Source organism: Lactuca virosa, chromosome 5, assembly GCF_052849685.1.
Source record: "Lactuca virosa cultivar CGN04683 chromosome 5, Lactuca_virosa_CGN04683_v6, whole genome shotgun sequence".
Lineage (NCBI taxonomy): Eukaryota > Viridiplantae > Streptophyta > Magnoliopsida > Asterales > Asteraceae > Lactuca > Lactuca virosa.
Genome location: NC_136430.1, coordinates 425,160,911 through 425,232,999, shown reverse-complemented (window position 1 = coordinate 425,232,999; position 72,089 = coordinate 425,160,911). Strand labels below are relative to the sequence as shown.

The window sequence follows — 72,089 nt, the reverse complement described above, 5'->3', positions numbered from 1 at the left end:
GTCACTGCAGGCAAACCTCCATGGCCACAAGGGTTGAGTGGTGTCAGGATTTGAACATGGGTCAATAGGTTATCTATCATATCTTCCACATGTCTTACCAAGTCACCACAACCCAAGTCCGAGGTTGAGTTTGATTGTTACCTTGTGTGGCTCTCTCAAAACATCATCCGACATGCGTTCATCTTATGGGTGGCCATAAAAAAACGTCGCATCATAAAATCGAGTCTGAAAGTCTAATCAAAACCTCATTTGTAGTTACTATCACTTTTGCCCTGATTCTTTCAACCCATAACACCAACTAAAAACAAATTATAACACGTATGTGTGAGCAATATTGTGTTAAAATCTAAATGTTTTTCCGGTCCTTCAAGATACTAAGGGGGTGTTTGGCTTATCTTTTGAGAGCCCAAAAGTTCTTTTTGGAAAAGATAAAATGCAAAAGATATTTGGTAAAAGCATTTTAAAATCAACTTTTGAATTTTTGATATAAGGAAAACTGACTTTTTGGAAAAGTCAGGAAATCCTGACTTTTTGTAACTTTTGCCGAAAGGATTTTTGCCTCCAAAAAAAATATAGAAAGCCTCAATATTTTGATTGATGACCATATTCATCTTGATAGTGAACAAATTGAAGAAGACTATCAAGAAGGTACATACATAAAATAGGTATGTTGAGAGCATCAAACTTCTTATTTATGGTAACAATGATGTTTTTTTGGTAACTTTAATGATATATTATATAAGAAATAAAATTTGATGGTATTTTGAATAGAATAAAAATTTTATTACCTTCATTTTCCCAACCCTACTATTTAACCACAAGAACGATAGTATGTTCATGTTGATATCCATCGCTGTCATAAAAGAAGTAAAACGGTGATTCCCCTACTCGTTTGCTCCAAAGTGACGTGGTCGCAACCTATCGGCTGTTGTCGAATATCCCACTTCACATACGTCATTTCTCCCAATTTTATTTTATTTTATTGTTTTTCATCACACAAATAACGGATAACGCACACGCACTCTCTCCTTCTCCCTCTCATCCGCACACACAAATGAGAAGGTGAGTGAATTGCAGAGAGAGCTTCCGACAATCAATCAATCCATCCATCGATGGCGAAATCTCTCATTTCATCTCCTTCATCCTTCGTCGGAACACCTTTCCCCTCACTTTATCGCCATGGACGCCTTTCTCCCAGGACTAAGCTTATATCTACCAGAGTGAAATTCAGTTTTAACGGACTTCCTCCAATTTCTTCATTCGATGCCGTCTCTATCGATTTCGCAGCAATCGCTACCCGTGCGGAGAGTCTTATGTATACTTTGGCTGATGCGGCGGTTGCTGTTGATCCCGCTGCTTCTGCTTCCGGGGAATCGGCTACTACCACCGTGCAGAAGTCCGGGGGATGGTTCGGTTTTATATCCGATGCTATGGAAGTTGTTTTGAAGGTAGTTTATTCCGATAACTTCGTAGTTTTTAGGATTAGCGATTGATTTTGTTTTGTTTGGTGAAAATCTGAACTTAATCTAGTTTGACTAGATGATCTATCTGCTTAGCAGTTAATTTGACTTGATTATCTAATTAGAAAGTGGCAAGATTTGACCAGTACTTTATCTTCGCTTGCGCTTATCTTAACCAGGTACTGAAAGATGGATTGACTGCCGTTCATGTGCCATATTCCTATGGATTTGCAATTATATTGCTGACTGTTCTTGTCAAGGTTGCAACCTTGCCATTGACAAAGCAACAGGTGATCCTCCTCTCTCATTCATATATTGACGATGATGATATAATGGTCTTCTACTACTATTGTTTGACGAATTCACTTCTTTAAAAGGTCGAGTCAACTCTGGCAATGCAAAACCTCCAGCCAAAGCTCAAAGCAATTCAACAAAGATATGCAGGAAATCAGGTGCAACATTATTTATTATAGTATTGTATGCTACACTTATGAGAAATTTCATTTATTGTATGCAAATGTGAAACATATCATGTAACAACACTCTTATGTGCATTCGTCACTTCATTAGTAATGGTGTGCATAGCTTTGATTGCCTTATAAAATATTAGGATTCATGGAGAATTTAAGTTAGAGACTTGATAGGGGCCTGATTCATCTAAAATTAATTTGTCCAGCTAAGAGGTGGAAATATGCCATTGAACCAATAGTAACAAACTCAAACATTCTGCATAAGGGTTTAAAATTGGCAAACATGCATACAAATTCTTCACCCCTAGAAGCATTCTAATGATTTCAGAGCAAACCTGAATATAAAGAAACTACTTGGATGATTAGTGAAGCAAACATAAACAGTTCATAGTAAGATGCAATAATGTTACCTGCAAACACATTGATGGAAGACAGATGAAGCTTGACCTTTAACATAAGAACCAAATCATCATGCACACTAGTACAGTAGTACTATAAATTTATGTTAGGGTTCATTTTGGAAATCATACTTTTATAGATCTATGGTTTCAAAAAACACACTTTAGGTCTTAAAAACCAGTAACATGATAAATGCTACTGTGGTGCTAGTGACATGACATTTTTTTAATAGGACAAGTGACACGAAAATGGAACGTACTCTATTGCCAGGGTTCATTGTGGGGATTGTACTTCAAAACACACATTTAAGTGTCTATAGTTTCATAAACAAACATTTCGGGGCCTCAATAAACCAGTAACCTAAGGTTAAACAATAACAACTTAGGTTCCATGTCAGCATTTAAAAATAAGTGAATTTTATCTTTAATCCTCTATCTTTGACAAAATTGATATCATTTCAGGAAAGAATACAACTTGAGACATCACGTTTATACAAACAGGCAGGGGTCAATCCTTTGGCAGGTTCGTATCATGAATGAGGAATTCCATTTTATTCAAACCTTTTTTCATGACTTTATTCTCTTCATAATCTTATATAATACTCTAAATTTATAAAATTACCCCACAATCCCATGTAAATTCCATCATTTGATTTGGTACCCCAAAGTGCTAATACTCTAGTACCTTACAAAAAAAGGTAAAATAAAAGAATCGTGTGGTCCCATATGATTATAATGGGCACATGGGTAACTTTTCACTGCACATGAGTAAAAGAAACTGTTATTTCAACATGAATTTATATTTCTGCAAAGATCTCATCAGTTATAAATTTTTTATATAATGGCAGGATGTTTACCTACTTTGGCCACAATACCCGTATGGATAGGCTTGTATCAAGCTCTTTCAAATGTTGCAAATGAGGTAAATATATATAAATGCAACAATTTAACATGTCCCTTATTTTGCAACCTTTTTTGTAAACATGTTAAAATATCCATATACTTGATTTTGGTTCATTAGTTTACAAATAATTGCTTATTCTGTCAAGGGACTTTTCACGGAAGGTTTTTTCTGGATTCCCTCTTTGGGAGGGCCCACAACAATTGCTGCTCGCCAAAGTGGATCAGGCGTTTCTTGGCTCTTTCCATTTGTGGTAATAAAATCCCCCCTCATCTGTGTATAATAGGAAAGTAGGATGCTATAATAAACAAATGAATGAAAGTACATTGTATTTGCAGGATGGACATCCACCTTTGGGTTGGCATGACACAGCAGCCTACCTTGTATTACCTGTACTTCTTGTTCTTTCTCAATATGTATCAATGGAGATCATGAAGCCACCCCAAGTAAGAGAATCTAAACATACCTTTATATTTTATATTATTTATATATTTTATATGCATTTTTATCTTATATCTTGTTTTGATATGACAGACTGATGATCCAACTCAGAAAAACACACTTCTTATCTTCAAGTTCCTTCCTCTCATGATTGGCTATTTTTCTTTATCTGTCCCATCAGGATTATCAATTTACTGGTCAGTTTTTATAAATGTCAATTATTTTTATATTATAAATTTATAATCAAACTAAGTTGACGTGTTATTAATTATTAGGTTTACAAACAATGTGCTGAGTACAGCTCAGCAAGTATGGTTAAGAAAATTGGGAGGTGCAAAGCCTGTTGTGGATGAGAATGCAGGTGGAATAATAAGTGCGGGTCGTGCAAAAAGATCATCTTCTCAACCATCAGAGTCCTCTGGTGCTAGGTAAAGTCTTGTTTTTTTTTATAAATATTATATTTTTTTATGTTGTTAGAATTAATTTGGTTTGAAATATGAAAATAGGTTTAAACAGCTAAAGGAAGAAGAAAAGAGAAAATCAAATAAGGCACTGGCTGAACCAGATGTTCAGGTTTTGGCATCATCTACATCTGATTCTGAAGAAGACGACACTGATGAAGACACAACAAAGTCCACGGTACCCCCCACTTTTTTAACTTTCTTTTTGGTGTAAAAATTGATTTATGATATGTAATTAAAAATTCAAAAAACTAATTGAGAATAATAATAAATATTTCAGGAGGTTTTGGAAGAGGCGTACGCATCTAGCACAACAAAACCAGTTCCGGATTATTCTGGGCCAAGGAGGAGTAAGAGATCAAAGCGAAAGCGTTCTGTATGATACCATTTGTTACATGTATGTGGTGTGTAGCTCTAATTTTGAACCCCATATTTTGTAAAATCTCATATTTTAGTTGATATATAGCTGTCATTTTTTGCGGCTCATATTTACATTCTCTCCCTCTAACCACAATCATTTTTTTTACATCAGTATCAGTACCAGTACAATGCATGCCAAATGTGGTATATAACTCAAGTACTCAGCCCAACCAATGTTGATTTACCCATATTTTACAGACTCAGAGGAAATACAAAGCCTCCCTTATTACTAACTTATCATCTTTATACAATAATCAGAATTCCCTTGATACATTCTCTTCTAAATTACCATAGACTTCTCACCTTCTGAAACTTCAAAAGTTATTCAATTGTTCCATTTATACTTGTGTTTCATCTCCTTGAAGGTGGTCCATGGTTCCCCACTGGGTTTGGCCCGGATGGTTGTTTATATGCCTTCTTCCCTTCCTTCAAGATGATATATATACATGCACACACACACACACATAATTTTTACTATAAATCAAACCGAAACAATTTATGTTATGTTTGGCATGGACTGTGACAGATGTTTAATAAGACAAAAATTATCATTTTTATTTGTCACATCGAAAAACGTGGGAACAGATAGTGGAAATGATATGATTTCCCTCTTCATCATTATCATCAAAAGTAATCATAGAAACTTGTGCAGTTATGTGACTTATGTCTCTTGTAACAAACACAACCAAAAGACTGACCTGAGTGGAGCCGTATATGCTGCCCGGATTTAAGCTATGGTGTGCTGACCGAACCTTAAAATCAACTATATATGTAGTAATTCATAAAGTTGGTTACATTAGAAAGTTTTAACAACATAATTACATAAGAGTTTGACTTTCCGAGTCATACTCCAATTTCAACATAAAAAATGAAAGGAAACATTAAAAAAAACTTTTTTTAAAAAATGTTGTAACATAAAAACATCAAACTTGAATTCGGAAAAAATCCATACCTGGTTTAGTTGCATGAACTTTCGATGGAAATGGCAGAAGGAGGAGGCAACATAGGAGAAAAGGGAATAGAATCTGAATCCTCTTCATTTTGAGAACGGAAGAATTAAGGTTTTAAATTGAGGATATGATTGAATTTTGTGACAAAAATTTGCTCCATTTAACAAGTTGTCTGGCATCCAATGCTATCATTTCAAACCTAAAATTTGTCTCTGCTTCACTGAACTGTACACATAAGTTATTTGTCTTTACTTATGTATAATGATTGTAACCATATATTAAGAATTATTATTCGTTACTTTATGGGTTTTTAATTGATTTGTGTTTGACTTTTTTTTCAACCAATTATTATATGATCAATAAATTTCAAGTATTATATCATTTTGTGTCCAAAGTGGTGGTGTCCACGACACGTCGTCGGCTGTATCTTCTTTTTATTTTTTCTTTTTTGTGAACGACGTAGTTTTGTTACTACCAAAATACACTTAACATGTCCCACGTTTTTTTGGGAAAGAGGTTCTCCCCTAACGATTTGTTTTAGAAGAAAATTGGCTACGTATTAACACTATTAAGACGGATTTATGATGCAATTTCAGTGGAGGCAAAACAATAAAGGGATAGAAGTATGTGTCAATGAGCACATTTTGCGCTCGACAGAGTGTTTCAAGTATTTGGGGTATGACATTACACATTATACAAAGACTAGTTGGTTAAAATGGAGGGATGCAACGCAACAGGAGTTGTGTGTGACAAGAGGTGCGACAGAAACTAAAAGAGATTTTATAAGGTAGTGATAAGGTAAGCTTTGTTGTATAGATCTAAATGTTGGCCGATAAAAAGGAACATGAAAGGAAGATGGAGGTCGCAAATGGAGATTACGATGGTTTGGACATGTTCATAGGAGACAACCGACTATTGTTGTTAGGAGAGTAGAGATGATTATTGTCAAGGGTGGGAGCAGAGGTAGATCGAGAAGAAAGTGAGAAGATAGCGTAAGGTTGTTATTGAAAAGTTTGTGATGCTTTACTTGATCCGTAAGTATTTATCCTATTTATCCTCTTTAGATGTTATCCTTATCCCTAGTTATTCGTATTAGATTCAAATTAGTCTCCAATTATCTAGCTATAAATATAGCTTCACTTAGGGGTGAGCAAAAACCGCACCGCAACTAAAATTAACCGCATAAACCGCAACCGTAATAAAAAGCGATGGTGAGGTCTTCTGCTTTTTCAAAAAACGCAAATTTGCGGTGCGGTATGGTTATTAGTTTTCAAAAAAAAAAAACGCACCGCACCGCATATATTATATACAATTTTTTATTAATTATTCATATATTAAATTTAAAAATAAGACAAGTTTCATGGACGAAAGAAGGATAAAATTCTAGAAGACAAAAGTGTTGGTTTTTTTGTTATGTTTAACTTTGGAAAATGGTGAAATTTCACAATTTTAAGATATTTACTGTTAATTACTAGTGATTTTACGTTTTTAAGATATTAGTTGTTTGTGATTTAAGTTAATTGTCTTATATTTTATTTTATTTTTATTATTATAAGTAATATGTTTGAACTCTTAAAACCGTTTGTAAACTCTAAAATGCGGTTAAAAACCACATAAAATAATTGCACCAAATACATGCGGTTAATAACCGGGAAAAAAACGCACCACAAAAATAACCGTCTAACCGCATCAAACGGTTTTAAAAATGGATTAACCACATTTGCGGTTAATGGTGAGGTTTTGGCCTATAACCGCACCGAACCGCATCGCGCTCACCCCTAGCTTCATTGTAATTGCTCTTTTCAAGTTGAAATACAATTTAGCAATCAAAGTTTATTATGGTATCAGAGCAAAACTTGGGAATCAAACCCTAGTTCACTTTAAACAATGGTTGGAGACACTCTAGAAAAATCGACAAAGGAAACGACGACCATTGATATCTCGTCACCATAATTTCTCACTTGTGCGGACCATCCTGAGCATAATTTTATTGGCAAAAACTTGTTATGTGATGGAAATTATAGTGACCGGAAAAGCAAGATGACAAGCGCTTTGTTCGCCAAGAACAAGATTTGATTTTTCGATTGTTCGATGCCGATGTCGGCTGATGATTTAGCCGATCTAATGAATTGGAAACATCGTAACGCCATGGTATGTAGATGGCTTGTAAATTCGATGGAGAAAGAAATCAAGAGTGGCGTCAAATATGCAGTCACGAATTGTGACATATGGGTCGGCCTTGAAGAAAGGTTTGGGAAGGAAAACGCCCTTATGTCTTATGAACCTCTGACGTACTGTCACTACCATACGTCAAGAAGAAAAGACCATCTCAACGTATTACACCAAATTAAGGAGAGTTTGACACAAAATTCAAGCGATTAGCCAACTACATGGGGGCAAGTGTAACGGTTGCATATGTGAAATCTCAAAAGAAATCACAAAGTTATGTGACAAAGAGCGACTTTATGATTTCTTGATGGGACTCGGTGTAGAGTATAACACCGTTAAAACCAGATCTTGACCACTGATCCTCTACCCACTCTTGGATTTGCCTTCCATCTCGTGGATAATGATGAACAACATCGCTTGATCGGATCAACACGACACTCGTCTTCGTCGCAATCATGCAACAATTGTTGATTAAATCCCTTGCATGCAAGAAGTGGTTTGTAAACACAAAAACTTTTGGGACCCGTTAGGCTATTTCATTTGTTTTCTTTGCACCATTAACTAATAAGCCCAACTAGTTAAGAGTAGCAAGAGTTCGGTCTTCCACTTAACCACCACGATACGTCTTGTTATAATACGCCTCGAGGATTGAGTTGGACAAATCACCAAAGTTATAGACTAAACAAATCAATAATTCTCTAATCGCTTGAAATCTCGAAACTCATGCAAAAAAAGATAAACCAAGCAATTCGTATGATCACGAATTTATACACATAAAAACAAAAATCTTCCCGACAAGTGACTTGTTATCAAAGAAAACAAAAATAAAACTAAAAAAATGCAAAAACAAATAACCAATAATCAAATAAACTAAATTAATTAAAAAGCGGTCCCCAACGGAGCCAAAAATTTTGATGTGTAATTTATATACTACCTAGTTTTAAATTTATAAACCTAACCTACTTAACTAACTAATTGCACTTAGATAGTGTACCTAGTCAAAATTATAGAATAGTTTAGGTAAGTCGAGTGTCGAACACAAGGAACGGAATTTTAATTTATAAAATAATTACTAATAATTAAACTAAGAAACAAACTTTAAATGGGGGTTTTACTGATTTTGCAAGTTCAGTAACTTAATTCAAACAACTACCAATTAAACTTAAGTAAGCAAAGAAAGCGATTTGAATTCAATATTAAAGAGTACTTTCACTATATCCAAATTCCCCCTTTTCCCTATGGTTTGAGTTCTTTTATATTACTGATGTTGGTTACCAAATTATGATGTAACTAGTTATTATGATCAAATTCCTAGTTGTTACCAATTTATGACATACTATGTAATGATCAAACATAAGTAGACACGAAATCGATATAAAGATAAATTTGGCTATGCACAATAAATCTAAAAGTTACTTTTCTATGATCAAGTCAAGCAACCAAGCACAAACTATGGATCAATTATACTCTTCAACATAGTTAAAGTTACTAACTTTAATTACCTAATCTAAGATTTGGCCAATCCTAGCTCTAGCAATTTAATGATCATAAACTACTAGGTAAACAAATTCATGCAAATAAAATGATCATCTACTACACAAAACTTGTATCAAGGCAATTAAAAACTGGAACTTAAACATGTAAGGATTTGATTTATCAACACTATAAAAACCAACAATAATTAGTCATAAGATTGAAATCAACACATAGTTCAAATGGTTCGTCATCACCAACGAAAGTAGAAGGGTTTTAGCCCATAATCATAGCAGAAAAACACATAAAATCAAAGAAAATAAGACTAAACATGATTAAAGCTAGCAAACCGAAAGATTTAATGCTGTTTTCTTCTAGATCTCTTCTACAATTAAGCTTCAAACGAATTCTGGTCCTCTAAGGGGTTTTCCAGAGGTTATTTGTCGCAGCTTTTCTCCATAAAGTTGTTCAGAAGCTTCTCCATTCGACCTAATACCGATTATTTATACTTTCCAAATTCTAGTCGCCACGACGTGGGGATTAGGCTCAACGGCATGGCACCCATGAAAAACGTGTATTCTCCAAGGCATTGATCTGATCGCGAATCTTCTCCTCACCACGACGTGGCTAAGGATCTCTACGTTGTGGGCTTCAGAATTCATGGAGTTTTTTACTTTGGTTGACTTGACCCACTTTTTCCTGCTTCCAACTCTGCATTTTGCTTCCTTTTAATCTCGAGCATGTCTTTGTTGCTACAAAACAAATTTTAAACATAGTAAGTACATTTTGTCCTAAAATAAGCACAATTATAGCTAAAAATATTAAGATAATGCACAAAATATATGAATAAATATGCAAATATCAACAACTATCAAAAGGTTGTTTATATTATCGAAGGTTGTTTTGAATTAAAATGATACCCGAATTGCTGGAATGTTAAGTCGACAAACACCAAAAGTCAGTCCGAAAAAACAAAAACTCAACCGCGAGCAACCAACGCTATTGTTGTTGAGGATCAAAACACACTTAACATCACCAAGGAGGAGTACAAATGACCTAATTATTCATACTATAAAAGCTAAGGCTCACTGACCCAAGGCATCTAATTCTCCAAAGTCAAATATGAAAGGTATAGAAACTCGTAAAAATTCATGGGTTGTAAGGGGATAATGAGCATATAATTGCTCATAAAAATTGGTTGAAATAAATTAAAAACAATAAAAATGGCACTAATATAACCATTTTAAATAGTGAAAATGTTCATTTAAAAGGAATTGGAGTTTTCAACTTTTACATGGTTTCAAATTAAAATGTGTCCTTAATGTTCCCATCTTCAATTGCAATTTAATGTCAGTTAGTCGATTCACACATGATTTACAATGTCCACTGACTTTCCGTCTAGACAAATGTTTTATATTGGACTTGCATTTGAAGAACTTGATTAGGACGTGTAAGGAACGTGATGGTTTGTATTACTTGGAGCCGTTCAAAAAGAGTAAAGTGGCAATGGCGGTTTTGAGTAAGCAAGACACTTGGCATAGAGATTGTGACACGCTTCAGAAGATGTTTTAAATAAAATTCAACAACTAGATATAGATAAAAAAAAGTAACTATTTTTGTGATTCTTGTATTATGGGAAAAATATAGTAGATTGTCTTTTCCTAGTAGTTTTTCTAAAACATTTAAAGGCTTTGAACTTATCCATATTGTGTATTGTTGACATCTGGGGTCATTACATTTTTTTTTCGTTTAGTGGGGCTTGTTATTTTTTATCCATTATCGGTGATTGTAGTTGGGCAATATGGGTTTATTTAATGAAGAATATCTATGAAGTATCTTATTTCTTGACATTGTTCTACAACATTGCAAAAACTTAATTCAACAAAACGGTAAAATGAATACGAACAAATAACGGATTAGAATTTAAGTCATGAAATATGTTGGAGTTTTACAAAGAACAAGGAATTCTATTATAAACATATTGTCTTTATACACCCTAAGAAAACGGTATCATTAAAAGAAAGGATCGACATCTGCTTGAGATGGCATAGGCACTACGTTTTCAAGCATCTCTACTTATAGAATTTTAGGGTGGCTATGTGTTGACCGTTGCTTACATTATCAACAAGCTACCCACAAAGGTATTGGAAAACAAAACTCCATATTATGTCTTACCTGAAAGAATTCCATCGTATAAGCATTTAAGGGTTTTTGGTTTCCTTGCATATGTGTACAACTTTCTGGGGAAATAAGATAAATTTGGCAAAAAAGAAGGGAGACTGTTCTTAGGATACCCAATAGGAAAAAAGGGATATAAGTTTTACGATCTCAAAGGTGAAGTGATTTGCATAATCAGAAATGTCACCTTCGTCGAAGACAAATTCCTATTTGGAAGTAACTACGGGATGAATAAAAACATTTAAAACATGAATTTTGTTGAGTCTCTATAACAAATCCAACAAAAAACGAAAACAACACTAGAACAATGCACATTCACATGGAAGAAAACGATCATGTGAATGCCATCCAAGAGGAACATCACGAGACCATCACCAATGCTGGCTCATACTATGATTCGGCTTCTAAACAACCAAGTCACGAAGAAACGCCTCCATCATCAATAAGACACAGTTCACGCCCCAAGGCTACACCAAAACTTCTAGAGGAATTTAACATCGTATTCCACCCTCTTTGATCCATTTGAAACACACAACAAAATCATCCACCCTTTTTCAAATTTTGTTCCATATGAGAAATTTTGTAACACCCCGTTTCGAAATTAACCCCTAAACTTTGAGATGTAATTGATTATGATTTCTTTTGGCCTAAAATCAATAATAATTTAGCAGGGTGTTGGCCTAAAATCAGTTCACGCCCCAAGGCTACGCCGAACCGCCAAACATCACTGTTGCTCCTGCTACCAGGGACAACGAGGACTGTCGGGAAGGATTCGTCGAGACCGAAGAGAGACGTCGTGATCAAGCAGAAGTCATATGTTGTTTCATTGTTCTTAGTAAGGTTAAACCGCAAACCACAAGACACGTTTTGTATCTGGGGTGACGAAGCAACTCACGTCGGCTGCTACGTCGTCGTCCCGACGACCACCCCTCTTGATTTCGTCCGACGTCATAGCCACCTTCGTCAGTGGTTGCGTGCTTGTGTGTGTGTCTTGCGTATGTAATACGCTGTGAACGTATGTACGTTGTGTGTGTGTATGGCTGGAAAACGAGGAAAAACCCACCATGGCAGCCGACCATGGTGGTTGCCGCCTTGCTGCCATTTTCTGCCACCACTACCCACCGTGTAAGGTGGTTGTGTGTGTGTATTATTGTATGAGTGTGTATTTTCTAAGTGGTTGATGTAGTAGGAGCTTGTTTGGACGGATTCTAACTCAAAACCACCACCATCGCTGTAACACCCAGAATCTAGAAGACCAAGAAAGGAAAGAAAAACCTCAAGACGAGAAGACAACTCGTCGAGTCGGTGGAATGACTCGATGAGTAGAAGTGGGTTTTGGGGTCACGGGTTAAGTGGCCTACTCGACGAGTCGGAGGACTGACTCGTCGAGTTGGTCTGGGTTTGGGAAACCCTAAATTCGGGCTTTTGTCCCCTATTTAAGAATCTTATTCTCCTCCCATCAGCCCCATTTCCAGTATACTTTGCCCAAACCCTAATCCACGAAACCCTAGTGCCTCCCATGAGCTAGTGAGCCATTTATGAGTGTTCTTGAGTGCTTGGAAGCTCGAAGAAGAAGGAGAAGCCTTGGGGATACAAGAAGAGGCTAGTAGATCCAGAAACCTCTTGCACTTCTCATCAATTCCTGGTAAGAAAGTTCCAACCTTGATCATTATGCACTTAGATCTATTCTTTGTCACTTTATGAGGGTTTTTGGTCCAAGTATCCTAGCATGTGAAGAGTGGACGTCCCAAAGGCTTATACTTTCAGATCTAGAACCATTAAGGTCTGTTATGGCATAAAGGTGCAAACTTTATGCCATAGGAGTCCCCATGCAAACAATAGAGTGTTCTTTTGGCCTCTTTAGCTCAAAAGGCCATGTATGGAAGGAAAAAGGTGGGAGCTTTGCATGGTTATGAGATGTTTGGGTCCAGATCTATGTTTGGATGCATTAGTTTGGTGTATAGTTGGCTTGTGGACCAAGATCTAGGCCCTTAAGAGTTAGGGTTTGAGTTATATCCTTTAAGTGAGGGTATTAACGGGTAAAGTTGGAAACTTTACCCTTCTAAGGTCATTTCCAGGGTGTATTCAAAGTTTGGAGTTGGGATCTGAAGTATAGGGGCTTAACCCATTAAGTTAGCTCATCAGACTAAGGGACTCGGCGAGTCCAGGAAGGAACTCGACGAGTCGAGGTGGATTATCCCGATTCTGTATGTTTGAACTCGACGAGTCCGAGGAGTGGCTCGGCGAGTTGATGGGATGAGTCGCGACCATGAGTATCCAGGAAACTCGACGAGTCAGGGGTTGACTCGACGAGTTGGGTCGCGAATTCTGGATTCTGAGTTTTGGAACTCGACGAGTTAATGGAGCAAATCGGTGAGTTGAGTCAACTCGGTGCTTTGACTTTGACTTTGACTTTGAATTTGACCAAGGTTGACCTAGTTTGACTTATGAAGGCTTTTGGACAAGAGTATGTGAGGGGTGGAATGGTCTTCTACCCCAGTGAGGACTTATGATTAAGTTATAAGAATCCTGGACTTATTTAAGTTGTATGATGATCGGTAGATCGGGAAGTCGAGAGATCAGTAGTTCAGGGATCTGCCAGCTAGCAGCGAGGGGTTCATTCGCGGGATTCGGCAGTCAGCTTGTGAGGTGAGTTTCCTCACTGTGTGTATAGGTCTACGGCCACAATGTCGGCCCATTTAGTTTATGTATGGTAGGAAGACCTGGGGGTTAGCCCTAGGCACTATGTATGAAAGACCAGGGGGTGGCTCCTGGCACACAGTATGATATTATGTATGGTAGGAAGACCTGGGGGTTAGCTCTAGGCAATATGCATGAAAGACCAGGAGGTGGCTCCTCGCACATTGTATGCTCATTAGCTAAGTATAGTAGTATGTATGCTAGTCGTCTTTGTGATACTTGCATGGAAGACCAGGAGGCAGCTCTTGGCACTTGTCTGTAAGACCCAGTGAGTGGCCCCCGGCTTGGCAAGAAAGACCACGTGGCGGCCCGTGGCATAACAGCAAGACTATGTGCGGCACATAGCACCTTATTTGATATATGATTGATATGTATGGCTCACAGTATGTATGGCATGTATGGCCCAGTGGATATGTATGAAATGTGGTATTTGGGGAACTCACTAAGCTTCGTGCTTACGGTTTTCAGTTTTGGTTTCAGGTATCCTCAGTTTTCAAGAAAAGGAGCTCGGGACGATCGCAGCGCATTCACCCATGTTATTCCGCATTATGTGATCTTTGGGATTAGACTCTGATATTTGTTTTAATTGAAATGTTTTCAATGTCTGGAACAAAGTTATTAAAGGATTTTCTTATATTAAAAATAAAATTTTTGGCCTTAAATTTGGGATGTTACAATTGCCATGAGGTGGTGGTTGCTGCCTTGGACCGTCACCAACCACTACTGCCCGGGGAGGCAGTGGGTGGTGTCCGACCTGCTAGACACTAAATGACCTAAACATCTAACCTTGGACCTAGTTGGCACGTGTTTGGGTTGGAAACCCTACTTAGGGTATAGAAAACCCTAAAATCAGAAACCTTAGTTCGGACGCGTATTTGGACTATTGATTGGATTATAATTGTAGTCGAGATTGACTAGGTCAAACCTTAATTGGTGATGCACTTACATGGTTAATTCCTTAATGGGTTAGGTGTCCTCACTTAACCTTAATCGTCATTTCACGTGAGGTAGTCAATGTTACAAGTGACTATGACCTGTGATCGGGTATTGACTCAAGTATCTTCCTGTAGGTGATTGGAAGCGAGTTGAAGCTTGTACAGTTCTTTGTTTTGTACTGTGGTGACCTACATGTATATCGAGGTGATTCTCCTCACTGTACCCGTGGGTCGAATGCACCAATGTCGGCCCACTAGGATATGATATGTTAGTTGTCTTTGTGACTCTTGCATGGTATGTTGGGCTAGGACCATTTGTATGTTGGGCTAGGCCCATTGTATGATGGGCTAGGCCTATTTGTATGTTGGGCTAGGCCCATAGATCAGGAAGGGATAGTCCCATTGTATGTTATGTTATGCTAGTTGTCTCTGTGACTCTTGCATTTGTATGTCGGTCTGGGCCTATTGGTTTAGCAGGGCTAGGCCCATTATAGTGGGTTGGGCCCAATATGTGGGTTAGGCCCAATGATATGTATGGTACGTGATATTTGGGGAACTCACTAAGCTTGTGCTTACAGTTTTTATGGTTATGGTTTCAAGTACTTTCGGTTCAAAAGGGAAGGGTCCGACTTGATTGCATCGCATCCATTGGGGATTTATGCACTTAATAACTTTTATGTTATACTTTGATAAATGTTTTAAACCAATGTGTTTCATTTCGATCTTTGAAGTTGTAATTGTAATAAATGTTTTTGTTTTGAAATTGCTTTGACCTTGATCGCCTTTTGGAACAATGAATAAACGGCTTCAACTTATTTAAAAATGAAATTTTTACCTTATAATTTTTGGGACGTTACAAATTCTCCAAATCATATAGAGTTTTCCTCGCAGCTATAATTCCTCATGATAAGCCTAAAAGTTTTTCGCAAGATGCTTCGAATCCAAATTGGATAGAATCTATGAGTAAAGAGATACACATTCTTGAAGAAAATATAGTGTGTATCTTAATTGATCTACCTCCTAGAAAGAAGGCTATTGATCCAAAGTGTGTACAAAATAAAGTACAAAACATGTGGATAAATTGAGCGATATGAGGCTCGTTTAGTAGCCAAAGGATTCAAGAAAATTTAAGGGATTAATTTTCATGAGACTTTTGCACCTGCTGCAAACCTCGTCACTGTTTGGTGTGATCTAGTGGTCGCAACCAAAAAAGGATAGGAGGTGCACCATTTGGATGTTAATAACGCCTTCTTACATGGAGATATAGACAAAAAGAGGTATACATGAAGACACAATAAGGTTTCAACAAGAAACACGAAAACCAGGTTTGTAAGTTACAAAAATCAATTTATGGGTTGCAACAGGCCTCCACAAATTACTACCAAAAATTTAAGGATCTCATTGGTAATGAGATCATCAATCTTAGGCAGATAATTTTATGTTTGTGTTTTGAAAGGGTTTTCTACATATTTTCGCTCTCATATACATCGATGATGTACTCTTGGTGGGGAACAACTATGAAAAGATAAATTATGTCAAGCATGATTTATAGTCACATTTTAGCATAAAAGACCTTAGGGATCTTAAATATTTTCTTGGCATTAAATTAGCCCGATCGGAAGAAGGTTTTGTCATAAGTCAGCATAAATACACTTTATACATTTTGGAAGATAGTGCTACTCAAGGTTGGTGTCCCATGAACTTCCCAATAGAGCAAAATTTATGCTTGCATAAAGACGTTGATAGTCCTGAAGTCGATGCAACTCAATATTGACGCTTAGTTAGGAGATTAATTTATGTCATTGTGATGCATCCAAACATTGCTTTTGCTGGAAATCAACTCAACCAATTCCTTAGTCAACCAAAAAGGTCACACATGAATGCATCTTTTTATGTTCTTTTGTTATCTTAAAGCCACTCAAGGACGTGGATTGTTCTTTCCTGTTGAAGCTGCAGGAGATCATGATTTAGTTGCTTATTGTGATGCTAGTTAGTTAAGTTGTCCATCCACCAGAAGGTCATGTACCGGTTACTTCATTAATTTGGGATGAGCTTCGGTGTAACGCAGTGGCCAAATCATTTGTAAAAGCATAATACATAGCTATGGCGAGTAAAGTTTTTGAATTTTTGTGGCTTCGGTGGCTTTTACAAGACTTAGATGCATCACAACATGTTGTGATTCCTTTGGTCTGTGATAACAAAGCATCTCGGCATATAGCAGTTAATCCAATGTATCATGAAAGAACAAAGTATGTTGAGATGGACTGCTATTTTGTTTGAGAACGTGTAAATGGTGGTGATGTGATACCTTGCCTGAATCATACCGAGTTTGAACCTGAAGATATATTTACGAAAGTGTTGGGTGTTGAACATTTTCAATTTATACACAAGTTAGGTGTTCATGATCTTCACAATCGAACTTAGGAGGGAGTGTTGAGATATTTTACTTTATCCTCAAGTATTTATCTTATTTATCCTCTTTAGTTGTTATCGTTATCCCTATCTATTAGTATTGGTTTCAAATTAGTCTCCAATTATCAAGCTATAAATATGGCTTCTTTGTAATCATTCTTTTCAAGTTGAAATACAATTTAGCATTCAAAGTTTAATATGGTATCATAGAATTTTGTTGGCGGAAATTGTTGAGGGTGCAAGAAGGAGAAGTAGACTAAGAAGAAAGTGAGAAGATAGTGTAAGGTTAGATTTGAAAGAGTTAGCCTTTACCAAGGACATGGAATCATATAGGAGAGTGTTGAGGCTTAGAATCAAGGTAGCGGAGTAGTTTTAGTGTGTCAAGGGTAGGCTTCTTTGTCTCTTTGTGCTTGTTTTTCGGACTTCACCAAGTACTCTTGTTTTCCAATCTACTTTAACATGTGGAGCTAGTATTTGCTTTTTGACTTGTTTTGTGTACCAATTTTCACTACTTGTGTATTTATTCATGTTTGAATTGTTGACAATTTCTTTTCTTCTCATGCATATTTTTTTCACTTATCAGCCTCTTTATTCAGACAAACTTCACTTTATCATTCATCACAGACTAGCGTTTCCAATGCAAGATCTTTCAGTGTTGCCTTATTTATAATTTTTTATATTTTTATATATTTTGTATTTGTATTCTTAGTTTCTTTTTTCGGAAGGTATTCTACAGAAAGAGTTACGGCCGAACATCCTACATCTATTTTATCCCATTTGTATGAGAGTGAAATAATGTTATTGTTTTATTAAAAAAATAAAATACAAGTGGAAAGCAATAATTTTGTTATTTAAGTGAGTGCAAAAAGCATAACATTTCGCACACACGAAAAAAAAAATTGTTCATGATAGGATCCGCATAAAAAAAAATAATAATAATAATAAATAAATAAATAAATAAAAAGACAAAGTTCATGAATTGTAAAACAGTTTTGGCAAAAATTATCGACATGCATAGAAACCCTATAAAAGAGGTAAAAAAAGGTAAACATACATAATCAATTAATCATTAATCATTTTAACAAAACTTTTTCACTAATTATTAAACATATAGCGTAAGAAGTGGATATAAAGGGAAACATCATCACATTGGCCCCCGACTAACTAAAGAGCCAAAATTATGAAAAGTTTTTTTTGTAAAAATCAAAGTCAATAAGCCTTTGAAATATAGTTTCTCTAGAATATATAAAGTTACTTAGATCGTTTTTATTATTTTTTTAAATAAGAGCTAACGAATAGTTAAGACGGTGTTTTGTAATCAAGAGTTTTGGTTTACTTTAAATTTATGTTTCCTATAAGGCTCTGAGGAGTGGTGTCGATATTATCGAGCGCCACCTCCTCCTGAACCTTGTCCATGTTAGCTAAACACTGGCCAAGATTTGAGAGACTCGACAAGCATGTTTTGAGTAAGGCATGTTTTTGACTCTTGCCGAAAAGAGGGGGCAATGTGCCCACAACATGCCAAGATTAACATCAAAGATGTCGAGCTTCTTGTTGTCCCATTCCTCCCAACTTAAACAAATCCTTTACAATTTTCATCCTTCCCAATTATTGTTTTCAAAAAATAAAACATAATAAGAATCAATAAACATCCCATGTAAAACAAATGATTTTTAGGTCATGATGTACACATTGACTTGGTTGATGGCATGCTTTTATCGACACCTAAAAGGTAAATAAGTTTATATAATAATGGTCTTACTCAGTGGCGGACGCAGAAAGTTTTAGTAGGGGTGGCACTAAAAAAAATTCCGAAAAAATCTAAATTAGTAGTGGCATTCGCATTTTAAGCCGGTGCACCTAATAGAAAAAACATAAAAAAAACATAAAAAAAATAATAAAAAAATTTACACTACGTGCCGGAATCGGAGCAGTGGCCCGGGACCCCCCGGGCATCACTAAGGTCCGCCACTGGTGTTACTTGTTTTGTACAAAATAAGCCCAAATAATTTATTTTTATTCATAGAATTATCATCTTTAGATTAATATTTAAAAACTTGTGGTATAAATTTATATTCAAATAATAAATAAATTAGCAACAGATCGGCTTCTATTTAAAATAACTGAACCGTTTATTTTAATTATGAACTTACACTATATTAAACATTGATTTTAATTTACATTTTTTTATTTAGCTAAAATTGTTTTTTACTTATAATTTACCTGCCCAAAAGTGCTAATCTTGTTAATAGAGGCTTCTTGATCAATAATCAGGAATATAAAAAAAGGGGCGGATTTTCTGTGACTTTTGATTCTATTAGAATTTAGTGCTTAAAGTGTAAGCAAAAATGTTTTTGGTTTATTAATATAGAAGTTTTTTTGGATACGACATATAATATATTAGAAACAGGAAAAAAGAACAACTCAAACGAGAAGCTAAAGCAAATTTACATGAAGCAGAGATAAGGACAAGGGATAAGCTCCAAGCCCAATCAATAATAGAGTTACATGTAAATCTATATTTAATCCAATTAAATGTATTAATAGTGTTTGGAATTATTTTTTGAACTCAAGTGTTTTTAGATAAAAGTAATTATTGACTTATAATAATTATAAAATAGGTTTTTAAAAAGGTATTTAGATTAGTTTTTCTAAAATGGGTAAGTGTTTTTATGATTGTAAAATGTGTTTTTAAAAATTGTTTGGCTTTAAATTTCTTTTTTGAAGCTATTTTGGTTAAAAAGTTAAGCAGTTTAAAAAAAACCAAGTTTACATCAATTCAACCAAGTTTTATATGCTTTTTAAAATCTGTTTTTTTGAAGTTAATAGAAAAGTCATTTTGAAAATTGATTTTGAGTTTGCAAGACACTTTTTTTAACTTATTGACTATAAATCAATAAGTTATTTTAAAAAGCAATGTCAAACACCCCCTAATATCATTATCAACAATTCTTCCCTTTTTACACTGATTCAACTCAGTTACCCGCTCAACTCGGATTGCAATGAAACCTTGTCCAATTTACATCAATTCAACTAGAGTACATACTGCATAGACCCATCCTACTAAAGCCACCATCATGTATTGCAACAATGTAAATTTATCTACCTTCAACAAATCCAATTCAACATCAACAGACAAAACACATGGATCCACTATGTTCATAACAAAGTCGCTTTTTCATTAACATGGTACCTTATCTTTACTAAAGTTCTTCCTACATCAATGTTCAATGACTTTTGCTCCACTTATCCATTCAGAACCCATTTAGATAAAATTATGGGGATGTTTCAATGGGCACTAGTAAAATGTTTTCTTTTTCAAAATGTTTAAACACATAAAAACTAATAATTAAACAACAATCTCAATCCATTCATTCATTCAAAATAAACAAGCGTTATAAGCCGATGCATGTTCAACATAAAGCCTATCATCTTAAATCTTATTATTATACCATTCAAAAACAAATGGGAAAAGCAGTGTTCCATTACATAAATCATCACTGCAAGATCCGCCCATGTTGATCTTTAAATTCGTTCAACTGCAAAAAAAACATATGAAACATATAAGAACAAGATTTTACCAACAATGATTGCTTCTTGAATGCCATATAGCTGCAAAATCATCTACAAAATTCACTCTGATTCTTTGTTAACACACTCATAACTCAAGAAGTAATAATCAGTTCCTACATCATACCCAGAAATGAGAAAACCTAATTTGCAAAACAATATTCTGAATCTGTAATGAAATATATCCTTGACGTTTGTTGATTAAGAACTCGATTGGAATATGCATACATAAGAACGCACAAAGCTATGATGCGTGTATTCGAATCTAGGGTTACAAAATCATAATAACAATAAATCAGATTGGTCCATACCTCTTGTGCCTCTGAGCAAAGACGGACTTTTTCCGATCTTCTTCTGCAATTATATATGAGAATTAGATAATCAATTAACTGAATCAAACGCTTGAGATCGGACCAGATCCAAACAGAGACTCGTGTGCAAAAAAATGATGAAAAAGTGAGAACGAACCAGTAAGGCCGAGGGAGAGCTTGGTGATGATGGTTCCGGTGATGGCGAATCCGACGAGGAACGGCCAGTTGCGGTTGAATTCCCTCTTAAAGAAGACGGGCCACGGATCGAATTTCCTCATTCTGTATATGCTTAATCGCTCTGCGGCTGTTTCCGATGATCGAACCTTTTTTGCGATGCGAAGTGGTAAGATTGTAAGCTTGTGTGGTAATGTAAGCATAAATAGGATGGGCTATGGGCTCAATTTTCGGATACGTTTGGGCTCAATGTTTGTAGCCCACGTACAATCTGTATTTTTATTTTTATTTTTCCTAACAATATTACACGTATGGTCTTTATAATTTATAAAAAAAAAAGTAAATTACACGAATGGTCCCTATGGTTTAGGGTAATTTGCACGTTTGGTCTCTAACTTATTCTTTTAACTCGGAAGGTCCCTACTGTTTATTTTTGTTACGCGTTTGGTCACTGTCTTACCTAAAAAGACTATTTTGCCCTTGATTTTTTTAATTTATTTAAATAAACACACCCCCAACCTCACTCTCTCACCTTACCTTACATACCCCACCATTTTTCCTTATTTAAATAATAATCTTTTTAGGTAAGACATGGACCAAGTGTGTAACAAAACAAACAGTAGGGACCAAGCGCGTAACAAAAACAAACTGTAGGGATTTTCCGAGTTAAAAAAAATAAGTTAGGAACCAAGCGCACAAGTTGCCCCAAACCATAGGGATCATTAAGTAATTTACTCTATAAAAAATTGCATTTGGCTTTTATTTATTTTTCCATGTCATGTGGTTTGTCTTTATCACATACTATAATTCTATCTTCTTTTTGTTTTTTTATTATTATTTATATTAAAAAAAGGTCATATTTAGTATTTATTATTTTCCATATTTTAAGCAAAAATTAAAGAGTTATCAAAATAGTCACAAATTTGTCATCTGTAGAATTGGCACTACCTCTGCAAAAATCATCAAAATGATGACATTTTGAAAAGAAAAAATTTATGATTGTTATCTGTAGATAAAAGATATCACGGGGATATTACAGGACAAGGTTTAATCATTTAAACCTTGAGTAAACAACAATAGTAGAGGCTGATAACGATTTCCAGTCATGTCTGGATAATATTCAGTCAAACCTTGAAGAACATTAACCAAGTATTCAATACAAATAATATTAAAGTAAAGAACAAGATAATAAGCAAAGAGAATGAATATGGGAGAATGACAGTTGTGATTCTTAATTGATAAAGACGTACATGATACATAAAGTGATACTCTTATTGTTACATAAGACAAAGCGAGACAAGCGTACTAAGGGTTTGGACTGCAAATTAACAGCTAGAATTTTGACATGGCATCCTTGTTGATCTTATCCCTTGAGTTTTACATAAGACAGACAAATCAAACCAAAACAGTACTTGTCTGCAGTTTATAACATTCTCTCTGCTTCGGATGGTTGACTAGCTTGGAACACTCTCACTTCAGATAAGAGCACGTCTCATAATCAACTCAACCTCGGATAGACTAAAGGATCACTTTTATGTACTAACAATCACCCCTAAGTGATATTTAGCTATCCTATTTTCAATCAGGTTGCATTGTCAAAGGAGAACAGGTAAGGTTTTTGCAGCTAGTTTCTAATTTCAATCCACCATGTCACTTACTCGATGAACTCTTTCTTGATCGCTTCTGGTGCTTGAGATTTGGCTGGTCTTGAGATGAAATTATTGATCACTTGAGTGTTAACCAAATGCTTTTGCCTTACTCGAAAGAACTTTTCATGTTTGAGTCTTTCTTCTTGTAGATGTAACCGAGCTCTGGTTCTCCAATAGGATTAATTGGAAGATGTTCAATCCATTCTAACTCAGCATTGTGAGGAGGAATGAAATTTTCGGTTTTGAACAGAGGAGCTAGTACAACATTTGTTCGAGCAAAGTCATCAAGGTAATCTCCAAGGAACATCAAGGTCGATTAATATACACCTATGGCAAGATCCAAAGTCTATTTTTTATTGGAAATGAGCAGTGATACAAAACAAATGGATCATTTTATAAACTATGGCAGGTATAATTTATGGAACACCGACATCATATTTACAAAATACAGAGATACAAAACAAACGAACATATAAACTATAATTGATATAGTTTATGGAACATAAGTATTATCTTACTGAGTACATGTTTTATCACAGTAACGAACATATAAGTTATATTAGGTATAGTTTATGGAACATATAAACATACCTTCATTTCAAAGGATTTTCAGATATTCTACGCTTAACCTTCGATATAGCTTTGTGAGATAACGTCTTTAAATACTTATTTAAGTGCCAACAAAAGTCCTGACCTTAATAACCAGAGTCTCCTGGAGGGAGAACGTGAATTTGTGTGTAGATCTATACGAGATTGACAACCCCGCACCCCGACTGTTAGCTACAGTTGGAACGGAAGTTCTGGGGTGACAAATGTCATGAGCGATTTTTCGATACCTGAAGAACGTCGAGTCAGGCCATCTGTCGCATTATATATGGTTATGAGAACTCACAATTTGGTATCAGTAGTACGATCAATGTATGAATGTATAAACAAACTTCGCTTAGTTTTATTTAGTTATAAAACTGCAACAAAGGACTTTACAAACCATTAGGATAAAAAAAGGATTTTATTGTTAATTCTAAGATTTATTGGTTTATACGTCAGGGTTATATACAGACAATATCCGATAGGTATTGGAATGGATGTTTTCCGCCTCATTTCCTGTTCCTTGTTTGGTTGTGGACTTAGGGCAGAATCACCCAATCAACTGTCCGTTCGATCTTGATTATATATAATTCGTATGCACTGAGTTATCATATGAGGAACAAATATGGGTCATACCAGCGTGTACCAGTATAACATATCATTTTCTAGAATTAAATTGACAACTTTGGGGAAATATGCATCAAAGCAGTTTTATCAAGTAACAAAACAACAAATATACAAACTTAACGCACATCAACATACAAACACTTTGGTATTGGGGCTTAAGACTACCTTGCTAATAAATTAAGTATGGTATTTATACTTGAACCTTTCAGTCTTGGAACATTTAACATTTCAACTCGTTTTATATGGAAAATATAGGATTTTCCAGGATCAATGTCATTCTTTTACAAGTAAACAGATTACAGTTTAACATTCTGGAAACAAAAAGGCGATTACTTATCGGAAACAATGATTTACAGTAGAGCATGTGAAACTAGGAACGTGTTTACAAAAGACCCAACCTTTATTTACAAGTCACCTTACTTATCGTTCATCACATCAGAAAAATATAGGATTTTCTGGAGGAAAACATTTTCAAAGAACAGAGAACATACTTTCCAAAACAATATGTTTATGAACCCACCAACTTTAATGTTGTCACTTTTTCAAACCACTTGTATTCTCAGGAAAATTAGTAGACAGGTACGCTCTCGGGCGTTTCGAAGACGGAGCATAGTAGCATTACGTCTTATCTTTTGGCTATAGTTTTATGTTAACTATGCAATGTTTTGAACTAAATGTAAACTACATATTATTAATATAATGATTGTTGTTGCTTTGATTACTACTATTCAATTGTTGTGATATTGTACATGACGTCCTCCGCCCTCGAACATTTATGCCGTTTCGGTTTGGGGGTGTGACAGTACGGGTTTTGTCTTTCAGTAGTACGAGCCCATACTACCTTTCACACCTACCTATATTTGTCTCAAGGATCATCACAAACAACCCAAAACAAGTACAACAACCAGGATACACGTACATCCTATCCTCACTCTATCGAGAATAACCAAACATTCCTCATTTGGTCAGCTACTCACACATATATTCATCCAGGAAACTTCCACTAACCCTGGAGACACTCGTGTGCATCATACATCGGGCAATTCTATCGTGCAATTCCTGAAGATCCCTAGCCTATCACTAGCATGCAGTTTTATCATGATTATCATAAGCAAATGACAATGTTGGTGACTTGCGGTATACTTTATGCTCCGCTTGATCGCGCACATCACGTCCTTCTTTGGTTACATTTGAAAACAATTATGAAAACGACTTTTAAACACTATTTTGGAATTTATTTTGAAAACTTGTACAAATCCTTAGTTTGAGTATGGATTCACACGAATGTTCATCTAATTCTCTCAAACCAGAGCTCTTATACCAACTTGAAACATCCCAAAAATCACGATAAAATTTTTCATTTTTAACTTAAAAGAAACCATTGTTTTCAACCAAAACGTCACGAGAGATGCTCACGACGTGACCAATATAATGTCACGACGTGAGGACGAATCAGACATAAAAATAATATACGACTCTAAATAGATCAATAAAACGAGACACTCCTAAAACTCATACTAAAGGTGCAATTTACACATAGTTAACCCTCCTAGGTCCGATTTTGAATAGATTGGAGGCGTAAAGCTTAAATTTTTTTAATCAAGGCATGTATAATCATTTATAACACTTTGTAGTTAAATTAGGGCAAAGTTTGAAGTTTTGGTTGAAATCCTATACGAAGGGTTTGAGTTCAATTCATAAAATAAGGATGTTATATGATATATTATGACTTCATTCCAGTTGAATACCATGTTATTGAACCTTGTATGTTAAATTTGATTCATGAGAATTAGGGTTCATGAGTGAAGAAATAGGACTTAATGAATTAAGTCTTTGAATGTTGGATTTTTATGTATGTAATATTATAAATTAAACACGATATGAGTATTTATTGATTGATATACTTATAAATTATATTCATGATGAATAGATGATATGGTTTCACATATGAGAATTTATGTTTATGACTTGAAATATGTAATTGATCTTGTTGATGATATTTCTAAGATAATTGTGATTAGGAAATCGAGAGGAAGGACCGAGCAAGGAAGTTCCAAGGTTGGGATATCATCCAAATAAACCATAAGGGACAAGGTGAGTAAACTTTGATTTCCTCATATATTGATTTAGAGATTATTGTTATACTTAATTAGATTTCAAGAATTTACAATTGCAATGTCATGTTTACAATATATGTGATTTATGAAAGAGAATGATCGATAGAGAATGGAATTCGATAATAGCAAATCCACGAGAGATGATTAGGGTGGTGTTATGTATGAAAAATTAATTGAGATGATCTTGATGATATACAATATGATATTGAATGAGATAACTATTTCTTGATACGAGATAGTGATATTAAATGGAGTTATCAAGGATATATGAGAAATATATATCATACCCATGATGGGTATATGAGCTTTTGATACAAAATATGATATTGTGATATAAAATATTAAAGACATAGAAAGAAGGTACTCACTAAGCATTAAGCTTACTTTTGTTAATTGTTTTATGATTACAGGTACAAGAGTTATGGATAAGGGAAAGAGCTTAACGGAGTAGCCATAGTGTTTCTCTTTTGATAAATAAACTCTAGAGTGTTTTGTAAAAAAATTTGTAAACCTGACTCGAACCCAATGATGTATAATTATTTTTCGATGTAAACAATAATAACTTGTATTATGACTTATTATGAAGTACATATTTAAAAAAGTCTAGTGTAATTTATTTTGTCGGGTGTTACAGTTTCCATTGAGTACACGGTCTTTAATGAAATGGTATCATATATCTATATGTTTTGTCATGGAGTGCTAAATTGGATTATGAGAAATTACAATTGCACTTTTTGAGTCACAATAGATTAGATCTTTCTTGAACCGATAACCATAATCTAACAGTTGAGATTTCATCCAAATATCTTGAGATATACAACTTGCAGCAACAATGTATTATGATTTGGTTGTGGACAAGGCAATGCAGTTATGCTTATTTGATAACCAACTAATCAGTCTTCCTTCGAGGAATTGGCACCCCATATAAGTACTCTTTCATTTAAGTTGGAGTCCACCATAGTCTGGGTCAGAATAAGCTTGCAAGGAGAAACCATTATATGCGGGGTACCAGATTTCGAGGTTGTTGTTTCCTTTGAGATATCAGAATATTTGCTTTACAACAATCATGTGTGATGTATTCAGAGAATCCTAGAACCGAGCACATAGGTATGTTGAAAACATTATGTATGGTCGACTTGTCGTTCGATAAAGAAGTGATCATATCATGCCTTTATACTTTTTCATATCGACAGATTCACCGGATGGGTCAGAAAACATCTTATGTCTGAAGCCCATTGGTACATTTACAGAGGTACAAGAATCTACAAAGTATTTCTTCAAGAGCTTGGATACATATTTATCCTGATGGATGAATATGCCTCGGTTTGTTTGTTTTACTTGTAATCCGAGGAAAAATCCTAGCTATTGACTCATACTCACTTGAAATTTGTTCACCATCAGCTTTACAAAGTCTTGAACCTTAATGGGATAGGTCGACCTAAATATATTGTCATCCACATAAGTATAGACAAGCATAAATGCTTCCATTTGACATTGTGAATAAAGTTGGATCAAGGGTTCCCTGCTGAAAACTCGAATGACTAAGAAAACATGTTAGAGTATCATACCAGACCCAAGGAGCATGTTTAAGGCTATACACTACCGTTTGAAGTTTATAACAGTAATTATGGAAAGAAAGGTTGACAAACCTAAGTGGTTGTTTAAGATAAACTTCTCCATTAAGTTTTCCATTCAAAAAGGCGTTTTTAACGTCCATTTGATATACTTTGAATGCCTTATGAGCAACATAAGCGAGAAAAAATTGAATGACTTCAAGATGTGCAACATGTACGAAGGTTTCATTATAGCCTAAACCTTCTATCTGAGTGAATCCCTTAGCCACCAGTATTGCTTTGTTGTGTGTGATTACCCCAACGTTGTCCAACTTGTTTTGGAAAACCCATCTTGTACCAACCACATGATGATCCGAAGGAAGAGGAACCATAGTCCATACCCAATTTCGATCGAACTCTGCTAACTCCTCTTGCATAAAAGTTATCTAGTTGGAATGATCCAAAGCCTCCTTGATGGACTTCAGTTCAACGAGATAGATAAAAGCTACATGATGACATTCATTTTGAATATCAATAACATATCTCGTTTTTTAATCAAATTAATCTCAAAATCATCTAGTAATTGTTTAAACGGAAGCAAATATTTAAATTTTTTGATGGATTGAAAGTTTTAAAAGTAATAAAAAGTTTTAGCGAACTCACAATCTTTACATTTTGGAATCAATTCTCTCAACTCCATAATTAAGTTTGGAAACATGTAACAACGGAATGGATTAATGGAATAAGAAGGTATTTGAGATTGAAATTATATTTGAGTTATGGTTTAGAAGACCCTAATGATCATAAGGTCTTATTTTTCAAAGTATACATTTCCACTTCGCCAATAAGAAATTCAAACTTTGTTCATTACAAAAGTTATTTTTTTGGTTACATAAGAAACATTTGTTTACCCTTAGAAAGCTTTTAACCCTTAGAATTTAAATTTGGTGTATAAACATGTATAAAATTAACAAAAAAGTTGCAAACTAATGTATTTTCAGGAATTTATTCTCATAATTTTTTGGCTTTACCTTTAAACAAAACGTTTATTTTGGTAGGAGGAAGCTACGACTCCGAATATGATAGAATCCGCCTCGCTGGACTACAAGAAAGCACACCACACGGATCACGATCCCAATAACCTTATTCACCGTTGGATTAAACCTTGATCATACGGCTCTCACAGACCCTTCATCTTTCGACACGGATCGTCTCTCTCCAACAATACAATCTCAAAAAGCTTTCAAATCTCCGCCACCACCTATAAAACCGCCCACCACAATCCACCATCTCATTCATTAACAAAACACCAAACCCTAATTTGAAATCAGATCTTCTCTGCTTCAAAAATGTCAGGCCGTGGAAAGGGAGGCAAAGGACTGGGAAAGGGAGGAGCAAAGCGTCATCGCAAGGTTCTTCGCGATAACATTCAGGGAATCACCAAGCCTGCTATCAGAAGGCTCGCTCGTAGGGGAGGTGTGAAGCGTATCAGTGGTTTGATCTATGAAGAAACTCGTGGTGTTCTCAAGATCTTTCTAGAGAATGTCATCAGAGATGCCGTGACATACACCGAGCACGCTCGCCGGAAAACTGTTACCGCCATGGATGTGGTTTATGCTTTGAAGAGACAAGGCCGTACCCTTTACGGGTTCGGTGGCTAGATTTAGTATTAGATTAGCTATTTTCGTAGATTATTATTATGTAAGATGTATCGTTTGTGTTGAATTTTCAATTAAAGCCGATGTACTCCATCTCGGAGTTTATGGTGTTTTCTTGCTATGAAATCTCTGTGTTCATCCATATCCTGTATTTTTAACTCTGAAATGCATTTGATTTGTTAAATTACTGCTGGCACCGATTATATATGTCCTGAATTGATCATTATAATGTATCTTCATGTCTAGTTAGCGTTGCGATTCTTGATGATTTAGTGTTCTTTGAACAAGAAGTTATTAATCAGAGAGTTGGGGTTTTCTGGATTTTAAAGTATCTGGTTTTTTTTTGTTCATTTGTATTTTTATGAAGCTCATATAGATGTTTTATACGAAAAAATACCATAAGTTCTGTTATTATTTGCGTTTTTATGTAATTTATTTTGCTATGTATAAGATGAAGTTACCTGTAATTTTAATGGTTATATAAATTGACTATGTAGTAGTCTAGCTGTATTTTGTCAAAAAAGAGAAAGAAAGTTGAAGTAGTATTAGCAAATTGCATATCATGAGATGAATGTAGATTCAGCCGTCTATCCAAACATCCATATGTTTGCATATTTAGTCTAATACTTAATTTCCTACATTTTGGCAACTTTTATGTCACATTTTAGTCTCTTATCTTTCATTTTATTCTATTATAGTATAAGTTTATAATATATGAAAGACAAAATTGCAAAAATGGTCCTTGTGGTATGTAAATTTTGGCGGTTTTAGTCCAAGCCACGAGTTTTTTTAGATTCATGGTAATTTTGGAGTTGTATGTTGAATTGGTTTCCAGACTTAATTTCCGTTAAAAAAGATCTGTTAACCCCCTCGTGTGCCTCACACGTGAGGGTATATCCGTCATTTCATATGTAAGGGACCATTTTTGCATAACCGTTTTTTGGCTTAAGTCCTTTTAAATATCCCCACTGCCTGCTATCTTCTTCAGCAAAGTTCCCAACGTCTCTTTTTTCTACCCTTCTTATTGAGCTCGGTTACAACAATGGTTCTATGTTTTTGTGGAAAAGTTGCTGTGGTGAAAATGTCTTGGACCCTCTAAATCCAGGAAGGAGATTTTTTGCATTCCCTATGAATGATTCCGTTTGTGGGTTTATCGGGTGGCTTGATCCCCCAATGTGTGCTAGGTCTAAAGCCATCATACCTGGTCTGCTAAGAAATTTGAATTCAGTGCAGGAACGGTGCAATGAGTTGGTTAGAAGTGTGAACATGTTACAGGATCAATGCAATGGACTGATATGCAAGAACAACATGTTGGTGGCAAATTGCAAAGCATTGAAGAATGACAATTTAAAGTTGAAAACGTACCTGTTTGGAGGGTTTTTTTTTTTTTTTTTTTTTTTTGTGATTGTCTTCTTCTGTGTTTTGTTTATGTAGGGGTTTACTGTGAAGGGTGTTTTTGGAATTCCCAACTCTACCCCTTGTATACTCTGGTGAGAAAGTATCATTATTACTCCCAAAAAGAATTAGAGATATGTCCTCACCAATAGGCTCATCATTAACATGGTTCATATTTTTCGATGGAGATTCTACATGATCTTGACCCTCAACTTCATCCCCTTGATCATCATTTTCTGGCAATTCCTCAATGACAACTTTACCCTTTGCATTTGGAAACATGAAGTAAGTCAGTAAATTTGTCTTCTTATGCTCTGTGTATACCTCAATCAGCTTGTTATGTGCAATGTATTTAGAAAGGTTGATCACATTTTGATCATTCCCTAAAGCTCTAAGACCAAATTGAAAGTCACCATTGGGTATCCTAAAATGGTAGTATATCACTGGGGATTCATCAGCAAATTCAGAATTCTGTGAGTCTGGGTAACCTAGTTCAAGCATTATGGCGTCAAGTTCATGTACAGAAAACTCATCTATGTCCACATAATCAACATAACGCACTTCACCTCCAATGTACTTTATATCAGGTAACTTAGTAAATTTCCCACTATGATGAAGCTTAATAGTAAACCATGTGGGTGCACCCGCTAAAAATCAAAATTGTACATATTAACAAAGTCAAAATTTTGCTTTTTTTGTTCTAAATCAATATAAAATTGCAAAATATGAAAGTTAAAGAAAACATAGCAACTTACCATATACGGCTGATACGTCAACAACTTCATTTTTTGGTCTGATCTGCCACCTTACGAACACCATTTCAAATTAAACGTATTGCCTTGTATGTGTTGCGTCGATTAACTTGTTTCGATAAGGAACAAGGTTTTTTTGCAGGTTCAATGGAGCAGATGCAAGAAGGAGGGAGTTGGGGAGTTGACGGGTGTCGGGGAAAGTAATGAGGGGTAAAGGTCAAAATAAGCCAAAAAAAGGTTTATGCAAAAATGGTCCCTTACATATGAAATGACGGATTTACCCTCACGTGTGAGGCACATGAGGGGTTAACAGATCCTTTTTAACGAGAGTTAAGTCCGGGGACCAATTCCACATACAAACCACTCCAAAAGGACAATGAATACAAAACACCCGGGGTTTGGACTAAAATCCCAAAAAAAAGCATACCATAAAGACCATTTTTGCAATTTTGTCTATATGAAAATTATATTCATAAAATAATAATTATTCATTATAATATTATGAGATATGTTAAATTTTCATTAATTAGTTATAAATATAAAACTGTGTTTTAAATATGTCATTTTAATAAAATAATATCTAATGTGTACTAATAATATGCAGATAATTAATTTCATTAATTTTATAATAATATATTTTAGAAAGTTTTTACATAAAAAAATATATAAATAAATAAGTAAAAAGCTAACAAGTTGAAGGGTGCTTACGTCAATCTATATAAGTTTAAAAAAAGAATATATTATAAAATATAATTTTTAGCGTAAAAAATGATGCTAAAAACGAAAGAGTTATTTACATATTTTTTATATCATTTTGATGTAAAAAATAAAGTAAAGTTGAGATGTTCTTAGGCGTTGGTGTAACACGAATATCATTCTCACCACATTGGTGGTTCATGATATTTACGATAAGATGACACATTCTAATATGAAGAGTTGAGACTTAATTTCTTTGACTCTTTATTTGACAGGTGTTTTAACGGCAATATTTTAAAAAAAAAGTATCTTTCATTAAATATTAATGAGTCCCACTTTTATATAAATACTCAGTTTTTACTATAATGTTTTTGTACTGACTTTTTTTTAGTACACAAACCACAATACTTTCACATAGAATTTCTTATTCCCTATGTTGAAACGATTTCTACAACCATCAAATTTCAAAACCCAACAATATTGGGAGGAAAATAAAGAAACCGTTTTAGCTCATGCTTGAATTTCGGTGTCCGGAGACCCTCCAAAAGAAGGGAAACCTTTGGTAGTTTATTCGAAACCACTTCCACCACAAAACAGGGAAATATGTTTGCCGACATCTTGGCGGGATTGGTTAAAAATAATCAAATTCAACGGCATTTACAAAGATCTAAAAAACACACATCTAAATAGGAGTAACAACTCTGAAGTCATTGATGTGGTGCTGAAACATTACCAAAAATTCCAACTAAACCGTATACATTTTCCTTATATCAATGTTTGGTATAAGTTGCGTAATTTTCCGAAACCGTTTTCATGGACACATGCAAACGTTGAAAATGAAAACTTATCCCGTATTAAGTAATTTTCTTTTTATTTAAATTAAAGTAACTTTTTTTTTCCTACTTTGCAATTTTCCTTTTTATTTAAATTAGTGTAATGCTTTAATTTTAATTGAAATCTAGTATTTTAATTTATTTTCTTATTTATTTTTGTTGAAAATGATAATGAATTGTTGTAAGTATACCAAGTTCAATATGGTATGAACATGAGATGACCACTTTTTCATATGACATGATATAACAAGTTATAGATTCTACAAAAGATGCTCAAGTTCAAACTTTAACAGCATCATTTTTCTTTGTTCCACAATAAGTTTTAACCATTCCGACATCAAAGAAACGTAACAAGGAGAAAAGAACACACGCATGTAGCAATCTGGTTGGTAAAGGAATCTCCAACCCAATACCAAAACCTCTACACCATGTTGGTGTAATTCATAAATTTAACACCGAGTTTGGTGTTTTATTTCTTTATATCAAAATGGAGTAATATTTTCATGTGTCAATTTTAATCCTTTGGTTTTCATTTCATTTTATTTTACTTAGTTTTTATAAATAGGTATCTCCTAACTATAATAACTATTCATTATTATATCATGTTATATATTAAATCAACATTAATTAATCATAAATATACCAAAATGCGTTTTAAATATACTTATCTCACGCCAATCACTAATGAATAAGAGTTGTTAAATTTATTAAAATGACATGACTATTTTGGCTCTAATTTTATATTTTTTTATTGTTATATAAAGTGTCTCACTACCCAACTCGTTCCCCTTTGATGTTAATAAAAAGTTTATGGAAATTGATGAATGGTTGAGTGTGTCGTAGGCTGATAGGAAAAAGGCAACTTAGACCGCATGAAACAACAATCAAATGTATGCAAGTTGATATAACAAACCGAAAAGTAATATGATATCATCATCAAAATATTAAATATCCAAGAATCCACATAACAAAATATTTGCCCCCAAAAGATCACTGAATTTGCTAACGTCCGTAGTCGAAAGCCCAAAAAAGAAAAAGTTAAAAAGTAACGAATATCACCGAAAATAACATTTTTTCAAAAGACAAACCAGAAACATATCCATAACCAGCTAGCTCAAAGGAACACATACCATAACCATACCCCCACAAGCTATTAAAATCCACTATTATTTGAATTTCAATTGGCACGACTCTTAAACACATCAAGATCCATCTCTGTTGGGTCAGTTGCTTGGAGCTCCACCTGGATCCCATCAAGCTCCCTCTTGAATCTATCCTTGGAGCTAGCATAAATCATCTTGGTCCTCACCCTTGCAGTGTCAGGCGACCTAATCAATCAAAACATTTATTACTTATTTTAAACATCATCAAGGAAGGTAAAAGTAAAACACTTTTATAATATAATAATAATTACCAGGCAATGAAAAAGATCCTGGATTTTTGGCAGTTCTCAGCAGTAACAAAGTCATAGTCAAAGACTGCATATCGACACTCATTGTCAGGTAGAGAAGCAGCAAAATCCTCATGGCTTTCAGCTGGCTCCCCAACTTTCTCCACTTGGACCTCCTTTTGCTTCTCCTCGATCTTGAAGATTATATATCGGAAGTTTCTTTTTGCCTTCAACTCCAAGAATTTTAGCTTGCACTCATCATTCACAGCAATCCCAGATGCAGCATTTGCCTACATAATTTCCATATCATAACTTTAAGCACATTATTATTCTGCTATTTCCACTACCCAAGTCTAAGTATATTATTGGCTCCATTACATTTGGGCAAATAATTTACAACTAATTAAAAATAGAATGTTTATTGAAGGTTGGATTTAAATAGAAATTGCATTTACTTGCAAATAACATCATTTTCATCTTCATAAGCACACAAGGAAAGAATGAGTAAATGCATTGAATGTGTTTTATCATCCATACAAAGAAGGTGCACCCAACTACCATGCTTGGAAATTCACACTATAGTGTCATGGCTAAATTCTATGTTTTTTCAATTAGATCAATGGTAACTGCAAGTTCAACACCATAGTGCCTTTAAGACGACCTTTATATATATATATATATATATATATATATATATATATATATATATATATATATATAAAATTACATCTTAAGATGATCATCATGAATTTCAAATCAAGCTTCATGTGATTCATCAACAATGTTACACATAGAAATTTTAGTTTTAACGGGATACCTATTGAAAGAGTATTCATGCTTATAATAACAGGGTCTAAATTTCTAACTGTATCAAAGCATCATTGAATAAAGAACTGTTAGGCAAATTTGATGAAAGGATTTTGTGGGGAAAAACTTGAAAAGTACAGAGAAGATAAAGTAATTAGGACTAACAGGATATGATAAAAGTTTGTGAAAAATGAGAATAACAGATCAAAACCCTCCTATAGAGCTATATACCTAAGGATCAGTCAGATCTAACCATCACCTACACAAATAATAGCAAGCACTTGACAGATCAAAACCGATCCAGTCTATACCTAAATTTAGCAGATCGCTTCTCTATGAGCACCAATAAAAGTTTCCAAACAACATCATTTTAGTACAAAATTAGCATTTTATTCATACATACACAAGCAATAAGTTCATCATAAAAGAGAGAAAAAAACGATGTTATCTAACTGCAGCCTATCCAAGCTGCCAAATCAATTGTACGAAAATAAACAAGAACTACACGATTTCACTGTAATAAGATTAAACGCTACTAAGTCAGACAACTCAGTTTTGAAATCAGATCCAAATCTGAAAAGTAACATCAGAATATGTAACAAATCTGGATCCATTTACAACTCTAGGGTTTCAAATTCATCAAAAGTGAACTTATAACAGATCAAATACCTAACATCAAAACACTAAACAAAACATAATTCGATGCATTCACATGGAAACACATGCATAGATTAAAAACGAACAATCAGTATAATAGCGATTAAAGGAAGAAAACTAAAGTACACAGATATGTCATGTAACAAGTCAACCGAAGTAAAAACAGTAAGAGAAATGTTATTTGAAGAGATTAACCATGGTCGCAGGCGATTGATCGGAGAAGATCGAGGCGATAATCAACAGAATTGTAGAGAGAGAAAACCAAAAGGCGGTGGATATGAGAAGATGTGAAGAACAGAAGCGTGTTTTTTGTAGAGAGAGAGAGAGAGGATGAATGTGGTGATGGAAAAGACTTTTAGTAGTGCGCACGAAGATAATAATCAGAGAGATTCGGGCCTCGCTATATCGGTGGTTACCCTCGTCTCTCAAGTCTCATCTTAAAATAAATATCAAATTAATTTATGTGAATTACGATTCAACCCTTCTGTTATTGATTTTCTTTCAAAATAGCCCCTTTTATTATTAATGGCTTCAGAAGGACCACTTACCTTAACAAAAAGATAACAATTTTTGTTGGGCATTCTTAATTTGGAAATTAAGAAAAACAATTATGCTTTAATTTCTTTTATGCTTTTGTGTCAGATAGAAAGAAAAATAAAGCAATGATGCTTTCATGTGAAACTTATTTTAGTTTAGGGTTAGGGATAGTTTGGTCATCGACAAAATTATTACTTTCTTTTTTCCCTAATCATCAAAAAAGTTTTTATGGTTCATTTATCTTATACCCTTAAAAAACGTAGGACTATGAAATTTTTATGCTCAAATCTTTAAAAATTTGATTTCTATCCAAAAATCAATGTTTTAAATATCGGTTCGAACCGTCGGGTCGAATCGGTGGACTAAGAACCGGATAAAAGAACAGTTCAACTACCATTGATTTTATGTCTATTTATGAACTGGAATCAACTACCCGTTTTTTATAAAAAATAAAAAATAAAAAAAATACCGGTATAACAAGTTAAATTGAATAAAAACAAAAAGAAATAAAGTATTTTGCATAACAAACTTTGATGTCTTTTTTACTTTTATTTATATTTCCCTTAAATTGAATAAAAATACATGACAAATATTACGACACTTTTTGAAATGTGTATATTCATCTAAAACTATATTTTGTTTCAGTATTATATTTTATTTTATTTTCTTATGTATGTGAATTTATGTCAAAGTTATGATAATTGGTTTTTAATGTATTTAAAATGATCTACAACTTGTTTTTATGTTATTTTTAAGGTTTGAACTTTAACCGAAAACTAATCTATCATACCGATTCGATATTGACTTTTAATACATTGCCAAAAATAACTTTAAACATAATCTTTTGTTCATATGTAGATTTCACTTATTCTTGGGGTATTTGAACATTTAACAATCAAATATTAAAACTTCACATTGTACTGATATATTTTATATTTTGATAAAAAAACGATTTTATTTTGTTTTTTTTATTTCAAACAATCATAGTTGAAGAGTATATGTAAGTACACAAGTAGTTACTAAAAAAATAACTAGTGTCTAAAATAAATGTAAAACCTTATGTGTGATATTCCCATACAATATATTATTGTTAATATGATAGGATCTTGTTTGAGAGAAAACCAAAACCAATATAAATGAATAAATAAATACACAACAAAATGTTGGTCGACAATAACCTAAACAATCGACTATTGTTAAACATGATAATAGAGGGTTCCTATTTCATCCGAGCCTTGTTTCATCCAAGTGCAAAAAATCAATTAATATCCCGATGTTTAAACCTAAATTGTCTTTGCGGATTTTCTTCCCACGACAACACCAACACCCATTCGAATATTTCAATTGATTTCATGATTTACATACCCAAACCGTTCACATAATAGTTGAAATAACATCAATCAAAACCGCTAACAACACAATCTCACAACAAAACACATGTCATGAATATGTAGGTGTTTGGGTTATGTATTTAAACACATATCGTGTGGGTCATTTGAAATAATCATAACCTTTGAAGCCGTAAATATCTAAATCATATACTATAACTTCAATTTGAATATCGGCGTGTTCGACATGAAGCGTTTGAGATCTTCGAGATTCTAGCGTTTGACAAAACGCTCCATTTTGAACAGAAAGTCCCGTTTGGCACTACAATCTTATAACGTTTATTTTAAACAAAACGCTCCAAATCCAAATGTTACTTGACATAACGTTTAACAAAACGCTGCTAGTTAGAAGCTACTTGCTACCAGGTATTTCTGCCGATCATGCCCTGTATGTTGAAACAAAGTACATTTTTATAATCATATAAAATATTAATAAGCATCATAAGGTAAAAAATATTACAAACAATGCAATGCATGACATGGATCTAAGAAGTTATTTACTTTCATGATAACTATTCCCTTACATCCCTAAGGGACTTATGAAGCTAAACCCAAGGGAAAATATGGTATTGGCGCATTTAACACATGTTGAAACACATAGTATATAGGCCATAAAACACACCAATCTTTTTTTTTAACACGTAAGTACCGGTAAAGATTGCAATTGCAAGACTTCCCAAATGTAAAAAGAAGTTTAGAATATATTTTACAAAAACATACAAGCCAACTCTATTGGATTCATAAACCCATACTCGTAGTGTCTCGGTCACATACAAGTCACATGCACATCTAAAATAATAGATGTAGGGATGTCAACGGGACCAAACGGGGGAGGAAATAGCTTCCCCCGCCCCCGCCCCCAAAATTAGTTGTTGCCCCCGCCCCTGGATCCCCCGTTTACATAGCCCCTGATCCCGCCCCCGATTACCTCCATTGCCCCCGGTCCCGCCCCCGTTCCCCCGATCTATAAGCTTAAAATTGGATTGTTTGCTAAAAAAAATTGCTATGTTTTAGGCTAAAAATACTATTTTAATAACTTTAAAAGCTCAATACCTAATTTTTTAGCAACTAAATCAGAATTACCATATCAACATCACATAAATCAGAATTACCATATAAGCATTACATAAATCAGAATTACCATATCAACAAATCAGCATTACATAAATCAACATTACCATATAGAAAATCAGCATTACCACATCAGATTCGGATAAACTCAGTGATAAGTGTTGAATCATGAAAAGTGAACCTCTAGCAATCTCAAGCAATCAAGTTTCGATGTCAGCTGAGTCCGAGATGAGTTGAAGTTCCGAGATGAAGATCAATCTGAGATGAAGGGCAATTCCGAGATCCGAAGTTTGTTTAAGTATTTAATGCATTTTGTCTTATTATTGGTGTAACAGTTCATATGACTTGCTTTTTTGTATCTTTTAGATATCAGTTTGTCAAACACTAATTATTAACCAGTCCTATGAATGTATATCGGTTTGTACTATGCTCTTACTTCACTATATAAGGAGTGAATGTTTTTCCATTTTGAAGTGTGTGAACAATTTATGTTATAATCCAGGAATATCAATTATTCTCTTCATATCACTCTCACTTTACCTTCAAAGCAAAGTTCTTTCATAACATTCTTCTTGTTCCTAAAATATCTTTGCATCGATTATACTCTAAGTTTTCTTCATTTATTACTTGAATACTTCGTTGAATATCTACTTCAAGTCCTAACTGGTATTACTAGATTCGACTGGAACTTTACATTAAGAGCAGACGTTGATATTAAAGATTAACTTAAGGTTTGAGTTTTCAAACCTTGTCCTTACGCATTGATTATTGTATTCACAATAGGTATCAGAGATTGAGTGGTTGTCCTTTGAATCCATAAGAATAGATTATAGTTGATTTGAAATTACCTTGGTGTTTCAATCATTTCTGTGTTTAGGATAAAAGTTATTCTATATACCACTTCTGCTCTAATATCTTATTTTCAATGGTTGCTCCTAATTCTCAAAAAATGTATTCAATGAAAATAGAAAATAGCATCGGTTTCCCTTCTCATGCCCCACCGCTAGTTGTTAAAGAGTATGATCACTAGAAAGTCAGGATGGAAAGGTTCTTACTTGGTAAGGAAAAAGGTGAAGAAATATGGAGATCCGTAAAAGAAGGTCCACATGTTCCGGTAAGACAAACCGTAAGAGATGTTGCTACAACTCTCATGGGCCAAGATGAACAACATCAGGCACCTCTCACTGCTACCGACATAGAAAAACTGTGTGCAGATCAAGTTACATTTTCCGAGATGGTGTTTGGTGTTCGTCTTTCTCTCTTTGAGCACATTAAGTTGTACAAATATGCTACATATATTTAGGACACTCTCCAATACCTGTTCGAGGGATCAGAAAACATGAAGGATAAACGTTTAACCTCAGTTGTCAACGAGTTCGATACCTTCACCACCACTCCCGGTTAATCAGTTGCATCAGATTCCAACAGATACCGAATTATCGTCAACAACATAACAGCTCATGGGATTGTCCGAACTCCGCTAGAATACAATCTCACGTTCATCAATAGTCTTGGTAAAGGATGGGGAAACGTGAAATCGTGTCTTCAAAGTAATGGATCTCTGAAGAAGCTGAAGCTTTACCAACTGTTTGACGAGCTTCAAGGACATGAACCAAATGTTGCTCAAACATTTAGAGAACTCACATGAGGTCCTCTAGCTCTTGTTAGTTCTTTCTATCCTCAAGTCTTGAACCCCTCTGCTTTGGAACCGTTCAAAATTGTTATCCCTCCCATTCCATCTGTTCAACCCTCTCCACCAACTTTACATGTTCTTTATCATTCCAACTATCAGTTTGATGGAGACCTCGACCCTGAAGCGATGGACTCCGAACTTCGCTTTCAACAAGAGTTTGATTTGCAGTCCATGAAATACAAGAGACCATGGAACCCCACTCACAAACCATATCACAACCGTTTCCAAGCTCCTCGTCAAATTAATCCCTAACCATTTCCTAAACCCTAAGAAAACCCACCTGCCTACAAGCCAAACAGCGCGATACCAAGTCACTCCTCGGAATCCCGTGATAATCCGAAGTCAGACAAACCGAAGGTCGTTTGTCACAAGTGTGGTCATGGAAATCACTTTGCCAAAGATTGTATGGTTGAAGCTATACAAAAACCAAAGATCAAAGACTATGCATACTATGTCAGCCGAGCTCAAGAAATGGCTGCAAGAAAGCATTCGTCACCACCGTATCAGGAGATGTGGAAAGGTATTGGTCATCTGGTGATGAAGATGATGTGATTTCTAAAAGGAATATGTGTCTTATGGGTAGACAGACAATCGAATGCCATGAAGGCTACTGGTCATCTGGATCAGAAGGAGATGATGAAGATGTTGAGCAAAATTTCTGCTACATGGCAACCAACGATCCACCAGATCGAAGCATCGTTCAACATGTAAAATCTATGATTACTTATAATAATTTTGATTTATCTCTTTGTGAACCATATCTAACCCATATCCAGTCAGATATGAACATCATCTATAAAGCCTATGAGTCTACCGTAGAAGCGAGTGAGAATATGGAAAGTGAATTGAGTCGTCTTAAGTTATGTTTCGAGGATAGGAAGCTTAAAATAGAGTTGTTAGAACGTGAACTTGTAATGTCACAAGATGATTGTATCATTCTTAAAGACAAATTTAAAACCATTTATTCTGAAATGAATGTTTTAATTTCTGATAACAAACGTCTGAATGCCAAAATTGATGCTTTACATCATGCCATAGATATTCTTAAAGCCACTAAACGGGTAACTCATAATTTCGTCGTCCGTGGTCCAAAGCGCTTGGTCTCGGAAGCGAGTTTCCGAAACCAATTGCTTGCCCCTTAAAGGGGTTACGAGATCTAACTTTTATGGGAGACATTCTGAACCACACATATTCGGATACCTATGTCTCACCATTGTTACCCCTTCCTGAGACCTCAGACCGGTTTTCATGTCTGATTCCTGAGTTTCAACCCATAATCGTTAAGTGTCCTGATTCTACGGCTCTTTCGCCTCTGATACCCCTGGACCTGAATCAGACATCAAAATCCTTCCCTAGCATCACCCATACTGCAGTTCAGATTCTGAACGATAGTCCTCCTAACAATTATGTTGTTGAGGTAATTATTCCGGAGACAGCTAGACCTGACTCGGATAAATCAAATTTTGTCTGAGCATCTTTTGATAGTGACGTATAAGAAGAAAATAGTAGATTATTCATCTGACTCTTGTGTTTCTAATTCTCAAGTGATTTCAAAAACAACCTTAGTGCCAATCAAGCCTACGTTTAACAACCCATTTGTTGGCCAATCTTCCAAGTCATCATATGACTCCTGGAAGAAACCTATGTTAAATAGGAAAGATGTCATCGATCCTAAGATAGAAGCCAAAAATGCCCTCAAAAAGGAAAGTAGGTCAAGACATGACTCTAGATTCATTGAAAATTCTAAAAAGAAAGTATCTCAAATTGTGAGCTCATCCACTAGGAACCACAACACATTTGTGCCTGTTAAGATTCTTAAGAGGCCTTGTAACATTTCATTTAAACTGAAATAAATAAATTAAATTAAATAAAATTAGTAAATAAATAAGATAAATAGATAAATAAATAATAAACCCTAAAACCACGAGATGTATTTTATACATTATTTTATTTTAGCCCTAAATCTGTAATAATTTATCAGCGTTAGCCATGGGAGTTAAAATTTATAATTTCGAAAATTTGGAGTCTTAATTGTAACAATTGGACTTGTATTGAATAGTTTTTTGGAAGCAGGGGCTAAAGAGTAAAATATGGACTCGAATTGAAAAAGATTGGGGAAGGATGTACTGAAAGTGGAATTTCGGAATACGTTGAATCAAAGACGGGTTAAGGCCCGTCACCTTCTTCTTTTCCTTCATTTAAAAGAGCATCCTCAAAACCATAACCCTAATTTTGGTAGCCGCCACCTTATGCTCCAGCCGCCATCGCTAACTTCTGTCGCTTATACCGCCAAACTCGACCGCCACCATCTTAGCTGGCCGACGATACCTCCCCCTCAATGTCATACTGGAGCGCTACGGTCAGAAGAAGGAACCAAGGGCTGTCGGACCACCGTCTCCTTCATGGTGACTGACTGCTGTGAAACCGAGCAGCCACCGCCTTGCTGCTGTCACTTCCAACGAGAAGAGAAGTTGGGTAAGGGAATCAGAGTTGGATGTTATGGGATGTTGTTGTTGCTTTCATTTCACGGAAAATAAGTGCTTTCTGCGGCTTCTTCCCTTTTCCTTCGTGCGCGAAACCGACGATAACCGCCTAGGTGGTGCCGCTCGCCGCCGTTGTTGAGTGTTCGTGTGTGTGTGCTGTGTTTGTATGTAATTTTTCATGTGTGTGTGTGGGTTCTGTTTTCTGTTTGTGTGATGGCGAAGTATGGCCGTAAAACGAAGATGAAACCTACCATGGCAGCCAACCATGGTGGTTGTCGCCACCAGCCACCGTGGGAGGTGATTGTGTGTGTTTTATGGTGTAAATATGCGTGTGTATTATAGCGTGATGTTGTAGGAACAATTATTGGCCGAAAAATCAAGGAAAACCCCTCCACCACCATCGTGAGGTGGTGGTTGCCACCGTTCTACCGCCACTAGCCACTATCTTCGGTGGTTGTGTGATTATGTGTGTGTTTGGACTTAAAAACTTATAACTCCCGCCATAACAATGGTGGTTTCCGCCTCCTGCCGCCATGAACCGCCGCCGACCACCACTGCCCGAGGTGGCAGTGGGTGGTGCCCGATTTATAAGCACATATATATTTATTTAATTAACTAGTTATCTAACTTAGGAGTTAGAAACTCTAATTAGGGTTTAGAAAACTCTAATGTCAAGAAACCCTAGTCTTGGAGTTGGTCGGGACCCGCATTAAAACTATTAATTATTATATATATATTAAAGTTGTAAAAAGTTTTAACAGTAACCCTGAGACATTTTGGCCAACTTTGGCCCCTTAAATTACATTTTCGGTCCCTCTATTTTTGTTTGTGTGTCACTTTGCCGCTACAATATGAGTGGCTTCTCCCTTAATATGCGTACAACCGCTTCGTCTTCCAATAACAAACCACCGCTACTACATCCACCGCCATATGATGCAGTAGAACCCACCACCGATCCATCTTACTTTAACCGTCCACCGATTGATTCGCTCTCTGGAATCTCGGCTTTTTCCATTATCTATCGATTCCTCTCCATCTAACCCTTCCCAACTCCTCTTTCACAACCCTTTCCATCTCCCTACTATCGACCCCGACTTCATTTACCAACATCATCGAATCCCACACAGAATGCACACAAAGATTGGTTGACTAAAGATCCACAATCGCTTGAGGTAAGGCCCTTCAACCGTATTTATGTTAACATCCACTAATCCATCTTTCTATTTGTTTCTTTGTTACAGTTTCTTCTCGCCCTTCCTCTCTTCCAATGGCTTCGCCGATTCAGCTTCGATCAGACCAGGGCCACATAAGCTATCGTTCGTTTCTTCCTGTAACAGAGGAATAGTGCCTAACCAGGGTACTGTTCCTCGGGTTTAATCCTCAACCATGGTAACCGCCCCCACCTCAACCCACCGCCTCATCTCGATTCTTCCAGATTATCCTTCTCTCACCTCGCTCTCTGCAGTCTCCAAGAACCCTAAATTCATATCTACCGGAACCGGCGTCCGCCACCCCTACGCTTCCTTATTTCCCGTTGGTGCACAGGTTTGTTTCATAGTAACCCAAATACTTGTGTGTATGTGATCAATAGATGACACTCCCGGTTTCTTCCTCACTTTACCAGCGCTCAAAGGCCAGACGAGTCGTCAGCAACAACCGTCGGCTTCTTGCGTAGCCTTCCCAGTTCCCACCGCCTCTCTTATCAGGTTCGCCTCCATCCACCTTTCCTTCCCCCTTTCTCTGCAATCGACCGAGACCCTAGGAACGACAATTGTGAGGTAGCGTCACATGTTCTCATTCCGATTCTCCACTCACTGCCTCAACTGCTGGTAAACACTTTAATCTAACATCGTACTACCGTCTTAGCGCCATCTCCATCTTCACCAACAATCACAACAACAAAAGCAGGACCTATTTCTTCCATATGTTCGGTGGTGGTGAGTAGGGCTGTGGAGGAGGAGACCGATGAGGCCGAAACAGAAGGTTATTGGCTTCGAATCAAGTCAGATTCTCCATCGATATCAACTATACAAAAAGAGAAGCAGCAAGAACGAAGGTAGCTCCTTCAAGCAGCAAACAGTTCCAGGTTTGAACTTTTTTTTTTCTTCCAAATTAACGATTCTGAAGTCGATTGCTATGGAAGTCATTTGCAAAACTGATTTTATTTCTTCACTCTACAGTTCCGTGAAATTAATTTTATGTATTCACTTCTACTGAGAGGGTTACCACAGGTGGTATTCACTGCAATATATGGTATCAATTTTTTCTTATGCTCTTATCTCTTTTGGGCGATGTTTATTTGGAGTTTGTTCTTCCTGATGTTTGTGTTTGTTAACTTAAGCACTAATTACAATGTGCGAAGGAAGACTGCATGTAGCTATATCTATAATCCCATGTTTGGATCCGTGTTCATGTAACTATTGTGAAGTTGGACCAAAGAAGATTCATTGATTGGCAAGGTCGAGCAGTTGCATTAAGTACTGGTAAAAAGTGTTTAAGCGCCTCAATAACTTGTCTAACCTGTAGAATGAGTAAGTACAATATGTACTTATTTTCATTTACAGGTGATATCATGACTGTAAAAAATAGACTTCACAGCTTTCTTTATTTGGGTTTCGTGTGGATTGTAATCTTAGTTTTTGTGTGTATTTACTATTTAGGATGATGGTGGCGGTGAAATTTGTAGAAGAGACTTGAATGCAGCAACTTGCATATTTAGTCATTCCATAATTTTTCCTTTGCAGTTATCTCCAGGATTTCTGCCAATATTTAAAAAAAATCTATTCTGGAACTAACTTATTTTTTGTTAGGAGTTTACTAAGTTTTTCTGCTTTTACAATGTTGAGTTTACTAAGTTTTTTCCTGTCGGGTTCTTATTTGCTCCTATGGTCGTTTTATTTCTCTTATGCATCAGTTCAATCAGGTTACACAATATTTTTCATTGGAATTCTCACATTTATAAGGTTTTATCTCCGTTTCACATGTATAGATTCCTCAAAAAAACGCAAACCGGAGGTTGGAAATCTTTAGGGGGTATCTTATTATGCATCACAGGTAAGCGTTTTTTTATATAAATTCAAAATTGTCCTTCTTTTGTCTAAAGTGTCGATTTTTAATATAAAACTTATGTTGTTTTACTTTTATTTCTAGGGTCGGTGGCCATGTTTGCTGATCTTGGGCACTTTTCTCAGTTGGCTATCCAGGTTTGCTGATCTTTACTTCTTTTTAAGGCTAAATAGTTGATACAGATATAACAATTGAGGTAATAACAATTCCGTTGGAATTGGAATCCGAGATTCCATTCCGTGGCCTAATAAACATAATTCAATTCCGTCTTTTATATGTTATATACTGTTTTTTTAGTTACATAACTATTTACCAAAATGTATCTGAAAGCTGCTGCTACATACTATTTTTATTGTTACAAATTTTTGATTCTAACATTTTTGGACCAAACTTCCCCTACATACTGTTTCTATAGTTAAAAATTTTGATTTTAAGATTTTTGGACGAAACTATCCCTGCATATAGTTTTCAAACTATAAAAAAATTGTTTTCAACACTTTTAGACCAAACTGCCCCTGCATACTAATTTTATAGTTAATTTTTTTTATTTTAACAGTTTTAGACGAAAATGTCCTTGCATAATGTTTTTGTACTTAAAAAATTTGAATTTAACAATTTTGGATGACACAACTCTTGCATATCGTTTTTATAGTTAATCTTTTTTTGATTTCAACGGTTTTGAACTCAGATTGATGTTGAATATATTTAAGTAGTAAATTGAGTAAATAACGATATACTTTGCATTTTGTTTTTATTCCTTTACCAAAAAACAAAGTACATAGTCATTTTTTGTTTTTCCATCTTTAGGTGCTAAATGCAATAAATAGCAACGAGCTTTGAATTTACACATTTTTTTGTTTTTTTTTTGTAATTTCTTTTTTTTTTTTTTTTCCAAAAACCAAACTACATTGCTATTAGGTGCATTTTCCATTTTCACGAGTAAAATGACCCAAATGGCAACATACTTTCAATTTATATGTATTTTTTTTTTCCATTTTTACGAGTGAAATGCCCCAAGTGCATTCTCATTTAGGAAAGAAGAACCATGGATACACCAGCCGTCAGATTTAATCTCCGATTTCACAACTTCACCATTCTTTAAGGTAACTTCTATACCGGACGTATGCTATGTTTGTTTTTTTTGTTGTCTAAGATTACATTTTCTAATTTTGTTTTTATTTTTTTTATTGTTGCACAGCAGCTGTTCGCTGGAAGACCTACATGAATCTACATGTCAAGAATGAAGCTTTTTTTTAGGTGAATTTGTCACCGCCATTTTTCGTCGATTTGTAGAATCACCAGGTAACTTTTGTTAATTTTTATGTTTCTTTTACTATGTTTAATATATAGATTGGTAATAAAATGAATGAACATTAATAGATCATAAATTTCGGAAATTGAATTTATGAAAATACTTTTTTTTTCCGGGGTAGCTGTTGCCTGGAAAGCTGCAAATGTGAAAACTGGAACTACAGTGGTCGTAAGCTGTATGATTATATAAAGATACAACTTTAAGAGGGCCCATAACAGTAAAATGGGACAGTGTATGTTTTTTAAATTGACTTGCCCCATAACAATAGTTGATCAAATGACATTTACAAAGAACAAACAACGGAAAAAATTGTCGCATCCGACCCCCGCAACGCGGGGGTCCCCACCTATTTAAACTTAAAATAATACTTAATAATTCTCTACAATTAACTTAATGCGATATTGGAATTAATGGATTAAGTCCTTAAGGGGTTAAGTGTGGAACACTAACCCAAGTTATCATTTTATGTGAAAAACCCTAGAATCGGGGAGCTCTATTTTGGACAATGATCATGCGCTTATTTTGGTCCATTGGTTGGATTATTATTTCACACGAGAATGACTAAGTCAAACCTTAATCAGTCATACCCATAAGTGATTAAGTCCATAATGGTTTAAGTGTTCTTACTTAACCTTAATCGTCATTTTATGTGAAACCCTAATCGTCATTTCATGTGGGGTAGTCACTATTGCAAGTGATTATAACTTGTGATCGGGTATTGTGTCACACCCCAAACTAGAACGGCAGAAACATCAGGGGTTGATGACTTCATGTATAGTATCATAACAAATGAATAATAGTGATCAAAGCCATACAACCATTGCATTGATAATTAAAAGTTTACATCGTACACAAAACATTGTTTACTTGATGTTAAATACATATGTTCAAAAGTAAATAATGTGACGCGACGACGCCCCATCCTTAAAACCCTTTTGGTTACATGTTTATTGATTTCCTAAGAATACAAGCGGTTTTGAAAAAGTGTCAACAATTAGGTTGATGAGTTCATAAGAGTTTTCTATGTGAAAAATCGGTAATTTTTCCTTGTATAAATGATTGAGTGTGCTTTCAGATCCAATATTTTCTTTAAAATGAGTTGTAAGTCTTAAACCCAAAGACCAAAAATGTAAGTAGTAATGTACTGGAAAATAGTATAATGAAGTTTTATCTTTATATAAAACTACTTGAATGTATGTTAACTCCGTAAACCAAATGTATTGTTAATACCCCATGTGAGTTATCATGACCATGCTAGCGACTAGTGGCCTGCTACGACGTTCTTCAGGCGTCGGAATGTTAGACATTTGTCACCCTAGACCTGTCGGTCTAACTGTAGCTAACAGCTTGGGTGCGGGGTTGTCAGTCCCGTATAGATCTATACACAAGTGTCACGCTCTCTTACCGAGACTCTGGTTATAATTCACGACTTTAGTGTGTACTCTGGTAGGTACGGCGAAGCTTGTGTCTCACAAAATTGTATTAACATGTTTACGTCTAGTGTAATGAAACCCTTACTGGAAGTATTACCCTCCCATAGGGCCATATAGTGAAAGTATATTGATACCCTTAAATAATCATATGATTCGTCCAAAATGATAGTGTAGTATTAGTGATTCCCAAACTATACCAATTATAGTTTATTACGAATGTTTTGTTAAATCCATTTATATAAACATTTATATAAATACGTAATAGTTATATTGTCCATATGCTTTTAACAAATTATATCATATAAACTTACATCTAACATAAGTATGAGAAATTGGTATGAAAAATCCATTTATAGTTTTTGCCCCTTTTTAACGATATTTACCGGTAACTAGAAAAATATAAACTTGATAAAACTTGTTTCTAGCCCTTTTGAGATTTTAACTCAAAATAGCTTCATATGTTTAAAAAAAACTATATACTTTTAGTTAAAACTCACAAAATGATGTTATAAACTTGTTATGTCCATTTTTGTTTAAAAAACCCATTTTTACATCAAATGATAAATTCTTGAGTTTTTCTTTTTGTGAAACTAACTCCTTGATATCTTGTCTAGTTTCAAAATGTATGACCAAAACAACATATTTTGGGTTTTATCCTGCAAAAATGGTATAATAACTAGGTTATAACTATTTTTGCTAGAAAAGCTATATTTTGTCCAAAGAAAATCTTAGTCTTTGTAGTCTTGTGATTATAACCTTTTTCTTATGAATATATAACATAGTTTATGTTTTGTTTTTCTTAGATTTACATCTCACAACTAACATACCACAATGAATGTTCTAAGAACTAGTGATAACCATATTTCATGCAAACAATACTTTATATTTAACATAGGGATGAAACATGCAAATATTTATGTAAATATTCCATATATTGCTTGCCCCCCCCCCCTAAAACATGAAAAAATCGAAAATATGGGGGTATGAAATCACCTTGAGTGTGGTTGTGGTTGGATAAAGAGGTGATGGTGAATATCTTCATGCTTAGAGAACTTTGAAGGTGGTTGAAGAACTCTTTGAATATGGTATTATCCTATGAGTTTTAACACATGATAATGTGTGTAAATGAGATGAAACTAGCATAAAAGTGTGTAGTAACACTAGATTATGAAGAAAACACTTGCCAAAATGTCAAGAACCACTTTGAATAATTTAGCCTAACGAGGAAAAGTTTTGTTCTTGAGAGAATACAGAGTAAGTTGAAGAAAATTGGAATGGTGGGGGATTGGAGGTGTTCTTGGCCGTAGTTAAGGAATGGGAAGGTGAAGTGATGTTTGCATTGTTATTTGATGGATAAAATCCTCGATGCCTGCTGGATATTATTTTGTGTTTAAAAGGGTGAAACTCTCATATCACTAAGTCAACTCTTCTTTTCTTTTTCTTTCCGACCGAGAACAACATTAGACCACCGAAATCACATAGTGATCTCGGTCCAGCACCCCCAAAATCAAAGAGTTTTTGGTCCTAGCCGAGAACTCTAAAAGCGAAAACATAGAGTTTTCGACCCTAAACCGAAAACCCTAAAAACAAGATAAAAACTCTAAATTCATGTTCTAATCAATTGGCTTTTGTTGACTTCTTTGACTTCTGCTGACTTGTTGACTTTGATTGACCCAGAACTGCCAGTTGTCACATCATCCCCCCGTTATAGGGAATTTAATCCCGAAATTAGTTCGGGCGTGGGTACTCATGAGCTAGGGAAAAGTTGTGGGTACTTCTGTTTCATTTGATCTTCTCGTTCCCAGGTGAATTCAGACCCTCGCTTGGCGTTCCAACGAACCTTCACTGTGGGTATGCAAATTTTATTTCGTTCTTTTGATCTCCCTGTCCATGACTTCCAAAGGTTCATCTATGAAGTGTAGACTCTCTTTTACCTCGATTTCATTGAGTGGAATTACAAGAGTCTCGTCGGACAGATACTTCTTCAGACTGGACACGTGGAAGGTGGGGTGTACGTTACCGAGTTGTTATGGTAGTCGGAGTTTGTAAGCCACCGAGCCGATTCTAGCAAGGATCTCGAATGGCCCGATATACCTTGGATTCAGTTTCCCACTTTTTCCAAAACATATCATTCATTTTCAGGGTGATACATTTAACAGAACACGGTCACCAACCTGGAATTCCAAGGGTTTGTGTCGTTTATCTGCATAGCTCTTTTGCAGATCCCGGGATGCCTTTAATTTTTCACGGATCTGCACAATCTTCTCCGTAGTTTCCCGTATGATCTCAGGGCCAGTGAGTGTGCTATTAGAAACTTGTCCTCTTGCTAGTTGCGTGTCGCCCACCTCAGCCCAACACAGGGGTGATCTACATTTGTGCCCATAGAGAGCTTCGAATGGCACGACTTTGATGCTAATGAGATAGTTGTTATTGTATGAAAATTTGATAAGTGGTAAATGGGTATCCCAGGCTTTACCAAAGTCTATCACACAAGCTCTCAACATGTCTTCCAGAGTCAGAATTGTTCTCTCGCTTTGCCCGTCAGTTTGGGGATGGTACGCTGTACTCATGTCGAGTTTGGTTCCCAAGGACTTTTGAAGTGATTGCCAAAATCGTGAGGTAAATCTACTATCTATGTCGTATATGATGGATATTGTCACCCCATGTAGTCGTATAATTTCTTTAATGTACGTCCTTGTTAGCTTTTCCATCTCGTCGGTCTCTTTTGTTGGTAGGAAGTGTGCGGATTTGGTTAACCTGTTAATGATCACCCAGATGGTGTCAAGTCTACCCGTCGTCTTGGGCAACTTGGTTATGAAGTCCATGGTTATCCGCTCCCACTTCCACTCGGGTATATCTGGTTGCTGAAGCAAACCCAAGGGCTTTTGGTATTCTACCTTGACCTTGGCGCAAGTCAAGCACTTGCCCACCTAGGTAGCAATTTTTGCCTTCATGTTTGGCCACCAATAAAGTTTCTTGAGGTCCAGATACATCTTGTCTAAACCGGGATGAACGAAGTATTTGGTTTTGTGAGCCCCGTTCATGACAACGTCTCTGTACCCGCCGAATCTCGGTGTCCATATTCGATCCATGAGGCAACGAGCCCCATCATCCTTGACTTCAAGGTTTTTATCCATTCCCCGCAAGGCCTCACCTGCGACGTTCTCGGGTTTCAAAGCTTCTAGCTACGCCTCCTTGATTTGTGTGGACATGTGTGAATGGATGGTCATGGTTAATGATTTTACACGGCGACTTGAGTATTCTTTTCGACTTAAGGCGTCTGCTACTACGTTGGCCTTGCCTGGATGATAACGAATTTCACATTCGTAGTCATTTAGTAGTTCTACCCATCATCATTGTCTCATGTTGAGCTCTTTTTGATTGAGAATGCGCTGAAGACTCTTATGATCTGTGAAGATGGTGCATTTTGTGTCGTAAAATGTAGTGTCTCTAGATCATCAGGGAAAATACCACTGCTCCTAATTCGAGGTCGTTGATAGTTTCATTTTATTTACTTCTTTTTATAGTTTATTTTAGCATATTTCATTCGCATTTTAGTTAATTTTCATGCATATTTTCTTTTTTGTTATTTTATGACTATTTCGGGTACTCTCTAGTTTCCTGAGCATAATTGCAGATTTTTTGGAGACTAGCGGAGCGGGATCTTTGGGAGGCGATTGGGCTTGGAGGACAATGAGGATTTTGGGCTTAATGGCTATGGATGTGATGCAAGGAGTGGGCTTGTCAATTACTTGAAGGCATGGGAGAATTTAACTTTAAATTTGCAAGATACGGGAGAATTTTCGAGTGTGTGAAGATTGATGATCGGGTGTTTGCGGAAGCTATGAGTGATTTGGAGACGTCAAATTGGGTTCAAATTGAAGACATCTTGAAGAAAAATGGTCTAGGAACTGATCGGGCTCAAACTGAGCCAGTGGTTAAGCTGTGGAGGCCCAACACTTGAAGAAGGCCAAAAACTCGTCACTCTCACGCGACCCGCGTGGATTCCTGCTGGGTATTTTCGGAATTTTACTTGGAGCTCTATATTAGGAAGGTTGGTGTGCCACTTTAGCACACTCTTGGACATCCGAAAACTCACAAATTCTCTGGAGATTTTGAAGCACCTTGAAGGCCAAGAACTTCATCATTTTTGCTCTTAATCTTGTTCAAAGTTTGGTACAATCTCTTCTAACTTTGTTTTCTTGTGTTTAGCCATGTTAGGCTAAACCAAAATTGGTTGACTTTGGTGAAATCTTTTGACTAGTTGTTGAATGTTGAAGATTCCATAAACTTGTTGTTGAATCTTTTGGAATGTTTTGTGTTTTAACATATTATCACTACTTATATGTTTTTATTCATGAGTTTAAATGTGTTTGTGGTGATTAGTTGGCTAATTTCTTGATTAAGTAAAAGATCCTCAAATTAGCAAGCAACATATGATTTTTGTGTTAGTTTTGCTTCACACAATCATAAAACATTTCCTCCAACATGGTAATGAAAGCATTTGACTCCTTTTGGATTTGGCAACTTTTTAGTGCTTAATGCTTGTTGACTTTCACTAATTACATGCTTAATGGGAATTGTGACTTTGACTAAGGAAAGTGTTATGAGCTTCTCTAACCATTTCATAAACTAAGAAAGGTCTAGGTAATCTCAAGCTTCTTGGATTACTATAGCCAAATTAAGGATTTAAAACAAGTATTGCACCTTTAGATTCTAATGATATGTTCATCAAAAGTCAAAGTGAGGAAACCTAAAGTCGACCATCTTTCTCTTATTGCTTTTACATCAAAACCTTGTTTTTGTTGAAATTGTCTATTTAAATCTTAGTTTAATCCTAGTTTATTTCAAGTGTTTCAAAAGATCAAAACCCCCATTTTTACTTTTATTGTCATTTTAAAAGTACTATTACAAAGAGATTTTTCATAGAGTTATAAAATTGAACCAATCTCTGTGGATACGATCCCTTTGCCACTATACACTATTTTAGTATAAAAGATATAGGGTTATTAATTTTGTTGGCCTCGACAACCACCAGTCGTGCGTAGTATAATTGACCTCATGAGTCTTGAGTTGTCTTGAGGCATAGGCGATGACCTTTCCTCGTTGCATGAGCATGCATCGTAGGCCCTTCTTGGATGCATCATAGTAGACCACAAAGTCTTCGGTCCCTTCTGGGAGAGACAAGATTGGAGCACTGCATAAGGCTTGTTTAAGCGTTCGGAAGGCAATTTCTTGTTTATTATCCCAGTTGAAAGTCACTTCCTTCTGAGTCAAGGTAGTGAGCGACTTTACGATTTTGGAAAAATTATGTATAAACCTCCGGTAGTAGCTAGCAAGGCCCAAAAATTGGCGTATCTCTGTCGGTGTTCTTGGTGTTGCCCAGTTTTAATCGCCTTGACATTGTAACGGTCCACGTGTATCCCTTCCTCGTTGACTACGTGTCCCAAGAAGTCTACCCTTCGAATCTAGAATTCGCATTTCGAGAATTTTGCATACAGTTTCTGTGCCTTTAACGTCTCCAAGACTTGCCGTAAATTCTGACTATGTTCTTCCTTGCTTCGTGAATAGATTAGTATGTCATCGATGAGTACTATCACAAATTTATCCAGGTAAGGTTGGCACACACGGTTCATTAGGTCCATGAACACCGCTGACACATTAGTCAAACCTAAGGGCATTACTACAAACTCGTAGTGACAGTAGTGAGTTCTAAATGTCGTCTTAGGAATATATCCTTCCTGAATTCGCAGCTGATGGTACCCCGACCTTAGATCAGTCTTTGAGAAGTAGCTCGATCCTTACAGTTGATCCATCCTTCTTTTTCACGAACAAGACTGGTGCTCCCCAAGGCGAGAAACTCAGTCTGATGAATCCTTTACTTAGCAGTTCGTTCAGTTGACTGGATAATTCCTGCATTTCAGCCGGTGCTAAACGGTATGGGGATTTGGATATGGGGTTTGATCCAGGGATCAAGTCGATTTTGAACTCGACTTGTGTGACACCAGTCAAATTTTGGTCAAAAATAAATTGATCAATAATCGTAATTGGGATAAACCAAGTGGTAGAGTTTGTAACAAGGTTTCCAAAGATATAAAGAACACTAAAATCCGAGTTATAACAAAGAAGTTATGACCAATCGAAAATCCGCGACAAAACCGGCAAAACACTGTTCAGTGTAAAAACTGAATTTTCGATAAAAGGCTTTTTAGCCTTAACAATCTAAATGAAAGTTGTAGTTTATGTTAAACCGAGAACTTTCATAAAAAGAACGGAAAAATCTGACTTCGTATGAGGAAATTATGATTTTTCTAAGTTTCGGTATAACAGTGTACAACAAAAACTCGAAATAAAGATCGAACGATTTTTAGCCTACACAACCTAAACGAGAATTGAAGATCTCGTCGGTAGTAGTACAAAGGTAAAAAGACAGACAAAAACGGACGTCGTATGAAGAAGTTATGAATTTATAACGGATTCCCGTCCCGGTCTGTTTAAAATAATAATATTAAAAATAAAGTCAAAATTAGCCGACGAAGTCTAAAAGAAAGTCGTAGAGTATGATTTTACCTATGCGTGCATATAAAGAACGCCAAAAACGGAGCTCGTATGCGAAAGTTATGATTTTCGCAAGTTTGGCACAAAAATAAAGAAAAAATGGGAAAATCGGGCAATTTCGCATGCCACGTCACCCTCGCACGTGGCAGCTGCTGAGTGGACCGAACCCATGCGTGGCACCTCCTGATTGGACCGCAGCCGAGGTCCACTTAGAAGCGAACAACTTCGCATGAGATGCCCCGGAGACACCCCTCGGACACCCTCCTTCGCACGTGGCCCCTTCCCATTGGACCGAGGTTTGGTCCAATCCGAGCCTAGCACCTTGTGAGCCTTCGGTCCGAAGTAAGCCACCTGTCCGACGTGTGTCAGCTTCGCATAGCTCCGGGCCCGAACCTTCGGACTATATATATGCATGTGAGGGCTTCCGAATTTTTACACTTTTTCACCCCAATTTTCATCCTTTTTCACATTTTCCACTCCCATAAGCTCATATACAACCCCTAAAGCCCCGGTATCAAGTCTCGAACCCTAAGCAAGGCTTGAAGCCCCGATATTCCCGATATATGATTTTCACTCTACTTCCTTTTCTTTGTTTGGATGTGGTTTTAGAGTAGGATTACTTATTCAAAGGTCTATTTGATCTGGATTATATATAATCGGTACACACCATGTGATTATAGAAGGACAAGAAAGGAACATAGGAGAATAAACCCGTTAGATAAACATAGTTACTCCCGCAATCAATAGAAGAATCAAGGAGGATCCAACAGAATTTCATTAGGAGAATCCCAAGAAAGAAACATAGGAGAAGTAAACAAACTATAGAAATCATTTAGTGCCTTTACCCTATTAAGGACACCAATGAGATATTCGCATGAACTTCCTAGATTCAAAATCTTCATTATGGAGTAATGGGGATCAGTATCAGAATCGGAAGTAAGATAGCCCGGGAATTCAATATACCTACAGAGGAGAAGGACACCCTATAGATACCAGGAGAGAACAAATCATTACCACCCAGAATAGAACAAAGGAAAACCACGCATGATTCATGTGAAGTGTTCGAGCACCTTTTCATCTAAGTTATAACTAGTAAATCAGTTCAATCTAGTGAGTTAGTGATTTAATTACTCACATTAGGTTTGGAGCTTATCCTCTTTTCCTGTCACAGCTAATAACAATAAATCAGATCACGAAATCTTAATTGATAGTGATTACTTCTCAAATTCATAAGTCTATTTTATGTAGACACCGTTATGAATTGTTTTCGAATATTTTCGAAAATTGGGAAACGATATCCACCAAACCAAGGTAACTTAGTTTGGATAATACTCAGTTCATAACCATTCTAGAAACTTATTCCTGTTCCTCACCAGGACTGCATCATAGGGATGCAGGTCGAATCATTAAGAACAATATAACAAAATGAAAGATTAATACATAGATACAAATGGTTAGAAGACATCTAGAGACACGATAGTCGCTCACGAGCTCATTTTCTTATCATGTAACAGAATCATGCCTCCAAAGAAGTAAAACCAACCCACCAGCGAAACACCAATCCTTCAGATAGATGCGGCTACGTTTCAAGCTGCGGTCATAGCAGCTGTAGTAGCTGTCATGGCACACCTTAATGCTAACAATACAAATGTTAGTAGTAATGCTATCGGTAACCCCGATCGTGGTGATGGCCAAGTACAGCCACAAGCACCTACTTGTAAGAACACCTCGAACCTTAAGCCTAATATCCTTAAACGAAAGTTCGAGAACACGAAAGGGAGTTGTTCAACTCAAGAACCTAACAGAGGGCAACGAACTGGGGCAGTTACTACCCCCATCAGCCCTATTATTCTAGCACCTACCAAGCCGTACTTAGGAAACCTCCCACACTGCAGCAAGTGCAACTACCATCATCATGGAGTTTGTCGAGAGCTGCATTGCAATAGATGCAACATGAATGGGCATACCGCCCGCATCTGTAGAACTCCGGTTGAGTTGATCACTTCAACTACCAATGTTGGAACCATTCCCATATGTCACCTTTGTGGTGAAATAGGACATTACAAGAGGGATTGTCCAACAGAGAAGAACGACGGCGGAGCAGGAGGATTTTGATCCCAATACATGGGAAAGCATCAAAGAACCCTGCTATATTTTGGTACGCTTCCAAACCCCGATAATTATCTATAATTATGATTACTCTTCCGTTCAAATTAAATCACAACAGTTATATAAAATTTGAAACCCTAACAGGTAAGCTATGATGGCTTAGTGTATACATAAGGGTCATTTATAATTAAGATTTGTAGACTTAGAGTGAGTAATCCCGCCTCATTTCCTGTTCCTTGTTTGGTTGTGGATTTAGAGCAGGGTTGCTCAGTCAAAGGTCTTACCAATCTTAATTATACATGACTTGTATACACCAAGCGATTATAGAGAGACCTAGTAAGGATGGTTTCATGAAAGTTCATAATTTCAAATTATCAGAACCCTCGTATTGGTAGTACCCTCTAATTTCGAATCAAAAAGGGTTTCGTAGTGATAATAACAGAATAAAACCAGAAACATTGAAAACTTAGGTTCATAAGATATCATCCTAGTAATCATTCGTCCCAGCACAACTTAATATCTATTTCGTCGAGAAGATTCTGACATTCTCATCCGACATGGTTTGGCCTGGCCCTTACCATGTGAAAATTCTTATGCTGTATAAGAGAACTTTTCCTTAATCAGCCATAAGATGAAATTCTTTCAATCCATAACACAAAACCCTTAGGTTGTCTCTCGTTTCAAAACTTCAGAAGTACCCATGCGAATAGTACCACGCCATTCTAGCCTACTCAGTAGACAGAAAACTTCAAACGAAAAGCACCGAAGTAGTCTTCGAATTCAGTAACTACCAAAGTACCTCAATAGATCTCATAGGAAAATCATCGAACCATAGGTCAAGTTCAAGAATAGAGACTAAGAACTCATTGAGTTATTCTATCACTGCTAAGTGTATACACGAGAGTGGTATATAAGTTAGACTTAACAAGATTAAGGATGTGTGATTCCGCCCTATCTCCTGTTCCTTGTTTGGTTGTGGACCTGGGGCAGAGTCACCCATCCGAACGTTTTTGTGAAATCTAAATTATATACGACTTGTATACACGAGGTAATGGTGGATGAGCCAAGTATGAGTCCTATCATGAACTTCAGAGCAAAAGCCAGCATTCTACCAGGTGGAATTCAACATGAGACCACGACAGTGGGTCGAGCTACTAAATGACTACGAATTTGAATTTCGTTATCATCTCGACAAGGCCAATATAGTAGCTGACACCCTAAGTCGGAAAGAGTACCCAGGTCATAGTGCCAATCACGGACTATGATAACCCTTTCAAATCTCTCCACATAAAGTAAGGAGGCTCAACAAGAAGCCTTGAAACCTGAAAATGTGGCAAGTAGAGAAGATAACTAGAATGTGTGAGTGCACGGTATGCCAATACCTGTTATCTCTACAGAGATAATAGAATCATCTCCCAGTTCAGACCGTCACTCAAAAATCTCTAGGAACCAGAGTAATCATGATTCTATGGGATCGACTATGGTAAAGAATGGGATATCCATTTACCAATTAGTCGAGTCCTTTATCACACTAGCATTCAAGTTGCTCCATTCGAAACCTTCTGTGGTCACAAGTACAGATTCTATCTGCACTGGACTAAAGTAGGTAATACGGAACTAGCTAGAAATCCAATTTTCACACAGCACCCTCGCTGATCTGGAATTCATCCGAGAAACTACCAAAAAAAAACAAAATACGAATCGGGAAGCGCCATAAAGCTTCCAGAGTTAACCAGAGAAGCTACGGATTCGATAAAAGAAAACCCTTGGAATTCCAGGATTGATGACCTTGTCATATGAAGGTCTCACCCTGAAAGGACTAGATGCGCTTGGGAAAGCGTGAAATACAAAACTCAAGGTACATAGGACCATTTGAGGTTATTACTAGAATCGGTCTTGTACTTTTAAACTTAGACTACCACAAAAACTTAATAACATTCATCCCATCTTTCACATATCAAATCTAAAGAGGTGTCTATCCGATAAAACACTTGTTATTTCACTCGATGAAATCAAGTTAAATAAAAGTCTACGCTCTGTAGAAGAAACAATAAACCATGGATAGGGAAATCTGAAGAACCACGCTAAGTCTTATCCCGTTAGTGAAGGTTCGCTGGATTACAAACCAGGGACCTGGATTCACTTGGGAAGGAAAGATTAGACCTAGTCCATGAGTATCTCTTTAGACTTAATTTCGGAATGAAATTCCCTCTAATGGGGGGATAATGTGACACCAGTCAAATTTTGGTCAAAAATAAATTGATCAATAATCGTAATTAGGATAAACCAAGTGGTAGAGTTTGTAACAAGGTTTCCAAAAACATAAAGAACACTAAAATCCGAGTTATAACGAAGAAGTTATGACCAATCGAAAATCCGCGACAAAACCGGCAAAACACTGTTCAGTGTAAAAACTGAATTTTCGATAAAAGGCTTTTTAGCCTTAACAATCTAAATGAAAGTTGTAGTTTATGTTAAACCGAGAACTTTCATAAAAAGAACGGTAAAATCTGACTTCGTATGAGGAAGTTGTGATTTTTCTAAGTTTCGGTATAGCAGTGTACAGCTAAAAACTCGAAATAAAGATCGAGCGGTTTTTAGCCAACACAACCTAAACGAGAATTGAAGATCTCGTCGGTAGTAGTACAACAATAAAAAGACAGACAAAAACGGACGTCGTATGAAGAAGTTATGAATTTATGACAGATTCTCATCCCGGTCTGTTTAAAATAATAATATTAAAAATAAATTCAAAATTAGCCGACGAAGTCTAAAATAAAGTCGTAGAGTATGATTTTACCTACGCGTGCATATAAAGAACGCCAAAAACGGAGCTTGTATGCGAAAGTTATGATTTTCGCAAGTTTGGCACAAAAATAAAGAAAAAATGGGAAAAACCGGGCAATTTCGCATGCCACGTCACCCTCGCACGTGGCAGCTGCTGAGTGGACCGAACCCATGCGTGGCACCTCCTGATTGGACCGCAGCCGAGGTCCACTTAGAAGCGAACAGCTTCGCATGAGATGCCCCGGAGACACCCCTCGGACACCCTCCTTCGCACGTGGCCCCTTCCCATTGGACCGAGGTTTGGTCCAATCCGAGCCTAGCACCTTGCGAGCCTTCGGTCCGAAGTAAGCCACCTATCCGACGCGTGTCAGCTTCGCATAGCTCCGGGTCCGAACCTTCGGACTATATATATGCATGCGAGGGCTTCCGAATTTTTACACTTTTTCACCCCAATTTTCATCCTCTTTCACATTTTCCACTCCCATAAGCTCATATACAACCCCTAAAGCCCCGGTATCAAGTCTCAAACCCTAAGCAAGGCTCGAAGCCCCGATATTCCTGAGAAGTAACCTCTCTCTTGTCGAAACTCTGCCCAATTTGAGCCGGTTTCTCGTTAAATAAACTCTTTACGGGAAACGAAAGGCTGCCCGAATCACCGCTTGTCAAGGTGAGTTCATACCCCTATAATATACCTTTTCAATGGTTTTTAAATGCTTTTTAGGGGGGAATACAAGTTTAACACAATAATAAATTGTGTAAATAACTGTGTGTGATAATAATCACACAGAAAGTTTCCGTATGCTTTTAAGAATTACCAAATACTTCCAAAATAACTTAAAGCCATGTTAAATCTTAAAGTCATGTAAAAACTCCGTTAAATTCTTTGAAAAATGTTTTATAAGCTATTTCAAAGTATAAATGCCAAAATCATGTTTATATATGTATAAATATATAAATAAGATTTGAAGGGCTTAGGACTACTGAATTATCCTATATCCTTTTCCTTGTTTGGATGTGGAATTAGGGTTGTATTGTTTGTCCGAAGGTCGTTTCCTTCTTAATTATATATATATTATACATATATGAGTACCAAAGGTTACTCCTTTTGGTATCTTCACCTTTGTATCAGGCTGAGCAAAGGTGTTCATCCATCAGAAACCATGCTAATCAGATAGAACATATAAATTATAATAGGTATAATTTATCATTCAAAACTAAAGATACAAGTATGAATTACAACTGTATACTTTCCAAGGAAATTACCAAAATTCATTCAACTATACCAAGATATGTATAATACCTTTAATATACGAATAACATATTAAAGAAGTAAAGATACATCATACCTAGTTTGCATTAACAAAGGTACGATACAGAGTACCAGGGTTAGCAAACACGTGGTAATGTCGGGTTTGCATTAACAAAGGTACGATATACAGAGTACCAGAGTTAGCAATCACGGGTAATAATACATCATACCGGGTTTGCATTAACAAAGGTACGATATACATAGTACCAGAGTTAGCAATCACGGGTAATAATACATTCTGTCGGGTTGGCATTAGCAAAGGTACTATACAGAGTACCCGAGTTAGCAAACTCGAGGTAATAATACATCTTACCGGGTTTGCATTAACCAAGGATACGATACAAAGTACCAGAGTTAGCATTCATTGGGTAATAATAATAATACATCGGAAATCTCGTTGAAACAATAAATTTGTGAGACCCTTCACGGTGTACTTATCTAAGTACGGCCTTTTTAAGTCCTGAACTATTAGCCAGAATCTCTTGTAGGGAGAGCGTGAATTTGTGTATAGATCTATATGGGACTGACAATCCCGCACCTCTATTGTTCGCTACAGTTTGGCCGGCAGGCCTAGGGTGTCAAATATCATTCCAGTTCCGACGCCTGAAGAACGTCGCTGCAGGCATTTCCGTCATATTAGTATGGTTAATAGGACGCACATGGATAAAACAACGAGTGAATTACAAAGTAATATACTTCTCTTATAACAGTAAGAAAAGTTAATTATATCCCGACCAGATATACCTTAAGTAGCTTTTACTTACAGTAAGAGCTACGTATCATGAAATCAAGTATTGTACTTCTGGTTTTGAACATTTAAAACCACAAGGCAGTATTATGGATAATACAATACTCTCCAGGATTAATACTAAGGTTTTTACTGTAGAACAGATATAACTAAGAACACTTTTACAAATGAAACGGTTTATGGGATTAAACCACTGTTACAAATGAAATAGTTTATGGGATTAAACCACTTATACAAAGGAAACGGTTTATGGGTTTAAACCACTCATCAAATGAAACTTAGTCATTCAATCCATGTAAACTAGTATAACATAAAAAAATCTTTAGTGGTTAATTCTATAATTCCTTAGTTATTACATCAGAGTTGTACATAAGTAATATCCGATTGACAGTGAAATGTGTGACTTCCGCCTTACTTCATGTTCCTTGTTTGGTTGTGGGCTTAGGGCAGATACACCCATTTGACTGTCCATTCGATATTGTGTTATATATAATCAGTATAAACTAAGTAATTACAGAGGGAAACTATTGAGGTTATCAGTTAATCACCTCAAGAAATATAGGATTTCCTGGAGAAACCAGTGTGTTGGGTTTTGAGCATTCTAACACTTCCTAAGTGTACATGCGATCCTATTAAACCTTGGATCTATGTTTGTCTAAGATACATGCAAAATATTATTTTCCAAGGTTTATAACCTATCTAGCATGGCATGGGGTACTTTTAACCATAAAAGAACTAGATGAATTACATACCTTTTGTTGATTGTTGATTCCTTGGAGTTTGAGAGCCAAGCACCAATAATGTGAATACCTCAAATGGAAATCACAAATCACCACAAACTTGGAAAATGTATGAGAGAGTATACTAACTCTTGATTTTGGCCACCACACTTACACACACATTAGTGTCTTTTTCATGCAACATAAGCTTGTTTATATAGTGTACATGGTTAGGGTGAAACCCTAATTACCCATGTCTTTTCCTCTTCCAAGGATCCATGGGTAAAAGCTCCATGGATCATCCATGGACTTCCATATAAGCTTAGTCCATTCCAAATGAGTGTTAGCCCACACCATATAAATATAATAGCCCATGATTTAATTAGTCTTCCTTTTAATCACTAAATTAATTCATAATTAATTCAAGTTTAAAACTAATTAAGTAACATGACTTTATATTAATATATTATAACTTATAATATATTAATAAATCGTAAGTATACAACTCTCATAAAATTATCCATAACTAGTTCGGGTGAAGTGCAACCCAAATGGACCATGCCGGGTCGGGTCAAGTATATACCAAATAAGTTATGGACTTAGACACCTTATCCAACAGACTCCCACTTGGATAAGTCTAATAAATGTATTTGCCTATATTACTTCAGGAACCAACCGGCAATCGTAGCTCTCGAAAACTCTTGTGAACTATGAAGCGCCATTTTAGATAAGTGATCATATAATCCTCTGCTCTCATGATATCAGCCGGACAAATACATGGAACAATGTCTTACTTATTGTCTAGCAGTTGTTTCTCGATTTCCGATTTGTTTGACAAAGAACTTAACTGAACACATCAATTTAGTTCTGACCGGGCCCGGTACATGGGTCAACACAAAATCATCGAGGGGCCCAGATATCGCTTCTATTTCTAGAAGGAACAGATAAACTTCGACTCATATGCTTGTTCTACTACTTATTGAATTGCACACAAAGGCACGTTTTATAACATCAAGTTACTGATGCGTTTACGTGCAATCAATGCACAACCAACTCATAAGTAACAACTCACGATCACTCGAGATAAATTCCATGAAGTGATACAAGTGAGCGTGGGTTTATTCCAATACTCATAACTTATGAGCACTCATGAACGTTGTAGCAACCATTGCTATGTCTAAACACCTTTAGCCATCTACAAACCCAATTCATGACAATCTTGATTCATACCTACTTCCGACGTATGACTGATTGTGGAAGTTTGAATAAATTAATTATTCTGGAAGTCAAAACATGCAAAACTGAAACAATAGTAAATAATTGACAATGATAGTAACACTTTACTCATAAATAAATCACACATTTTATTCATCATCAAACATCGATTACATTTTACAAGTTTCAGAAAAATTATCTAATCTGTAAAACTAACATCGTCCCTCAGCCCGATGCACCTCGCATGCTGCAAATGCTTAACCCTCGTCAGTCCCTTTGTAAGGGGATCCGCAGGGTTCTCATCTGACGATACCCTCTTTGCCACGAGGAGTCCCTCTTCTATCTTGTGTCTTATGAAGTGATATTTTCTGTCAATATGTCGGGATCTGCCATGATCTCTTGGTCCCTTGGCTAAGGCAACCGCACTATTGCTGTCACAGAAAATCTCCATAGGCTCCTTAATAGCTGGTACAACTCCAAGGTCTCCGATGAAGTTCCTCAGCCATATCGCCTCCTTTGCCGCTTCACTCGCTGCTATGTACTCTGATTCACAAGTCGAATCAGCTACAGTCTCCTGTTTGGAACTCTTCCAAGTGATTGCCCCTCCATTTAAGGTAAAGACCCAGCCCGACTGAGAGCGGAAGTTATCCCTATCAGTCTGAAAGCTAGCATCACTATACCCTACTACTCTCAAGTCATCACTCCCACCAAGGGTAAGGATCCAATCCTTAGTCCTCCGCAGGTACTTGAGAATATTCTTTACCGCAGTCCAATGAGCCTTGCCAGGGTTCCCCTGATATATGTTGACCATGCTCAAAGCGAAGGCCACATCAGGACGGGTACAAGTCATAGCATACATGATCGAACCAACAGCGGAAGCATAAGGTAATCGACTCATCTCAGCTATCTCATCTTCTGTACTCGGGCTCTGAGCCTTGCTCAGTTTGGCATTGCTTTGGATCGGTAATTCTCCTTTCTTGGAATTCTGCATGTTGAACCTTTTCAACACCTTATCCAAGTAGATACTCTGACTAAGTCCAATTAGTCTTTTACTCCTTTCTCTTAATATCCTTATCCCTAGGATATAGGTAGCTTCTCCAAGGTCCTTCATAGCAAAGCACTTCCCAAGCCAGGACTTAACCTCCTGCAAGGTTGGGATGTCATTTCCTATGAGTAGTATGTCATCCACATACAGTACCAAAAAACTAACTATACTCCCACTAGCTCTGACATACACGCATGACTCATCTTCACTTCTTGAGAAACCAAACTCTTTGACCTTCTCATCGAAACAAAGATTCCAACTTCGAGATGCTTGTTTCAATCCATAAATGGATTTCTCAAGCTTGCACACTCTATTGGGGTACTCTGCACTGACAAAACCTTCTGGCTGATTCATGTAAACATCCTCAGCCAACTTTCCGTTAAGGAAAGCGGTTTTGACATCCATTTGCCATATTTCATAATCATGAAATGCAGCAATGGCTAGCATAACCCTAATAGACTTAATCTTTGCTACTGGTGAAAAGGTTTCATCATAATCAATACCCTGAGTCTGAGTAAACCCCTTCGCAACCAGTCGAGCCTTATAAGTGTGCACCTTCCCATCCATGTCGGTCTTCTTCTTGAAGATCCATTTGCACCCGACTGTCTTACGGCCTGGTACATTGTCAACCAAGTTCCAAACTTGATTGTCATACATGGACTGTATCTCGCTGTCCATAGCCTCCTTCCATTTAGCAGACTCTGGGCCTGCCATGGCTTCCTTGACACTGTTAGGTTCATCCAGATTTACCAGGGTACTGTCACTGATAAATGTATCACTTTCCGTAGTAATATGAAATCCATAATAAAACTCAGGTGTGTTCCTAACCCTTGTGGAACGCCTCGGAAGTATAGATTCGTCAGCTGGATCAACAGGAATTTCCTCCTCAAGTTGATTGCTAGTGTTTGAGGTTCCTTCACCAATTGAGTCTTGAATTTCTTCAAGGTCAATTTGCCTCCCACTGTCTCCTTGGCTTATAAATTCTCTCTCTCGAAAGACTCCTCTCCTAGCCACAAAGACCACATTCTCGTTAGGTCTGTAGAAGAGGTAACCAAAGGATTTTTGTGGATAGCCGATGAAAATACACCTTTCACTTCGAGGTTCGAGCTTGTCATGAGTTTCGCGCCTCACGAAAGCCTCGCAACCCCAAATCTTGATATGGTCTAGATTGGGAACCTTCCCAGTCCACATTTCATGAGGTGTTTTGGCAACCTTCTTTGTAGGGACTAGATTAAGGATGTGGGCGGCAGTCTCTAAGGCATACCCCCAAAAAGAGATTGGTAGCGAAGCTCGACTCATCATAGAGCGAACCATGTCCAACAAAGTTCGATTGCGCCTCTCAGCTACACCATTCAGCTGTGGTGTCCTGGGAGGTGTCAATTGTGAGACAATCCCACACTCCTTAAGATAGTCGAGGAACTCAGTACTAAGATACTCACCACCTCGATCGGATCGAAGCATCTTAATGTTCCTGCCCAATTGATTTTCTACTTCCTGTTTAAACTCTTTAAACCTTTCAAAAGTTTCTGACTTATGTTTGATTAAGTAGACATAACCATATCTACTAAAATCATCAATAAAAGTCACATAATAGCGATTAGCATCCCTTGTGGCGGTTTTGAATGGTCCACACACATCAGTATGTATAAGGTCCAACAAACCCTCACCCCTTGCACAAGTACCAGTGAAGGGTGATTTTGTCATTTTTCCAAGTAGACAAGACTCACAACTATCATCCGACTTGAGGTCGAACGACTCCAAGACTCCATCCTTTTGGAGCTGGCCTATGCGTTTCTTGCTTACATGTCCAAGACGACAATGCCACAAAGATGCTTTATCCAAGCTAGTAGAAGAATCAATACATAATACATTATTTCCTAAATTATCTACAACCGATACAGCTTCATACACACCATCACAAGGTAATGCTTTAAAATAAAGAATATTATTAAAGAAAGCATTAATACTACCAACTTCATTATCAAAAGAAAAGGTAAAACCTTGTTTGTACAAAGCATGAAAGGAAATAATATTCCTCGCCATTTCAGACGAGTACACACATTTATTCAAATCTAACTTTAACCCACTATCTAGCAACAAAGTATAAACTCCAATCTTGGTAACAGGTGCAACCTTCTTGTTCCCCATGATTAAGTTTATCTTTCCGTGCTCCACATCCTCACTTCTTCTTAGGCCCTGCAAGTCACAACAGATGTGAATACCACAACCTGTATCAAGAACCCAAGAATTAGAATATGGTGAGTTATTAGACAATATAGTGTAAATACCTGCATGGGATGGTTTCACTTTCCCATCCTTGACATCCTGCAAGTACTTTGGGCAGTTTCGCTTCCAGTGCCCCTTATTTTGACAGTAGAAGCATTCAGCATCCTTAGGGATGGCAGAAGGAGTGATAGAACCACCTTTGGTTCCAGATGAGGAGCCTTCAAGGGACTTTCCCTTGGTACCCTTCGAAGGGTGCTTCCTCTTTTTCCCTTTGCCTTTCCCGATAGCCAAAACAGGGGTAGTAGTAGGAGTAGGAGTAGCAACCGACTTACTCTTAAGACCACTTTCGGCAGTCTTCAGAAGTCCTTGAAGCTTACTGAGTGTGACTTCCTCCTTGTTCATGTGGTATGTCATACGAAATTGATCATAACACGAGGGCAAGGAGTGCAAAATGATATCAATTGCCAACTCCTCAGGGAAGTTCACATTCAGTTTCATTAGACGGTCCACATACCTTTGCATTTTCTGCATGTGGCTCGTGATTGGTTCGCTATCCTTCATACGGGTAGTGATCATGGAGGAGATTATTTCATACCGCTCTTGACGAGCACTCTGATGGTACCTTTCCATCAGATCCTGATGCATCTCAAAAGGGTAATAGTCCTCATAGGACTTTTGGAGTTCAGCTGTCATGGTGGCCATCATGATGCATTCCACCTTGGTGGCATCTCTTTCATGTGCCTGATACTCAGCGACCTCCTCAGGAGTAGCAGTGGACTCATCAAGCTCCTTTAGCTCCTTATCGAGGACATATTCCTTGTCCTCGTAACGAGTAACCATCCTGATGTTCCGGATCCAATCCATGAAGTTGGAACCATCAAAGATGACCCTCCCACAAAGGTTCATGAGGGAAAAGGAGCCAGTAGGATTAGAGCCCGAAGCTTTGTTGTTGGAAGACATCTGAAAAGAAGAAAACAAGTTTAGATTGGATATATCGAATCCTTAATAGTACACCCAAATGTAATATTAAGGCTAGGATCCAACACAATATATTATAACTTAGAAGAGGGATGCCGTAATCTAAGCTATAATATATTTGAAGGTAGGTGAATGACGATTCACCAATTTCCACCATGAAAACGAAATGAATTATTAGGTTTAATTGGTTTTTGAAATTCCTAGATTCTTTTGAGATTCATTGAACTTTTCAATGGCATGTTTCAATCTCGATTGTGCCCTTCAAGTTTTGTGACTGGGATGCCGAGGATCACAAAACAAGGTGTGAATAACCATGCAAATTCACTTGGTACCCTTAATATTATCACCTAATCAATGTGCCGGTTAACCACACACGCTCCACCGATCTATGATAAACATTAAGTCACCCTTCGTGATCCTTACTAGTCCAAGTTAGTGTGCCGGTTAACCACACACGCTCCACCAACGACTTGGTAAGGTACAAAGTGTGAATTTCATGGGTTAGCACCATATTCACATTTTCCTAAAGTAACTAAGATTGGGAATTTATAAAAGGTTTAGTTACTTTATAATATTCATCATACTTTTAATGAGAATTTATAAGTCCTTGTCTTACCCGTTCGGCTAACGACCCTCCACCAGTCAAGCAAGCGGTGGGTGAGAGTGGACACCCATTAAGTTGCCATTTTATAGGCAACAACCTTATACCCACCTTATAGACTGGCTTCGTGAATGAGGCGTACTAGCGGTAAGACGACTTACTCTTATATATATATATATATAATAATTAACCATTAATGTTATAAATAGTATAAGGGTTGAATTTTAACTTTTAAAACTCTAAGGGTTTGGAATTAAAGTATATTAAAGTGTGTGTAACTTTACAAATTCCAAAACTTGAGGACAAGTTTTGAAACTTTTCAAAACTTTTCATTCCATAACTTATGAATTAAAGGTTCATAAAAATGAAGACTCTTCATTTCCATGTAACTTATGTGTTTTAAGTGTGTGTTTAAAAGAAGTGACCTTTGGATATCCATAACTTGAGGACAAATTATGGATTCCATTAAAACACATAAATGATCAAGAATTAATCCTAAACAATTCAGCAAATAATTCCTATCATCTTCTAAATTCATAAGAACATGAACATGATCATCAAAGTTTCAAGAATTATATGAACACATACAAAGCATGAAATTTTGATATAAGCTATTGTAAATGGATTAGAACAACCATTACACCAACTAAAACAAGTTTTAAAACACCAAAGCAGTTTAGGGTAATGTTTCTAGTCCATTTCCAGCAGCAAAAGTCGAAAATCTGCATTCTGAGGCTCCTACTCGCCGAGTGCACGAACCTACTCGCCGAGTAGGATGAGTTTACACATGAACTCGGTGAGTCCCCCCATGGACTCGGCGAGTTCATCAGGCAGACAACAAAAATTCGACTTTTTTCACTATTTTGCATCAAGTATCAAACAAACAAGCCTAGGCTATGATACCACTGTTGGGTTTTGAGCATTCTAACACTTCCTAAGTGTACATGCGACCCTATTAAACCTTGGATCTATGTTTGTCTAAGATACATGCAAAATATTATTTTCCAAGGTTTATAACCTATCTAGCATGGCATGGGGTACTTTTAACCATAAAAGAACTAGATGAATTACATACCTTTTGTTGATTGTCGATTCCTTGGAGTTTGAGAGCCAAACACCAATAATGTGAATGCCTCAAATGGAAATCACAAATCACCACAAACTTGGAAAATGTATGAGAGAGTATACTAACTCTTGATTTTGGCCACCACACTTACACACACATTAGTGTCTTTTTCATGCAACATAAGCTTGTTTATATAGTGTACATGGTTAGGGTGAAACCCTAATTACCCATGTCTTTTCCTCTTCCAATGATCCATGGGTAAAAGCTCCATGGATCATCCATGGACTTCCATATAAGCTTAGCCCATTCCAAATGAGTGTTAGCCCACACCATATAAATATAATAGCCCATGATTTAATTAGTCTTCCTTTAATCACTAAATTAATTCATAATTAATTCAAGATTAAAACTAATTAAGTAACATGACTTTATATTAATATATTATAACTTATAATATATTAATAAATCGTAAGTATACAACTCTCATAAAATTATCCATAACTAGTTCGGGTGAAGTGCAACCCAAATGGACCATGCCGGGTCGGGTCAAGTATATACCAAATAAGTTATGGACTTAGACACCTTATCCAACACAGTGAACTTATTCAAAGAACTTAGGGTATAATTAACAGAACTAAAATACTTATGAACTCACCAGCTTAAATGCTGATCTACTCTTTTCAAATAACTTGTATTCTCAGGAATCCAGTAGACAGGTACACTCCCGAAGCTTTTGAGAAGACTACCTAGTACCGTACCGCGACTCTTGTCTTCTGTTGTACCTACTTTAGTGTTTGAATATGTAACGTTTAAACACTTATGTAAAACTTATACTTATTAATACAATGGTTGTTTGTACTTTGATTACTATATTTCATGTGTTGTGATACTTACCTAAAGTCCTTCACCCCCGAACGTTTCCGCCGTTCTGGTTTGGGGGTGCGACAACTTGGCGTACGGGTGGTATTCCCGGAAGGTCTTCTGGGAATACATTGGGAAAGTTACAGACTTTGGGAATATCCTTGATGTCTTTCACTTCCTGTTTCTCATCCACCACATGGTCTAAGAAGGCGTGGTATTCCTTGCGTAGATACTTCTGAGCCTTGATGCAAGAGAGGATTTGTAATTCCACGTCGGCTTTGTCGCCATAAATGAAGAGGGTTTCGCTACTTGGTAGGTTAAGGCGAACGGCCTTTTCGTAGCACATTATATCGGGATGGTGAGGACTTAACCAATCCATGCCGATGATAACGTCAAAACTCCTTATGGTGACCGACATTAGGTCGATTTGGAAAGAATGGTTTTTTAGAGTTAGAGTGCATCTTATGTATATATCGTTAGTGCTTTCTGTTTTACCATTTTCCATTTCTACGGTGAATGTTTCATTTAGCGATTGGGGTTTCTGGTTAAGTAAGTGTTTAAAATGGTGGCTCACGAAACTTTTCTCCTCACCACTGTCGAAGAGTATGCATGCATATGAGTTATTTAGGGGAAACGTACCAGTAACCACGGTGGGATTCCTCGTGGCCTCCTCATGTCCCATCGCTAAAACTCTTCCCACGCCCCTCCATTTCTGTTACGTGCCTTCGGGCACTACTTC

General features: G+C 36.4%; 4 protein-coding genes and 2 long non-coding RNA genes across 10 annotated transcripts; 3 read left to right on the top strand and 3 right to left on the bottom strand.

The window, feature by feature from the left end:
• Positions 1-996: 996 nt before the first annotated feature.
• ALB3 (63 kDa inner membrane family protein) lies at positions 997-4,617 on the top strand. The gene is made up of 11 exons (XM_079048908.1): positions 997-1,448; positions 1,640-1,750; positions 1,838-1,912; positions 2,791-2,851; positions 3,177-3,250; positions 3,378-3,482; positions 3,568-3,675; positions 3,764-3,867; positions 3,946-4,098; positions 4,177-4,309; positions 4,412-4,617. The coding sequence occupies exons 1-11, from the start codon at positions 1,113-1,115 to the stop codon at positions 4,511-4,513; spliced, it is 1,362 nt and encodes a 453-aa protein (XP_078905034.1). The 5' UTR covers positions 997-1,112; the 3' UTR covers positions 4,514-4,617.
• A 95-nt stretch (positions 4,618-4,712) lies between these two features.
• On the bottom strand, positions 4,713-5,633 carry LOC145112785 (uncharacterized). Its single transcript, XR_013710651.1, has 3 exons — positions 5,504-5,633; positions 5,250-5,314; positions 4,713-4,977 (listed from the first exon to the last, which is right to left on the bottom strand). It is a non-coding gene; the product is annotated as an uncharacterized LOC145112785 (long non-coding RNA).
• A 15,084-nt stretch (positions 5,634-20,717) lies between these two features.
• Positions 20,718-21,613, bottom strand: LOC145112781 (ATP synthase small subunit 6, mitochondrial-like). The gene is made up of 3 exons (XM_079048906.1): positions 21,407-21,613; positions 21,250-21,292; positions 20,718-20,907 (listed from the first exon to the last, which is right to left on the bottom strand). Exons 1-3 carry the CDS (start codon positions 21,525-21,527, stop codon positions 20,904-20,906), a joined length of 168 nt encoding a protein of 55 aa, XP_078905032.1. The 5' UTR covers positions 21,528-21,613; the 3' UTR covers positions 20,718-20,903.
• A 7,611-nt stretch (positions 21,614-29,224) lies between these two features.
• On the top strand, positions 29,225-29,741 carry LOC145112780 (histone H4). Its single transcript, XM_079048905.1, has one exon. It carries the CDS (start codon positions 29,307-29,309, stop codon positions 29,616-29,618), a length of 312 nt encoding a protein of 103 aa, XP_078905031.1. The 5' UTR covers positions 29,225-29,306; the 3' UTR covers positions 29,619-29,741.
• A 4,455-nt stretch (positions 29,742-34,196) lies between these two features.
• On the bottom strand, positions 34,197-36,506 carry LOC145112777 (actin-depolymerizing factor 1-like). Its single transcript, XM_079048904.1, has 3 exons — positions 36,341-36,506; positions 34,706-34,971; positions 34,197-34,619 (listed from the first exon to the last, which is right to left on the bottom strand). Exons 1-3 carry the CDS (start codon positions 36,341-36,343, stop codon positions 34,469-34,471), a joined length of 420 nt encoding a protein of 139 aa, XP_078905030.1. The 5' UTR covers positions 36,344-36,506; the 3' UTR covers positions 34,197-34,468.
• Positions 36,507-44,752: 8,246 nt separating this feature from the next.
• Positions 44,753-48,252, top strand: LOC145116485 (uncharacterized). Of its 5 annotated transcripts, none has more exons than XR_013712121.1 (6): positions 44,753-44,862; positions 44,942-45,403; positions 45,498-46,371; positions 46,468-47,486; positions 47,585-47,685; positions 47,817-48,252. It is a non-coding gene; the product is annotated as an uncharacterized LOC145116485 (long non-coding RNA). The 5 variants fall into 5 exon arrangements; XR_013712120.1 differs by having other exon boundaries at positions 44,819-45,023; positions 45,184-45,403; XR_013712119.1 differs by having other exon boundaries at positions 44,819-45,095; positions 45,184-45,403.
• The last annotated feature ends 23,837 nt before the right edge of the window (positions 48,253-72,089 follow it).

Coding starts and splice junctions, on each gene's coding strand:
- LOC145112781 (XM_079048906.1), bottom strand. CDS start 21,527: ATGAGGAAATTCGATCCGTGGCCCGTCTTCTTTAAGAGGGAATTCAAC. Junction 21,293..21,406: donor GCTCTCCCTCGGCCTTACTG/GTTCGTTCTCAC, acceptor ATATAATTGCAG/AAGAAGATCGGAAAAAGTCC.
- LOC145112780 (XM_079048905.1), top strand. CDS start 29,307: ATGTCAGGCCGTGGAAAGGGAGGCAAAGGACTGGGAAAGGGAGGAGCA.
- LOC145112777 (XM_079048904.1), bottom strand. Junction 34,620..34,705: donor AGGATCTTTTTCATTGCCTG/GTAATTATTATT, acceptor TTGATTGATTAG/GTCGCCTGACACTGCAAGGG.
- ALB3 (XM_079048908.1), top strand. CDS start 1,113: ATGGCGAAATCTCTCATTTCATCTCCTTCATCCTTCGTCGGAACACCT. Junction 1,751..1,837: donor TGCCATTGACAAAGCAACAG/GTGATCCTCCTC, acceptor CTTCTTTAAAAG/GTCGAGTCAACTCTGGCAAT. Junction 1,913..2,790: donor AAAGATATGCAGGAAATCAG/GTGCAACATTAT, acceptor ATATCATTTCAG/GAAAGAATACAACTTGAGAC.